The following is a 72,089-nucleotide window of genomic DNA, read 5'->3' as shown; positions in this document are numbered from 1 at the left end:
ATTGAAGACCAAAGAATATGATGGAAGGGAAAATCTGTGACCTTCTTGTGTCATTTCTCCAGCTGCCAGCTTTTAATAAAAAGCCTGCGGTATGGTGAAATGTCAAAATGGTTATTGAACTCAATTCAATGTATGTTTCTGTGGTAATAAGATGAATTCATTCACAACAGTTCAGTTTTGTCTTAGATCCTGTGAAAAATTTGAGAAATTGATGTGCAATGGTGAAGTATTTCAATTTATTTTGCACCAAAAATTGATTAACCCCTTTTTCCTGTCCACATTTTGAGCAACGTTAACCCCCTTGAAGTTTGTCATTTTTTGAGTGCAGACCCCCCCCTCACATTCTTTCGACCCCCAGGCCATTAATAATGACAGCTCCCTGATGTTGCACTTCTTTATGAGTTGAAATGTGTTCAGTGGTTCATTCCTGTATGACATAGATCATTAAGGGGTCAGATTTCAAAGGAAAGTGACATAGTTTAATCCAGATATGTCAGGTTGTGATAGACACTGTGACATTTACTGCAGACTATGCTATATCAGTGGTTATTATGAAGAGTCTGACAAATTTAGTGCCTTATAAGTCACTCTACAGTGTAAAGGACCAAGGTGTTCCATTAGTTGTAGAAACATGAAAATGGAGAGACGCTGACAACTTTACCAATTTAAACAAAACATCACTAGGAAGTCCATTTTGTACAGTTTGTAGTCCAGTTGTTTCCTGTTTACTGAGACATGTAAAGGTATTTTCTGTGATAGATATTACCATCACCATTGCTTTAAGTGTTTGTAGGTGTCCGTTGGGACTTATAGGTTTGGTCATGTCCGTGTGTCCGTCCGTCCATGCATGTGTTCGTGCGTCCGTCCGTCCATTCACGCAGATATCTCAGAGATGCCTGGAGCGATTTCATTCAAACTCGGTACAAGGATTATTTCATATGTCATACAGATGCACGTTGATTTGTTTTTTGACACAATCCAATATGGCCACCCGATGGCCATTTTGTAATTTTTTCATGTACAAAGCGGTAGAGTTGACTTTTCAGATCCTCAGATTCAGATCCTCAGATCCTCAGATTCAGATCCTCAGATCTCAGACCTCAGATCCTATAACTTCAGACGCAGATTCATAATTAAAATTTCACAATTTTCAAAGTTTGATGTAATATACTGATAAATAAAATATAATTTAGATTTGAAAAGGCTTTAGAAATTATTTCATGTCTATCTTGAATCTTGAACTTAAAAACTTCGATCTCAGAATCAGAACGTCATCAGTCGAAGACAGGGTGCGCAATGATTCCACTTGTTATGTCGACATCACGTGAACGTTTCCTCATCAGTGCGGACGCACATAGGCGATTTTTCCGTTGTTGCTAGGCGTGTCTATTCAGATTCTGTCGTCGTTAAGGCGAGACGACGGGCGCCACCGAGTAGAAGCTGACTGACAGGGCGACACATCAGGTAAGCTGAGCTCTCCAAATTTCATTAAATTTTGACCGTTAAATTAGATAAATAGGTTTTAAGTGCATTGGTTCTAGTAGATTGATGGTCCGACAGTTGTTTGATGGCTTTTCCCTAGAAATTTGACATTTTTTTCGGAAATACGGCATAAACTTTCAATGTCCATTGTGGATGGGTTATGACATATCTGGCAGAAACTTGCGAAATTAATACCGTCGTTTGAGAAGTTAACATTTCCGTCTCATGGGTTTAATTTCTAAAGTTTTAGTAAATTTATTATCCTTACTCATCATTTAATGTGCTGAAGCAAAATCGGACTTGGGGAAGATCAGATGGCATTCTGAGAGCGATTTATTTTCAGCTATGTACGAACCGGAAGTGAAAACAAAGCAACCAAGGAGGCCGTACAACATGTCTGGTAATCGATTGCAACTAAAATAATATTGTATGGTTTAACGGAACTGTTATTTGCAGAACATCTCTTTGGGATAAGCGGAAAATCTTCCTCCGTATCTGACAGTTTCATTAGTTTCCATTGCAACATTCTGTGTAGAGAAATAACATTCCTTCCCTTTCATAAAAAAAATTTTTACACAGATCTGATGGCCCTGTTTGATATGCTAAAAGCTGCATTCTAAATATAAAAGCATCTTTTTATGTGTAGGATAAAAATACTTGTGTCAATAATATGTACATGCATAAAACTCGTAAGGCTGCGTTCACAAAAAACGGTTAGGGGGGCTGGAGGAATTCGGGGGGATTCGAAAATTTTGGGGTAGTAGAGGGGGGACTTGAAAATTTTGCTCTACCTGTAGGGGGACTTGAAAATTTTTTGGTTCCCTTTTATGTTTTACATTTTCCAATTCAAAGTTTTTGTAGGTAATTCAATGAAAAATGAATACCATTTTTATGTCATCGAATTGTTGTAATGTTGGTAATAATTTACAAAATCTAGACCCATTTTTGTTAAATTTCATGACTTTTATCTCGAAAATATCTAAACATGCGCGATTTGTCGTAAAAAGCCAAATGAGCCTAGTTATACAGGGCAGAAGCTGCAAATGTTGATGATTTTTGCGATATTTCTATGCAATATATCAACTACAGTTTCTTGCTGTCTCCCTACAGCATGCTCAAACACACAATATTCAGTTTGTCGACAAAGCCTGTATATAAAAATATGTATTTGGTGACAATTTAATTACAGTTCAGACTGACAGTCAGTGATACAAATGCATGGTACACATACACAGGCTGTGATAGCAAGCTGAATACTGGACAGTTCAAGATGCCATAGGGTGTAGAACAAGAACTCGGTTGTATAAAGAACAACAATATTGTCAAAATTATCAAAGTATCACTATCAGATTCTGCTCTGCTACTGTAGTGTCAATGTTACTGCATACCTGAGCAGTGCAGAGATAGCTCTTGACTCTGATGTACACGGTAGTTGAAGAAGAGTTTCGGTCAAATGACGATCATGACAGTGAAACATAAGGCCAGAGAGCAACATATGGAAGACCAGGAGACTTGAAAAGTTATCGCGAATTTTCGAATTGTGGCATATGAGAATAATCAAACATTAAAGAAAAAAGATGGGGTCACCATGCTTGATTTTCTATATTTTCACATTCTTGTCATAAAATAATACAAAAGTAAAACTTTGAACAGTGAGGACTTAATGAAAAAAAATGTGACTAAATGGAATTATTATTTTTTAGCCAAATTTGCCATTATTACACCCAAATTTCAGAGATTAAAACATTTATTTGATGGAATTTTTAGCCAACAGTATTGTTAATTTAAGTAGCACTTAATTCATATATGTCTTGTACTTTTGAAACAAATTTCTGGTAGGTGACTGTGCTCAGTTTTTGACAATATGGCAATGAGCCAGAATTCATAATTTGCCTACTCTCTCATGATCGTCATTTTGTGTGCTCTTCGGCAGCAACAATTGACCTTGCCAGAGTTGGATGACAAATTCAAAAAGTTCACTGATGCCTTTAAGATGAATCAATTTAAGAACTTGTCTCAGGAATATGACTTTATAAAGTGCTAATAGTAGGTAGTGTTGAACACCTGTGAGCGGAACGCCGCAATACGTGATTTTTTCTGCATATCCTTTACAAACATGTGGGATTGTGATAGTTGGGGGAACTTGAAAAATTTTGATCATATAGAGGGGGCATTTGAAAATTATTTAGGGTGTTGAGGGGGATCTGAAAAAAATAAGATTATTATCGTGATTCCTCCAGCCCCCCCCCCCTCAAATCGTTATTTGTGAACGCAGCCTAAGTCTCAAGCTACCAGAGTAAATGACTAGGTGTTGGAACAGTTGATGATGTGAGAGCTCTATGTGATCTATGCAGTGACAGTTACACATGTATCTAATGACTAAATATCGGTAGGTTAGTAGACCTGACTGTGTTGTGCTCAGGGATATTAGCTGAGAAAAGTCTAATACACCCGGGAGGATAACCACTGAGTAGGCAGATGACCTGATTGTGTTGTGTTCAGGGATAGTAACTGAGAAAAATCTAGTACACCCGGCAGTATAACCACTAAGTAGGCAGATGACCTGACTGTATTGTGCTCAGGGATATTAAAGGTATACTGTCACCTGTTCCAATGTTGCCAAAGTTACCATGGAAAGAGAAAATCTAACCAATCACAGATTTTAAGCGGGTGGCCGCTTTTTAAAAACAGAGCCCCCACACGGGCATTTTGAATACCAAGGAACGCCCTTTGAACATATATGGGCATATTTAGATTACGGGTGACCGTAAACCTTTAACTGAGAAAAGTCTAGTACACCAGGCAGGATAACCACTAAGTAGGCAGATGATCTGGCAGTCTAACAGTATAGTGTATACAGAAATCTTGGCCTTGAATACAGGAATACTGCTAGGTAGGGTGAGAAGTGACTTAAACAGATGCAGGATGTTGTATATTATTGATACACAATAGAAAGAGAAAGTAGAGTAGTAGATAACGAACAATATCATTATATTAGGAAATCACTAAATAGCAGGGAGAACTTACAAGTACCTATGAAGTGAATAGGGTATTCAGGGGAAGGTATGCTCATTTACATAATCATATTACATGTATAGCAAGAAAATAATTGATTCAGTTGATACTAATGTAATTTACCACGTTAATATGCATTTACATTAAAAAGACCCAAGTTGTATTTTTTTTAACTGGATACGTACCTAAAATGTTATTTATACTTCCCATTAAAAGTATTGTCATAACATTTGTTTTCTACTTGCAGATCACGGCACATCTATACAGTGAAAGAACTGACACAGCAAGTGCAAGAAGAATGTTTTGCTTTTTTAATTAATTTTGCAATAAAATGTTAACCTTAACAATATTCTTGACTGTCCTGCAATTTTATTTAGTTGTGGCAATATGGAAGCTTGGAATAAGTGTTGAATGTGTTTCAAAAATTGTCTGGGTGTAGTACCCTTTGATAAATTACAAAATGCATGACACAGAAATATTTTATTCTATCTGAAATGAATACCAAGATGACTAAACCAAAGTCTCAGCAGTCCTGCAATCATTTTTGAAGGCAATATATGTATGGATGTGTGCTCAGACGTAAGAGCAAATAATACCTGAAATATACAGTAAAGCCACATTAGCTGTATCTTTTCTACACATGCACTTTGCAATGCTCACCGAAGTATATTATCTGATTTTCAAAGATAGCTTTTGCATTCCCTGTCATTACTTGAATCCATATTTGGAAGCCAAAATTATTGTATTGTTACAAATCTAAATTGTACATTCTTCACCAAATTTAAAAACTTTTTCATCACATTTTGGGAAGAACTTTGGCTTTAGTTACTTTTGATTGTAAATCATATGTAAAAATAATCCTAAAATACAGCTAATGTGCCTTAAAACAAAACAAATTTTTCCTTAAAAAAGTATGTAGGTTGTTTTACAATGATCAGACGTAAGCTTACTTTGTTAAAAGAAAGGAAAAAAATCATTTATAACAAGTTACAAAATGGATACGAAGCATCATTTCTGAACTAAAAGGCAATGATGATGAAAAATGAAATTCTAAAAAAACGACAGAGATGGCAAAGGTCATCGGTAGAGGGCGGCTTTATTTACTCGCTAGGTCATGGTCGATGATGTTTTGGGCACAGTTTAAGTTAACATTTCCGTCTCACGGCTTTAATACAAAAACCGAATACGTAGTCTCACAGCTTAGGATCTGCGCTATCGATCACTGGCCAAATCTAACTTGGGGACGACAAGGTGACGGAGTAAAACGCTAAAATTTAGGGCGGTGTGAGTAATTTTGAGGGTAGGAACGCACGCGACGACTTTGTTTTTCACCATATTTTTTCACAAAATGGACAATTTTGTGTCGAAAGTCTGTACCGCCCTAAAGGTTACGTAGACATCTTTCATAGTATTCAGTTTTTACGGCTGACGGAACACAGGTAGACAGACCTAAGCGAAAAATATCAATGGTTTCAATTGCAGAATGCGGCGATATAAATTTGAATTTTTTCGTTCCATACCCCCCACGTAGAGAAGTTCGATTTGGTGCGTTCCGACTATGTGCGTCGCCACTGCATAGAGATAAACACACCCATGCGCGATCGAACGATCAAGACCGCGACGATCATGTAAATGCTGGCTATCGACAGTCCGTATTTTACCATTGTTCGTAATATTGATGGCAAGGGAATATAACTAATCCATGTTGGAGGCCAGTGACCCCGGGCTAAATCAAAATTCAGGGGTCGGAAGAAGCAAATTAGCTAATCTGTAATTGTAGACCCGTGTTCGTTGAAAATTGTTGAGCGAAAGCGTTTACGTAGATTTGGGTTTTTTTCGTAACTGCCTTGTGCATGTCATATTCAAATTATTAAATTTAATATTGCAATTATACTGTTAATACAGGTATTGTAAAAGGCTTGTAAATTTGAATCTGCATCTGAAGTTATAGGATCAGAAATCTGAGATCTGAGGATCTGAATCTGAGGATCTGAGGATCTGAATCTGAGGATCTGAAAAGTCAACTCTACCTGTACAAAGCCATAACTCAGGCATATCTCATTTGATTTTATTCGAAGTTGGTACAAGGACATTGACCTATGTCATACATATGCACGTCGATTTGTTTTATGATACAATTCAATATGGCCGCCAGGCGGCCATTTTATTACGATTTTTTCATGTACAGAGCAATAACTCAGGCAAGTTTCAACCGATTTTATTCAAACTTGGTACAAGGACATTGACAATGTCATAGATAAGCTCATCAATTTGTTTTGTGATACAATCCAATATGGCCACCAGGCAGCCATTTTGTAACGATTTCTTGATGTACAGGCATATCTCAACCGATTTTATTCAAACTTGATACAAGGACATTGACATATGTCACATATATGCATGTCGATTTGTTTTGTGATATGATCCAATATGGCCACCAGGTGGCCATTTTATTATGATTTTTTCATGTACAGAGCCATAACTCAGACATGTTTCAACCGATTTTATTCAAACGTGGTACAAGGACATTGACCAATGTCATAGATATGCACGTTAATTTGTTTTGTGATATGATCCAATATGGCTGCTGTGTGGTCATTTTGTTACGATTTTTTTGTGTACAGAGCCATAATTCAGGCATATCTCAACTGATTTTATTCAAAGTTGGTACAAGGACATTGACCTATGTCATACATATATGCATATTGATTTGTTTTGTGATACAATCCAATATGGCCGCCGTGTGGCCATTTTTTTACGATTTTCCATGTCCTGAACCATAACTCAGACATCCACAAGCAAATTTATTCAAAGTTGGTACAAGGACATTGACTTATAGTATACATATGTACATTGATTTGTTTCTCGATATGGTCTGATATGGCCACATGGTGGCAATTTTGTTATGTTTTTTTTTTCATGTCGAGAGCCATAACTCTGGCAAGTCTCAACTGATTTTATTCAAGTTTGTACCTGGACATTGACTTATGTCATACATATACGTGTTGATTTTTTAAACAGTAAGATCAAATATCACTGCGTGGCGGCGATTTTGTTACGATTTTCTCATGTACTGAGCCATAACTCAGACATATTTCCACCAGTATCATTCAAAGTTGGTACAAGCACATTGACCTATTTCATACATGCTCGTCAATTTGTTTCACGTCATGTAGCAGTATCATGTCAATTATTGAAGTGCACATGATCTGAGGAAAGATGACATATCTGCATCCAAGGTGTCTATCTGTAATTACCTTGAACATCTCAAAACAACAATTTCAAAGATGATAAGGTGAATACCGTAGAATAATTTTAAAAAGCACCTTCTTTAAATGCCACCTTATTACCTTGTCTCCGGGTGTCGTAATTACAATACACTTGAAAATTCAAAGCAGTATTCAATATTGAAAATTTAAAGCTCCAACAGCTGTGAATTTTAAGCATTATTGTCTTGATTTTATTTTTTAAACCAAAGTTGGTTCGTGTAAATGTGCTAACTGAAGGAAATGCATCGAAGTATCACTGCTCGCCGCTGATTTGGACCATGCCTACGCACTTTAACAGGTTAAGTAATACATGGGTGCCACACTCATAGAATGACGCCCCAATAGAAAAGTACAAAAATGCATTATTTCCTGAAATACACATAATTGTGATCATAAGTAAACAAACATGATGCAATTTACTTGAATACACAACAGATGATGGACAACATTTTACTGTTGTAATCTTTATTACCTTAGACACATGATTAGTTTTTGAAAATGCAAGGAAATCTAAAATTATGTGACAGCATATACCACTTTCAACACTTATGACAGCGTTATACACTTTTTCAGTCTTTAATGGGTTTTATTCAATGAAACCTCTTGGAAAACTGAGGATATTTTGAAGTCTGTTTACTACACATTCTCAGCCATTGGGGCTTTAAGTTTCTTAGCCCTGTTTACAGTTTCTCTTTATTGTGAACTATGCCCAGCAGAGGTATGTATTATAACGAAAATTTAATCTGTGAAGCAGTATAGCCTGTTCTGTTCTCCATGAGATGTACAAGTACCTGTGGAAACTCTTTTGAAATGTCAGGAAATATAACACTGTTGCTTCAATAATGTCCGTTGACCAATGGTTTATCTCATTCAGTTTCCCAGAATATGTGGTGACTGATGGAAGAAACAAGCAATAAAACTGAACAAAACGTTTTAAAAGCAAAAGTTAGGGTTACATTTACTGGCCACGATTACGCGCCCTTTGGATTCAGCTATAGGAAGGACCTATTGAACTTTAAAATATTCTCTCTCCCCCCCTCCCCAAATTTCGCAAAAGAACCATAGTATATCTGATGGAGTTTAAAATTGGCATCCAAAGGCCATCCTAAAAATAAAAAAATGTGTTCCAGAGGCCACGCCTTCTCTGGCTGACTTTTTTATTGCTGGGAATAATAGAGGTAATACCTCTAAACTTGAGTTTTCAGTTTTGAGTCTAAATAAAGTTTCTTTGTTGATTCAGGTTTTCCTGCTTTGTATTTCACTGTTTTAAGTGTTTGCCTCAGCTGATTTTACAATAGTGTAATTACATACTACTTTCATGTTCACATAAATAATACAAATGCATATATGATTTCATTTATTTCATTATGACATAATTATACCCACCCATTGATAAAGGGCAAGTGGATGTCTTTTCCTGCGTGCATATATATATATATATATATATATATATATATATATATATATATATATATATATATATATATATATATATATAGATAGATAGATAGATAGATAGATAGATAGATAGATATTGCCATGTACAACGATGATACAATTACATGATCATAAAAAACTTTCCATTTTCATGTCAGCCTATCAATAATTTGCATATGTAATGAACTCTTAAAATTAACTTGTTGGACTTGACGAAAGACAACTAAAATTGCTAAACAATGTAACAATGGAATTATATTACAGCAGTGCAAGAAATTTAGCATTTTCATTTCTGCTAAATACTAGTGTTTATACTTATCTTTTTAGATGCTGTAGATGATGAAAATTGCTGATGACAATTGTAATGGAATTGCAATTTTGTCACAGTAATTTCAAGAAATATACCACTTTACAGACAACTGCAACATATACTGAAACATGGGAACACTTTCAAGTCTCATCTTGTTTATATCAGTTTGTAATAGTTTATTTTCCACATTCTTTGAAACCAAGGTTCTTGATTTGTTTGCGGTCAGTGTAAGCAATAACCATTTGTTGATTCTATAACTTTACCAGTTGTTATTGCGTAGACCATGCATGTGTGTGCCACAGCTTTACCTGTTTTTGCATCTCTGCAATGTAAAGCATGTTGAACAATGATGCGACTGTTGTCACATTTTGAAATCGTAAACATAATTGATATTATATAACTAGTATGCTACAGGAAGCTTCAGTTCTCTGCTGAATAAATCAACCATCTATTGTCAAATTTGTGTTCCAAACATAATTGCATCAGTCAATTAAAAAAATTAGTATATGTAAATAATCAGTGAGGTGTTCAAGCCGCCATGAGGTTGACATGCCTACTGAGTGGGCCCCCTATTGGTATTGCCAGATTTCTATTTCCTATTCATTCAATTTAGAAACTTTTTCCTCAAAAAGACAGCACTCAAGTACTGCTTCAAACTAACTTCTCAAACTTAAGGTAGTAATTGCGCCTCAAAATCGAAAGACTTCAACATTCCTGGATGAAACTTTGAACCATGGTCTTTCAAATTCATTGACAATGACATAGTCCCCACTTGTAATAGAAGTATTAGTCTTGATGGGGCAGGGAAATGTGGTCTTTAAGAAGTATAACTGGAGTGTATATGTTGAGATCTATGGGCACATAGGTCTATGTCATTGTTCCCAATTTGAAACACATGAGGCATGTCTAAGTTATGCTTCTAAATCGGGAAAAAAGATCAGACCTCTAGCTGTATTGGTCAGCCAAGAAATACATATGTGCATAATAAATGAGGTACAAGATGTGACATCTTAAGGTCAAATATCCTATCAAAATTGAAGGGTATAGAACTTGTGGTTACTGAGTTATGCATATTTATATGTGTAATCAGGTCAAAGGTCATCAAGGTCATGTGACATTTTGAAAAAAAATTTTATTGCTAATTAATCCCTATATGCCAAAAATCAGACCTCTAGCTTATTCGCTTGCCCAGAATTAGATATGTGCATAATTAATGAGGTAAAGCCTGTGTTGTCATAAGGTCTCCCATCGTACTAAATATAAAAGACATAGCACTTGTGGTTACTTATTATTGATATAAACGAGGTCGAGGTCACATGACATTTAGTCAAAAAATTTCTATCCTATAGTTATCCCTATATACCAAAAATCAGAAATCCAGCTCTATTGGCTTGCTCAGAATTAGATATGCAAATAATTAATACAGTATGCGGCGTCATAACGTCTCCCATCAAACCAAATATGAAGGGTGTAGCACTTGTGGTTACTGAGTTATGGACCAATATGTATATTTGAGGTCAAAGGTCATTGAGGTCACGTGACATTTTGTCGAAAAAAATTGTATTGCTAAGTTATCCCAATATACCAAAAATCAGACCTCTAGCTCTATTGGCTCGCTCAAAATTAGATATGTGCATAATTAATGAGGTACAATAAGTGGCATCATAAGGTGTCCCATCATACCATATGTGAAGGGTGTTGCACTTGTGGTTACTGAGTTATGGACAAATATGTATATTTGAGGTCAAAGGTCAGCGAAGTCACGTGACATTTTGTCAAAATGTCTGAGATATCTGCGTGAACGGATGGACTCACGGATGGACATGACCCAATGTATAAGCCCCCTGGACTTCATCTGTGGGGACTAAAAACTGTCACTGCATCCTTTTTGCAATATGAATACGATGAGAAACTAAATTTTTATTTTTCTTGGCCTTATACATGGAAGTCTATGGAGAACTGCCTTATACATGGGAGTCTATGGAGGTGTAAACACAAAAGTCCTCTAACACGGCCAAATTTGATCACATTGTGAAACAAAATGACGAGTATCTGTTTGGGGTAGGGTACTACCTTTGTGCAAAGTTTGAAAGAAATTGAGCTGGGCATGTCTGAGATATCTGCGTGAATGGACGCACAGACGGACTGACATGACCCAATCTATAAGTCCCCCCGGACTTCGTCCTTGGGGACTAAAGATCAGAGGTCACCGTTGAAATTTTGGCACTAGAGAAACAAATTACCCAAGATTTAACGGTATTTGAAATTCAAAATGGCCAATATCCCTGAGTGAAGTTTGTGGAAAACAAAAATTTTTGACAACTAAGCCAGTGAACATTTTTCTTATACCAAGAGCTTTAAGTGGGCCCCCACAAGGTATAGATCAGAAAAGAACTCTAAAAGTTTTTTAATTCAGAATAAATGTCCCCGAGGTGAATTCTACCTTAAAACACTCATCATGTGATATGATTACTTAGTCACCTACACCTTCAAATTATGATTGGTCACATGAGCTGGTGATCATTTGACATAGTAAAATCCACAAATGACATTTTCCCAAAAATCACAGGGAAAATACACTAGCAGAAGCTGCTGTGACTTGACAAAGTTTGAAATGGGGTCATCCAATGCTGAGCCAATCCACTTACCTTAAACTGTAATAAACCTTAATTTACAGACAAATGAAGTCATAATTCACCTACCTTAACTTATTTTTTGATACACTCAATTATTCTGCACTTTTTTTGTAAAATAAAAACATACACACCAACAAATAATTATCTACTGTTTAGTCTATTCTACTTAAAATTCAATATCAAATTTTCCACTTTATCCTCTCCGGAAAACGTTTTAAATTTCTTTAAAGTGGGTACCTTTCTGATCAAGTAGCTTACATATCAAAATGCCAAAACTAATTCACTGCAGTGTTCTGAATTCTGAGAAACCTTCACATCTTCATTGCTGTGCCAAGAGTAGAACAATTGGCAGAAACCAAGAGAATGCTAGAGAAAGTATAGAGGAGAATATATTCAGCCGTTGCTGAATATTATAAGAGAAGAATAAGGCCATAAATATGTCTTTCAATTACAGTTTGATATCAATTTACCAAATTTTAGACTTTGAACAGACTTATCAGTTTTACTTCATATCTAAATACATGGTTTGATTCGTAAATAACCAGAGTTCAATTGTAATCAAGGTGTGTTTTGGTTGTCCCAACATTCACACTGATTACACAGCCATCATAGTTGGAGTGGTAACGGAGTTGAACCGTTCAGCTTCAGAAGCTGTGCCAAAAACCACTCTTGTCAAGCTGACAGCATGAAATCACTGTTAAATGTTGATTATAAATGCCAAACTGATTAAATTTGGAAACCAAATACAGCTTGACTAGATAGAATTGTTTAAGCCAAACGAAACACTGTCACCCAGACTCTGTAAGTCTACGACTCGATAAAAGAATGCTGATATGCAAATTACGTGACTATGACTGTGCTACTAAGTGCTAGGTGCAATATATCGGTGTTATATGGCGCCATTACAGTGCTATTACTGTTCATGCATTAACCTATCAACATTCTTACCGAGTACAGTCTGTGAAGTCTATGAGTGACAACAAGAATTTTGGAGTAATTTTTTTGTCATGTGTGTTTTGGGGCCAGAATGTATTAAATGGCAGCTAAATTATGTAACTGTGCAAACGAAATTCGATATTAGCAGTCCAGAAAACTCAGGAAACCTTTCTCCATTTTGAGAAAGGAAAATGCTGAGAAACTGACCTGAAGACAAAGGCTAATATCATTAGTGGGTGTCAGGTATCACCAGATCACAGATAACGTAGGTTTAGTTCCTGTGAACTATATTTGGTAGTTTTGTGGTCCCTAAGAATTTAAATATAAAATTTATCTAAAACCATTGCCAAACATTCTAGAAGAGAAAGAATAAAATCCCTAAAGAAGGGTTGCCTTTATTTTCATTTACAGTTAAATATTACAAGTCAATAAATTTCTACCAAAAAAAAGCAAACATCCGGCATCTTCATCGGTTTAGAAGTTCCTAGTAGCAATTCTTCTTTCTTCTTGGTCTTCTTTCTTCTTTGGTGATCGTTGATGTCCAATGCTGTCTGTTGTGTGATGTGTGTCCAATGTGTCGTCCTCTGTTTAATATGATGTGATGTCCAATGTATCGTCCTCTGTCCAATGTGATGTGATGTCCAATGTATCGTCCTCTGTCCAATCTGATGTGATGTCCAATGTATCGTCCTCTGTCCAATCTGATGTGATGTCCAATGTATCGTCCTCTATCCAATGTGATGTGATGTCCAATGTATCGTCCTCTATCCAATCTGATGTGATGTCCAATGTATCGTCCTCTATCCAATGTGATGTGATGTCCAATGTATCGTCCTCTGTCCAATCTGATGTGATGCCCAATGTGTTCCCCATAGTTCTGTCTTCTGTCAGATGGTCCATTGTCCAATGTACTGTCATCTTCTTGTTGTTGTATGTCCACTTACCTCTGTATGATTTGTAGCTGGTCCATTCCAATGCCATGTGAGAGTACTTCTGCAATAAAACAAACAAAAAAAATTAAGTGTATGCTGCAGTGAAACATGTTAGTAGCAGTAGATGTATACATGCAATGAATCATTTGATTAATTATATCATCATTTTCTCTAGAGTTTTGAACAATGATACCTGCAAATAAAGAAATCAAGTTAACTGTTTGGGTGTATGTACTCCTCTCAATCAGGTCTTCAATGTTGTCATCAGTTAATTCTTCCCAAGTTACATCTGCAAACAAACAAACAACATCCATTAATACATTATTCCATCAGTAAAACTGCAGACCAGTTAACATAACTTCTTCAGCGAGATCCTCCATGTTGTCCCCTAAGAAATAAAAACAAATCAAGAGTTAACTAGAAAGCATTTGCAAGCAAAAGCGAAGTTCCAGAGACCAGAGCAGCGGAAGAAACAAGAGAATGTGTGACAAAGATAGGTGCAGAATGAAAGAGTGCTTTGGATTTTAATATTCAGGGCTGATAGCAGTAAACACCATAATACAACTAAAAGCAAGGCAGTCCGGGGAATTACAGTACACAGATTACAAATGCCTACATGTACGGTAAAAACGCAACAGATACATACGGGGGCGACGACGCACGGAAATGTTTATCAGACGACATTCTCGCGAGCCAGAGCAATAATTTTCGCTCCGCAGACCTACGCAAAAATCAATCGCTTGACGGGTAGCGCTGAGTTGTTGCCGTAAAGAGGGGTGTCATTTACGACGATGATCAGACGAGAGGAAACATCGGACCTAGGCCGTTGAAATTGAGCCACATGCATTTTCATTTGATTAAAAGCACAGACTAAAACAATTTTCATTGCTATGTCGCTGCTTTCACAAGATACTGACCATTTGATCTTGGAAAGTTGAGTTGCTTTTACGTGCAGCCAACGCATGCCGGTGCATGACAGACAGTACGTTCACTATGAATGCCTAGCTCTGCATGGCAGGGCTGTGTGTTACCGGCGTTAAACGGCCTCCCACCACAGCCCCGCAGACTGATATAGGAAAAACCGCTGGTGGCTCCTCAGAAATACGGCGGGCAGTTTCTCCGCCAAAACAGCCGATTTGAGTCCAAGTTTTGCATTGATCATCGTTTTCGAGCACACCCACCTCGCCTAGGTACACGATGTGCCCAGCCGCGCTTGTAAACTTAGGGAAAGGCTACTTTTCTGTCCTTGTGCGAGCGAGGCGATCAATACGCGGCCATGTTGTTTCATGAGCATTCGGGCGAAACAGTATAGCGCCACGTACGGCGAGTATTTAGAGAAAAATAAAATCAAAAAGTAACAAAAACAAAGCGAAATAAAGCTAGAATTATTAATAACTGAACGCAATATGATGGTTGAGCAATGCCAAATAAAAAAATAAATAAATAAACAAACAAGAAATGCCCGTAAAACCCGTCCGAGCTGAGCGATGACGTCATAAGCGTGTCGCAATGCATTCTGGGTAATTAAGGTAAAATTTGTGTATAGCATGTTCTATGGTAGTAAAACCGGAAATAGAGAAAGAAAGAAAGAAAAAGAAAGAAAGAAGGAAAGTGAGCAAAAACTAACAGTTCCAGAGCTGGTCTCTGGAACTAATTACACATCAGAGTAATGTTGACTCACTGGGTGGCCAGCCAACACCCAGAAAATCAACATCACTCTGATCAAATTTCCAAAATAAGCACCTCCATGTTGTCACCTAAGAAATAAAAACAAATCAAGAGTTAATTACACATCAGAGTAATGTTGACTCACTGGGTGGCCAGCCAACACCCAGAAAATCAACATCACTCTGATCAAATTTCCAAAATAAGCACCTCCATGTTGTCACCTAAGAAATAAAAACAAATCAAGAGTTAATAACACACCAGAGTAATGTTGACTCACTGGGTGGCCAGCCAACACCCAGAAAATCAACATCACTCTGATCAAATTTCCAAAATAAGCAAACATGTCAATAACAATCTTCCATCTTCCAGTCAGCATTTCCATGGTAACATCTGTAAAGAAACAAAGAGCATATGTTATTATGATATTTTGTGCATCAAAATTGTAATGGGACAGCAGACAGCATCTTCAATAGTCGTCCTGCTCACATCTGTAAAAAAACAAAAACCTGTAAAGATTAGTACACAACAGAGAATAACATCCAATTACTCGTGGCCAGCCAACACGAGTAACTGAATGCCACTCTCATCAAATGGCAAATATTACACTATATGTTTTCATCGGTGAAACCTGAAAATAAAAAAGAAATTATGTTAAAAGTACTCCTGCAGCATGAAATCTTCATTGGCGGCACCTGTCAATAAATATAAACAATGGGTTAATAACACTTTTTGAGTTGTGATGATAACAACTCAATATCATGACATTTTTCTTCAGTAAGGTCTTCATTACTAGCACCTGAAAACAAAACAGACAATCGGGTCAATACACATGTGAAGATGAAACATCAGTTTCCATACCAGTCATGTCTTCAATGGTGACACGTGTCTGTAGGAAAAAACTGAAGTTGTTGTTTTTCATTGTCAATGGTAAATGAACTAATGACATGAAAGGTATACTTAGCTTTGTATCTGGTCTTCTTCCATCCTGTTGTCCGTAGTCAGATCTGTGAATATAAAATTAACAAAATGTTAATGACATGGTCACATAAGATATAAATTTGTCAGTATGCAACAGGAAAAGAGAACAACTATGATTGTAACTGCAGTTTCCAAGTCAAGAGAATTGCCAAATCAATAAAAGAATGTTTCCCTTTTCTCTTTCAATAGAAGTGGTGATATACTATGCTGCAAGTAGTACAGTGTATGGCCATTCAGAATCAGAACAGAGAAGATACACAATTGGCCATTGAGGGCGCTACCACACATAATCTTTAATGACCATTTAATTATGCTCAAAGTGTACTGAATGGGTGGACTTGAATGTTCCTGATAAGCAAGCTGGCAAGAGAATTGTTTTGGCAAGGTTAGATTTTGTAGTAGAGAAATAGTCCCAGGATAGAAATTGAAGCAAGTCGTGGTCAAAGTCCCTCTCTCTGTCCACTGGTCTGGAAACACCGCTGGTTTGTCTGTGACACTCAGTGATATGAACAAACAAATGATTCACACCTTGAAAAGGACACTGACAATGTTCAATATCAATGTCACTACCACACGATCCTATGACAGCCCAGAGGGACTGTGGACAGCCGCAATGAGATCGTTCAAAGACATGACGTTTTTGGGTTGTCATTTTCAGAATATCACAAAACATTTTAATGTGTTCCGTTTAGAAACACTCAACAATTTACTTTTTCATTAAATGGGTAATATTGTCCCTCTAGATAAAGCTTGAAAGGGATGACACATTAAGATTGCAATATGATCACGATAGAAAAACAAATGGCGACGCATTGTTTGCAAGTGTCACATTGAAATTTGCTTTACTGGCGTCTCAGAGCTCATCAAAATTCAAGTATGAAATATGTCAATGAACAAGGACAGTATGCACTCTAGACATCACTGTTAGTCCTTAAAGGTATACAGTCACCTGTAATCTAAATATGCCCATATATGGTCAAAGGGGCGTTCCTTGGTATTCAAAATGACCATGTGAGGGTGCTGTTTTTAAAAAGTGGCCACCCCCTTAAAATCTGTGATTTGTTAGATTTTCTCTTTCAATGGTAACTGTGTTAAAATTGGTACAGGTGACAGTATACCTTTATTGCTGGCGCAAATAAACTTGGAACACCGAAGTCCCTATATACATAGGAAAACCGCTGGCGATATCCCTATATCGCCAAGTGATTCAGATTAGCCAAAGCAGTATCGCTAGTGAGTTAGATCATCTTACAGTTTGTTTATCGAAATCACTGCGGGGTGCCCATACTGTGTTTCATAGACAAAAAGCCATAGCAGAGGCCGTTCAAATTGCGTGAACGATGGTACAAGAAAGGATTGATGTTTTGAGTAAAGTTACTTGGGTAAATTTCGATGAGCAGGGAACCTGTTGAAGCAACCGTTTTGACAGACTTTCCCTCAAAATGAAGAAAGAGTGCAGGTGAGAAACGGTGGGTGTTGTCATGGAGTTCGCTATCGTTTGGCTTCGTTTCGTTGTGCAGGCGTGTCATCATAAATGCCGTCATTTCCACTATCTCACAAAAATTGTAAATTACGCCCGGCATTGTGGTTAAATCTGTTTTTTAACTTTCATTTTATAAAGTGATCAGCTTACGTTGAGGTTTAAAATGTGCGTCTCTTTCTTTTATGTTGTACATGGACCTTTAGGCCTATTCACGTTTTTAATACACCCATCGAGCGATGTAATATCTCGAACATGTACTTCGACAATTTCCATTCAAAGCGACAGTGTTTCCTTGAGTGAAATTCAAAGTCGCTAAATTTCTAATTTCGTTTCGAAGAAACCGGTTTGTCCATAGACCCTCGTTTCTCGAGGATCTATGGTTTGTCGACAGGTGTAAAGTAGATGCATATTCTAAGTGAGCAATAGACGGTTGTGAAAATAACCAATGGTACCGGTACGTTATCGGCCGTGCACCGATGCGAGTTGCTAGGTAAAACTTCCTGGCTCTGACGTTTTTTTTATCCGACATGTCGTAGCGAAATTCTGTGAGAACTAATACTGGCAAGGTTTCGGTTTTCGGAGAATTTCAGTGTATCAGCTGATTATCAAGTTGAAATAAAGCGCGAGCGTGGATGGTCCGACTTGTTGCTGGCGCACGGCGTGGCGCATGTGGCGTGGCGGGGAATCTATGTTACAAGCATCCAACTGTCGGCCATAACCTCTACGGTCGCCATCGACGGCTTTCGTGGTTTTGAAGAATAAAGTAAACCGTAGATAAAGCTAGAACTTTTCTCGGCTTTGTTTCTGAAAACCTCTCCTCAGAGGCAAAGGCGACGTAAACCGTGTCCGAGTCTCGGCCTTGACATGACACAAGAAAGTCATAGTTCAATCACATTTATTTGCGTGCGTCATACAGATGATATCATTATTCATAGGGGTATCCGATTGAAGTGGGTACATACTATTCTCAAGAAACGTACGATGAAAAAGGACAGGCTAAATAAAAAGGTTTCAATCATATCACCAATTGCAAAGAACGCTGAAATGCTGCAGATTTTAATCGCTATGGCAAAGTTTGTTTTTTGACCTCAACGTTATCCGATCGAGAACGTAAACTTGGTTTGACCCAAAGTTTGAAAATGTGTTTTCTGATCTCCCGCGGCATGGCCCGCAGCCTAGCCAGTGAAGTCGACGTTTCGTACTTCGAATTCTGAGAGCTACACCAAATCGCCACGATCAGCGGACAAGAAATTACTATTTTCAAATCGCCATCACCAAAAAAATTACAGAGAAATGAGACAACACGGTGAGAAAAAAGGCATATCATCAATGATGTTGATAATCTACATTTTGCTTCAAAACGGGTACCTTTTCAAACCACCCAGATTCCCGATAAGCTTACCAACTCGCCCGATTTCAATTTGTTGGGCGAGCCAACGATATATTTTTTCCTGCAAACGTATTAAAACAGACTTGCACTGTGCACTGAAAGGAATAGTTGGCGATATCTTTACCGAAACTGAAAAAAATAGCTAAAGAAGTAGCCATCTCTCAGGCAGTACACGGCCAAGGTAAACCTGAGCGTTCATATTCTACTAATGCCAAATGGAGCATTTTCAACGAAAACGGCGATGTCCAGGCGATGACTTATTTTTAAAGTTGAAGAAAAATGCTTAAAATTTTGGTTGTGTTAGTCAATCTATCGAAATATTTTTGTTCTAACTGATAAAATCATAGACAGTCTCGATTATACCATCCATAATTAATATTTACAGACTAAATCGACAGGGGGGGGGGAACGCGGTACGAACGAACGTGTAAACTCAAACAACGGGCGAGTTGATTTCGGACCAATATGACTAAAATCAGATGTAGGTTCCCTGGTCATTGAAATTTACCAACGTTAAACTTTACTCAAAACGTCAATTCTTTATTGTACCATCGTTCACGCAAAATGAACGGCCTCTGCTAAGGCGTTTTGTCTATGAGACACAGCATGGGCACCCCGCAGTGTTTTCGATAAACAAAGGGTAAGATGATCTAACTCACTAGCGATACCGCTTTGGCTAATCACTTGGCGATATAGGGAAATCGCCAGCGGTTTCCCTAAGTATATAGGGACTTCGGTGTTCCAAGTTTATTTGCGCCAGCAGTAATATTTTAAAGGTTTCTTATAAATACCAGTAAAAATCAGTCCAGGAAATTGATTAACTACAAGGCCAAAAATGTTCATTCTTGCTGTTGTAAAACATAAAACCTTTTGTGGGGAGAGCTAATTATAAATGTTTTCCTGTGTGCCGTACAGTGGTAGTCCTTCACTCAAGAGTTAAAATGCCATGTTCTCAGTGTCAGTGTAAATGGATTGTAAACTAGCTCACAAACACCAATCTTGTCAAGTTTTACTGTTATATACCTGTTAATCAACCCTCTGTTGTAGAAATGCTATCAAACTGCAAAAGGGAGGCAAACACATGGCGAGAAATGGACTATTAATATTTTGATGTGACGTTGAGTGTGAAGAGTTGGCAATCATGTATACAAAGGTAACTTGGAAGGGGGAATTGGTACTTGAAAGTAACTCCAACGAAATTTTAGGGTTTCATTATCTTGTGTACACTTGGCCCTGCGTACGATGCTGTGCGTTCCGCTACAGCTAATCGCCCCGCTCACCACAGCCCTACAAAGACCCGTACATAGGGTCGGTGCAGACTTCAAATCCATTTTGGGACTTGACGTAAAAAGCCAAATTACTGCCGAAATTCAGCGTTCTTGGGCCCAAGTCGTATCCCAGCCTACCTCAGCTATTCGATCGCTTCCAAAAATGCCAGTCTTTTATTCACTTCTCGTAAATAACCGTCGATGTTGGCAACTCTCTCGCTAGCCCTGCTAGCCGATGCTGTGTGTTAGCTGTAGCGGCCAACACACAGCATCGTACGCAGGGCTAGCGAGAGAGTTGCCGACATCGACGGGTACGGGTCTTTGCAGGGCTGTGGTGAGCGGGGCGATTAGCTGTAGCCGAACACACAGCATCGTACGCAGGGCTAGTGTACACTTTGTGAACGCTAAGCGGTAAGCTGATCGTCGCGCTCGGAACATTTTGAACACTGTGTGAATCAGGCAAATAAATCTATCAAAAAGAATATTGAAATTGCAAAGACTTTGACTGGCACTGTTGCAGTTTGATTTCACACTGTTTTGGAATAAATAGTTCACAGTCACTGATTTACGTAAACTTGAAAGCGATCATTTGGATTTGTACATGCTGCGAATCCGTAGCCTCTGCCACTCGGGTAGCTTGGTCATTGGAGTGGTAGGGCTACGATGTGTAATACGCAAATATCGCACAGGATACGGCCTTCGCCAGAAATTTTCAAAGACACAAATGTGACATAACTTTTCAAAAAGGACCTTGTCCGGTGTTCATATAACCTACCCGCTCAATAATTACTCGGTATTTGTAATTTTTCTCTCCTCCTAATGGATTTTTCGCAGCAAGACCGACGATCGCCTTGAAATAACCGCCATCTTGAATTTAAAGCTGCTTGACCCATGACGTCATGCAAGTCTCGCAAGTTCCCGTTCCTACTTTATTTGCATTCAGATATCAACAAACAACACGTGCGCTGACTAGTATTGCTGTCTCAGCATTGTCGGCTACGTTATGCGAATTTTCGCGTGGTAAAAAGTGAATGAATAGAAAGCAAATTACTTTTAACTTCAAAAATTGTGAATAAAATATGTAATAAGTTAATAAATAAAATAAGTTGTTGAATGACACTAAACTTGTCCAACTATTATCCATCATGCAAATTATGTTAAATTCCCCAGAGAAATTTTACATTATAGATCATGATGTTCTCCATCACATGTAACACAAAATAAATGCAACGATCCTTTTATTTACCATATCGTAATATTAAACAAACTTGGTAGAGCTGATGTGTGGAGTTGCCCTTATTTTCCTTTACATCTTTCACATTTTCTGTTTTATGAATCTGCCTTCCAATGGAGACTCGTCTGTAACCTTTTGCTCTCTCCTCAAAGACTTCTCCACAGTTCATACATTTGACCTCCATAATGTTTCTGAACTTGAACTGAACCAACACCCTAACTCCTTACTAATTTCAAATGAAGGACCACTTATTTTATTATATCCTTCATTAATCCAATATAAAAAATTGAAATGTGTTGTGGTGTACACAGTCTAAAAAGAAATATTCCACAATAGATAAAATACAAAGAGATCACACAGATTAAAAAGCGCAGTTCCAAATAACAGACAAAGCACTTGTCGATCAACAACAATACAATTTAATAATTCTAACAGTAGCCATTAATGAGTTTGTTTTTTTGTTTTTTTCACCTGCTAGAAAATTGGTTTAGAATTCTCACTGCTGAGGGTACAAAAGTATTTCTAAACCTGTCTGTGTGCAGTGTGCGAAATTAACGTCGGTCCGACGGTCCGAGACCGACAGATTTCTCGTCGGGCCGAAAGTTTTTAGCAACATGTCGGTCCTTATGACCGACTGGAATTTGGAATAGATGATGAAAATTTCTCCGTCAAGACCTGTAACAGATCCAGATAATGACTAACTTTGAATCATATTGATTCAGACTTAAATGTCATGCACCTATCAATGTTTTCAACCGTGGGAGTGCGGGGCAACAGGGGATATGCACTTCGTGTCGTGGTAGACGCGTTCAAAACATAAACGGTTCATAGAAGAGTTTAAGACAAAAACCTACTACGAGTACAGTGCTGTTGCCTAAACATATTTGGTTTTGAACATGGAGGTATTTTTTTACCTCCATGGTTTTGAACTACGCCCAATACAAGGATAAGATGTTACACGACAGCCTAATAGTGCTACCTGCAGTCGACAGTCAAGTTCACCTTCGCTACGTTTGTTTCTGGACCACTAGAACATCTTGCTTGCTCGTTGGTCTTCAACCAAAGTTCACAAAACCGACTGTTAGCACGATATATATCGACGTGATAACAAGTGTACATTTTATAAAACATAGCGGCCTTATCATAACAGTTTTGTCGAGTTGCACGATCCGTCGTGTATACTCTCAGAGGCCGAGAGTAGGGCTTCAAAATTGTTTCCATGTATACCGTTTTACGACAGGCATGCAAAACTCACCGTCATCCTGCTGATCCTGGGCTGTACGCCTAAATATCGCCAAAAATTACGTCTTTTAAGATTTTACGGTATCATTAACTGATCGCGTCGCGATCATTTTCAGCAGTATAGAGTGTCTGTCAAACTTTTAAGAATCATTTTAAAAGGCGATGAGACCCAGCAATCGCTGTCAAAACTTTTCAATAAGAAAATATGCATTCATTTCCGCGAGTGGCGACGTGTGCCATTCATGTTGTCTGCAATTTCTATAATCGAGAAAAAAGTTACGATACTTGTCCTTTCAATTAAAAGTATAACTTCACCTGTTTCTTCATGAATGCAACAGAGGCCACATTTAAGCAAAATTATTTTTTGAAAAATTTTGAAAGTAAGCCATACGTCATATCAAAATACATACCAAGTATTTTCTTCCTTCTGCTTTACATTACAATTAAAAAAGACGTAGTGATCAATGTTTGCATAAAAAAATTATTCACACACTCCCCTTACTCATGACCGTTTTCAGGGTACTAAGGTATTCACTCACTTCTCTACCACTCACGATTTTCAGCTCGCCAAGCATATTCAAATCACAATATCACATGCCCTGGTGTAGTGTACAATTTTACACAGCCATGTAGAGAACATCATCTCCATAGACTGTCATGAAAGACAAACTGTCTCACTTTCACCACCCACACGTAGTCAGTGCATGAGCCTGTATTCGTCGGCCCCTGTGTGTTTGACATCATTTTATGGTCCGAAAGTGGGGGATTTGACATGGCTAGAAATAAAAAAGTCAAATTCTCTTGTTAGTCCCATAGCCCTCCCCCCCCCCCGTGGTGGAAAACATTGATAAATGTGTGCGCATGACAGTGAGGAAGATGAGGGCTTTGATCTTTTCAGATTCCATATCATGTAGCTGAATGATGCATTCACTTACACTATTCTGCAATCTATGTGAACAATAGTCATTTTGTATTGAAAAAAGGACATGAAAAATTACATATTACAACATTCAAAAGCATAGTATTAGTCGAGAGAGTGTTAACTTAAATGGTCGTTAACAACTGCATTTATTGAGGACTGTCAGTTTTCTGTAAGGACCTGAAGCTTTGGCTTGGTGCAGGCCCTTATGACCTGAAGCTATTTTCTCTTAATTTTGCACACTGTTTGTGTGGCACCTTTATTGAATAGTATCTGGTACCAGACCTCATTTTAGTGAAATTACTATTCAGTTGATGCGTTTTGTCAGACAATATAGTTGTAGATTTGTTTTTCACTGATTTCATATACAAGTCATCAAAACTATACAATTGTACGCCTAGAATATTCCTAGCAGCTTGATGATACGATTTATCTGAACTTTATTAGAAGAGGAAATACTACCGCCCCAGCAAGAAATACAATAACAGATGATTGACTCAACCGTTGATCTGTAAAACATATGCAAAATGTTCCCGGATACACCAAATCTATGCAAACTTACGCAGAAAATACAATCTTTGCTGACATTTACGGTTTAACATATTCACATGGTCATCCCAAGAAACCATGTTTGTAAGAAGGATCCCAAGATATCTATAACTATCTACCCTTCCAACCTCATCACCTTTGATTTTTAACGTAGGTGGACTGATTTCGTTTTTCCTGAAATCAATTATCATTTCTTTTGTTTTCTTTACATTCAAAAACAAGCTTAAGTTATTATCATCACACCATGTAACCAATCTGTCCACTTCTTGCTTATAGATTGTGTCCTGATCTGCTGTAATGAGGCCAATTAAAGACTTGTCGTCAGTAAATTTGTAAAGCTTATCATTACTGTCCGCATGTATGGGGGTACAATCAGATGTAAATATGGTAAATAATGACGGTGATATAACCGAGCCTTGAGGCGAGCCGGTATTTGTCAATCGCACATGCGATCGTATTGAATTTACCTTGACAAACTGTGGTCTCCCAACCAAAAAATCTGCAACCCAATAAATTAACTTGTTATGTAGGTCATTTCCCCCACACTCATCATGACCTGAGTTCAATTAGTCTAGAACATTCCCAAGGTCACTGCCCTTGATGACCTCACAACCTTGAATTCAATTAGTCATGTTTGGAATGTTCTGGAAAGTTGATTAGTTGTGTAAGGGAGATAATTTTAGAACAGTAATTAGCATGTCAATAAAAGTTCTAGATTGTTCTTATATGCCTTTATAAAAGGACGTGCACAGCTTCCAGTCAGACTTTTGGGATCGTGTCTCTTGTGTGTTACTAAACTCCAGCAGTAGTCATTCTCAAGACTTTCCAGACCTTCACTGCCAACGCTGGATTTACTCTGTGGACTTTGTGCAACTGCAAGCCGAAGGACTGTTCATTCATCCGACTGACTGCTACAACTCTGAGACTGGAGCTTTGCCGTCCCAGCTGAGATAAGTAGTCTGTACACTTTTAAAGCTTGTACTCTATCCCTGACTTAGCAATTAGTTTTATTTTCGTAATAAATTTTGTTTAAACGTTAACTGCTGAGTTCACCCTTTTGTTCGTTTTCTCTGCACGTAACAAAATTGGGGGCTCGTCCGGGAGACGAATATTTTGAGCCGTTTGACAACATTTTGCCTGCCTTTTCAAAACTACTGTATACTGTGAACTCAGCGAAATTTAATCATGGCGGAATTTAAACCAGAGGAAATGGATGACCTTGATCAGGACACATTTGATTCCCTCAGAAAAGACGACCTCATAACACTGGCCAATTTCCTTAAGGTAGAAGTTAAACGATCTATGCGCAAGCGGGAAATACAGTACCACATTGCAAAACATTTAGTTAATTTAGGCCAATTTGAGGAATCCACCTTGAAAGATTATGAGCCCGAGTCTACCTTTGAACTAAGAAAATTAGAATTAGAAATGCAGACAAATTGGAGATCAAGAAACTAGAATTACAAATGGAAAAAGAGAGACAGGCATTAGAAAAAGAAAAAATACAAATGCAATTACAAATGGAAGAAAGACAGAGAGAAAGATAGGCAGGAAAGATTAGAAATGGAAGAAAGACAGAAAGAGAGGAATTGGAAATGAAAGAAAAAGAATTACAAATGGAAGAAAGACAAAGGGAGAAAGAAAGAGAGGAAAAAGAAAAGGAAAGAGAATTAGCAGAACACCGACTGCAGTTAGAAATGAGACGTTTAGAGCTTAGAAAGTCAGGAAAATTCTTCCCTTCAGACAGTTTGACATCACAAGCATTTCAGGTTAGTTCCCCCTTTCCAAGAAAAGGATGTTGATAAATATTTCCTTCATTTTGAGAAAATTGCTCAGAGTCTGAATTGGCCTAAGGAGTCCTGGTCTATGCTTTTGCAGAGTGCTTTGGTGGGTAAAGCCAGAGAAATTTATATTCAGTTGTCAGTAGAGCAGGCTTCAAATTATGATTCTGTGAAGGAATTAATTCTCAAGGGCTATGAGTTGGTGCCTGAAGCTTACCGTCAGAAATTTAGGGATTGTGAGAAGAGAAGGATCAAACTTATGTTGAATTTGCTCGAACAAAAGAACAACTGTTTGACCGTTGGTGCTCTTCTGAAAAGGTCAGTCAGAATTATGACAAATTACGACAACTTGTTTTGATTGAGGAATTTAAAAGGTGCATCCGGAGTGACATCAAGACGTTTATCAATGAACAAAAGGCAGATACATTGGAGGTTGCTGCACGTTTGGCCGATGATTATTCATTGACCCACAAATCTTCCTTTCTCAGCAAACCATCCCAGTCCTTTTCATACAGAAACAATGCAGGTAAATTTAACTCCTCCTTTTCATCCAAGAATTTTTCAAAGGACAGTAGAAAATCAAATGACAACAGTTCACACAGTTCAAGTAACACTCCCACATCATCAGATCCCAAGTCTCAATCTCCTTCTGACAAACAGTTTGGTACACTTTCTTGTAATTATTGTAAGAAAGACGGCCATTTAATGTCAGATTGTTTCAAATTGAAAAGAAAACGTGAAGGTCAAAGTGGTCAAAGTGGATCTAAGCCCACCGGCTTTATTTCTTCATCAACTCAATTAGAGTCTAATAATGTGTGTAACACATTTTCTGAGGTTAAACCCCTCTATCCCCAATTAATGAGGTCAAGGTCAATTCTTCTCAAGATAGCATTATGGGTATTTTCGAACCATTTATTCATAATGGTTTTATATCACTTTCTAGTGATTTTTCTTCCGCTACCCCTGTCAAAATTTTAAGAGATACCGGGGCTTCCCAGTCTCTTTTGTTGGCAGATACCCTGCCGTTTTCTGAAAAGTCATTTTCAGGTTCTAAAGTTCTTATTAAGGGGGTAGATTGTAATGACTACATTCCTGTTCTCTCCATAATGTCTATTTGTCTTCGGACTTTGTTTCTGGACCTGTGGCTTTAGGTATTAGGCCTTTTTTGCCTTTTGAAGGGATTCACCTTCTTCTTGGAAACGACCTTGCTGGGGACAAGGTCATTACTAATCCACTTGTGACTGATAATCCTAGTTTAGATCAGGATCCAGAGCCAATTGAACAAGAGATACCCGATTTATTTCCTTCATGTGCCATTACTCGAGCCATGTCAAAGAAAACTTCCGAGAATCAAAATACTCTCAAAATAATGTCACAGATGTTGACTTAAATGACACCTTTCTCAGTCAGGTGTTTGACACGGATCATTCCGTTATCCCTCGTGGATTTGAAACTTCGAGTAAAACTTCTGCTGACCAAAGTCAGACATTTTCTAGATCAAATCTCATTGCAGAACAACACAAAGACCCAGATATTTTGTCTTTGTTTGACAGGGTAGATGATGAAGGTAAAACTTCAGATAGCTCTGTTTCCTATTATACAAAGTCTGGTATTCTCATGCGTAAATGGAGACCTCCAGACGTCTTGGTTGATGACGATTGGGCTATAAAACATCAAATTGTGGTTCCAAAGTCCTATCGTGCTGAAATATTGCGCCTGGCCCATGAAACGCCCTGGGCTGGTCACTTGGGAGTAAGGAAAACTTATCACAAAATTCTCAGTCACTTTTATTGGCCTAATCTCAGGCAGGATGTAGCACATTTCTGTAAAACTTGTCACACATGTCAAATGGTAGGAAAGCCAAATCAGACCATTCCAAAGGCCCCTTTACAGCCAATTCCTGCATTTCAAGAACCATTTAGTAGGATACTAATAGACTGTGTTGGGCCCCTACCAAAAACAAGATCAGGAAATGAGTACATGTTGACAATAATGTGTACATCTACTTGGTTCCCAGAAGCCATACCACTGAGAAATATAAAGACAAAGACTATAGTGAGAGCTTTAGTCAATTTTTTTCACTTTATTCGGCCTCCCTAAATGTGTCCAGTCCGACCATGGCTCCAACTGTATGTCTGGAATTTTTCAACAAGTAATGGGTCAGCTAGGCATTAAACAGTATAGGTCATCCGCCTATCACCCAGAAAGTCAGGGTGCTCTTGAGCAATTTCATCAAACTTTGAAAAATATGATTAAGATCTACTGTTTTGACACAGAGAAGCAGTGGGATGAAGAAATTCATTTTTCGCTCTTGACTGTTAGAAAGTCAATTCAGGAGTCTCTTGGTTTTAGCCCATTTGAGCTTGTATTTGGACATACAGTCCGTGGCCCACTTAAGCTCGTTAAAGAGAAATTCCTATCAGACGATGATGATTGTCTGAATATTTTGCAATATGTGTCAGATTTTCGTACAAAACTCTCTAAAGCATGTGAATTAGCCAGAGAAAATCTTGAGTCATCTCAGCAGTCAATGAAAACCAAATATGATAAAAGCACCTCAAAACGGAAGTTTGAACCAGGTCAAAAAGTTCTTGTTCTACTTCCAATTCCTGGCAAACCACTCCATGCTCGTTACTTTGGGCCATACCTAATTGATAAGAAATTGAGTGATTTAAATTACATCATAATAACACCTGACAGGCGAAAACAAAACAGCTATGTCACATAAATATGCTTAAGCCATATTTTGATAGGGATAATCCTACTATAACTCAGCCTGTCAGTGCAGTCAGTTCAAACCATTATGAAGATAGTGATACTGAAACTGACTTGAGTGAAAATACTCTAAACTCAAAGCTGGGCTCGGTCAAGCTTCAGAACTCAGAAATCCTGGAGAAGCTGGAGTCTACAAAGTTGGCACACCTCCAGCCAGAACAACAACAACAGCTGAAAGAACCAATCCATGAACATTTGTTTCAAGATGTTCCAACAAGGACAAACATCATCTATCACAACGAAGATGTCTGCGACAGTAATCCAGTGGAACAACATCCAGACAGACTGAATCCTGCGAAAGCGGAATATCTCCAGGAGGAAGCCATGTATTTGCCGAACAATGACTTTATCGAACTCAATAAAAATAACTGGACTTTGCAATCCATACTTTATGCCAATTCAGTGCCATTCGAGTTTTCCAATATCCAATTGCAAGAGGATAGTCATGGGACAGATCATCCTGTTTGCTATTTTTAACAAATTTAGCAAATTTAACAAATCCCAGAGAAACTACTCTACAGTTGAAAAAGAGTGTTTATCTTTGATATTAGCTTTACAGCATTTTGAAGTTTATGTTACTTCTTCAAATCAGCCAATAGTGGTTTATATTGATCACAACCCTCTTGTTTTTCTGCAGAAATTTAAAGGCAAAAATCAGAGATTGCTAAGATGGAGTTTAATGTTACAGGAGTTTAATCTTGACATTAGACATATCAAAGGCAGAGACAATTTAATTGCAGACTGTCTCTCTCGTATTTAGAGTTTATTGTTGTTCACTTTCAAGAAATTTACTTTAGAGTAAAACAAATTTGAGTACTTAAATCCTTTTCAAGATTACATTTGCAAAAGAAAGATTTTTCTTTGAAAAATTTTCTTTTTTGAAGAGGGGGTGTGTTATGTAGGTCATTTCCCCCACACTCATCATGACCTGAGTTCAATTAGTCTAGAACATTCCCAAGGTCACTGCCCTTGATGACCTCACAACCTTGAATTCAATTAGTCATGTTTGGAATGTTCTGGAAAGTTGATTAGTTGTGTAAGGGAGATAATTTTAGAACAGTAATTAGCATGTCAATAAAAGTTCTAGATTGTTCTTACATGCCTTTATAAAAGGGACGTGCACAGCTTCCAGTCAGACTTTTGGGATCGTGTCTCTTGTGTGTTACTAAACTCCAGCAGTAGTCATTCTCAAGACTTTCCAGACCTTCACTGCCAACGCTGGATTTACTCTGTGGACTTTGTGCAACTGCAAGCCGAAGGACTGTTCATTCATCCGACTGACTGCTACAACTCTGAGACTGGAGCTTTGCCGTCCCAGCTGAGATAAGTAGTCTGTACACTTTTAAAGCTTGTACTCTATCCCTGACTTAGCAATTAGTTTTATTTCGTAATAAATTTTGTTTAAACGTTAACTGCTGAGTTCACCCTTTTGTTCGTTTTCTCTGCACGTAACAAACTGCCTGTTTGCTGACATATTTTTCAATTTTCTGATTAATAAGTTTGGTGAAATAGTATTAAATGCATTTGAGAAGTCCACAAATAAAATTCGAACAGATGCATTGGAAGTATCAAGGTGTTGTGTGAGGGTATGTAGAAGACAGAGAACTGCGTCCTTCGTACTCCTGTGTTGGCGGTAAGCAAATTGCAGTGAGTCTTGGTACGGTAATGTTTGAGAAACCAAATATTTTAGGAGGATTAACGACTTAAGATGTCGTAATGTGCGCCTGCATTATACAATTATTTTCATACAACTATTTTTATACAATTATGTTTATTTATAAAACAAAAGACTCTTTCATAATATGCATGTCTGATGTCAAGCCCCCTCCCCCTTCCAAATTAAAAAAATGAAATATAAAAAAGTGCAAAAACACAACTCATTCCCAATTTCTTTTCTTTTACTTCCTTTTATTTACAATATTTACATTCCCGGGGTTTTTTTTGCGAAAATACGCACAACGTTGCCGACAATGCGAAGCGTGAAAGACGATGGTCGAGCCCACGTGTTGTCTATTTACGTCTGAATGCAAATAAACTAGAACGGGAACGTGCGAGACTTGCATGACGTCATGGGTCATGCAGCTAAAATTCAAGATGGCGCTGACTTCAAGGCGATCGCCGGTTACAGTTGGAAAAACCCGTTAAAAGTAGGTAAACTTGAGGAATACCTAGACATCTTCCGATGGATAGATGCTAAATGGACTTTGGACCAAGTCTATGGAAATTATTTCTGTAAAGATCGAAAATTGGCGTTCAAATTCGCGCCGTTCGAAATTCCGTGCGCATCGGCATAGTGCATGTGTAATACTATCCTGTGCGATATTTCAGTTCTTCACATCGCAGCCCCCACTCCCAGCAGAACACGTCAAGGAGTGGCAGGGCTCGTTTTCGCAGCAATCATTTGGATTTGTACATGCATGTTCTTACCTTCAAGGCCGCCATACTGGAATATGAGATCTCGCGAAATATCTCGTCACTGACGTGACCTTGGGGCGAAGACGTTGTCTTTTCCATAAGCGGCGCCGTTTGATATATGAAAAAGAGCGATATCAAAGATTTTTCCGAAATTATAAATGATAGATTTCGAATTCATCGAAACAATCTTCTAGTCTGGCGGCCGGGCCGCTGTGTGCCATGTAGCTCTGCATGGCAGGGCTGTGTGTTCACAGGCGCTCCTTAGCTGGGTAGTCTGCTAAGTAGATCGATTTTCGGATCGATCTATTGATCCCGTAGTCGATATGCCCGCCACTGCAACCTAAATACTCACTTGTGAGAATTTAGGTTGCAGTGGCGGGCATATCGACTACGGGATCATTAGATCGATCCGAAAATTGATCTACTTAGCGGATTACCCAGCTAAGGAGCGCCTGTGTGTGTGTTACCGGCGTTATACGGCCTCCCACCAACCAAGGGCTATTATCGCAGCTAGTTTTATTTAATAAGGTTTTCGTTTTCAGCAAGATCTAAATAGCACGCAACTTTGTTGAAATATCATGGCAAATCCGCCGGGTAGCGACTGCAATTACGTACAACAGATCTAGACCATGGATGTACAAAAATAGAACTGACGTATCTTAGCGTTCGACCCAAGCGATCGACAAACACTGGGATTTAATGCGCATATAGGGCCTATAAGCTTACGTTTGAGTTTTGTTCTCTTGCCTACAAAATATCTATCGAAAGTTGATAGTTGCTGCATTTCTATTCAGTTTTTCTTGAAAAAAGTAGCTATCTACGGCTAGCGGATTAATTGGTCCCCCAAAATAGTACCGCTGAAAGTTTTTGGTGTGACCTGCAGAACGGAGTTGTAGAGCGGGGCAAACTAAATCGCGGAAACCGATCGTGCCTGTCGCGACAGCTACTAGACTAGCTTAAGTTCATTTATCATAGAATACAGTCAGCGTGTTCATTTTTACTGTTTTTAGCCGGATGCCGGCCAAATTGGCCGGCTACTTTCGTATTTTTGCCGGCTACTTTTCAGCAGTGTTTCGCTCTCTGGCCCAGAAATTCTGGTTTTGATAACAATAGGCCTATTTTTTGGTGGTCTTGCAAGCTGGAGATAATATTTCAGAAGTGCCGATGTGGCTATGTCATGTAGTCTAGCAATTTACGCGGTGAACTTGTTGCTATCACTATAGTACCGCTATCAGCGAACGTGTTGTACTCATACTGGGAATCGCTCTCGAGGTCAACCTTGCTTGCCCGATCACAGGCCGAATTATTCCGACGCTCACATCGGGTATAGCCGAAAATTGGACTAATATACAATTATGTTATGCCCGCGAATAGCCGACCATTTCCGAATGAAGCCGACTTTTTTTCGCTCAAACGCGGAAGAGAAAGTCGACGCTTGAGAGCTTTGGTTTTCTCCGTAAGAGTAGGGCCTTGTCTGATGGGTTTAGTAGGTTTTTGATCAAATCTAAAGCGACCAAAAGTTACTGAGTCTCATTTTTCATACTTTGAAACGCTATGTTAATCCATCCATGGTCAACACGATGCCAATCTTCAAGTCGATCGACATCGCGTTTTGTGGAGGGGCCGTGGTTGTGTGCATCGCGGAAGAGAAAGTCGACGCTCGAAAACTTCTCTAAAATAAGTCACTGTATCAAATATATATTGTGAAATATTTGTGCATGTTGCTTTCTCATACTGAATTCTCATAGAGAGAACAGAAAAGTGTCAGGAATTTGTCATGCTTTCCATATGAACTGTAGATTTCATAACGGTACACTTTCACTTAGCAAACATCAAGATATCTCTGGCATATATCTCTGATTTATTAAAGTACGGCGCCCGAAGGGCGTGGAGAAAAATATGAAACATCCTGATATCTCTGATATATATGTCTTGTATATTAAAGTCATGCACAGGAAGGGCGTGCTGAAAAATGTCTGATATATTAAAGTAATGCGCTCGAAGAGCACGCTGAAAAATATTGAACATACAGATATCTAAGATATATGTATGCCTGATATGTTAAAGTTGGGCGTGCTGAAAAGTATGTCTGATTATTAAAGTTATGCGCCCTAAGGGCGCGCCGAAAAATGCAACTGAATGATGAAATTTGTGGCGGACACAATGCATTTTAGGCAATGATGAGCCTGTGTCGAAATTCAAAAAACACATTGACCCCCCCCCCCCTATTAGGCATTTCAAAAACATGGTGACCCCCCTATCACCAAAGTCAAAAACAGGGTGACCCCCATGAATCCACCGCCCCACCCCCTGGCCGAAGAAACTGACCAGTCCCTTAGCTGCATTCCCCCCTCCATCGAGTTAATGCAGGGATAGCATGGCTATTGACACGCGGGACTCGCTCTCCAAATTTCTGGATTTTTCGCGCATAATGCTTCTAAGATTTTTTTTTTGCACTAAAATACGGACGAGGTGCTTTATTCTTTATCTTGTACGGTGTCTATTGACACGCCAGACTTTTTTCGCTAAGCTTTACGTGATTTTAGCGAGAGACACTGCCTCAATCTTCTCAGAATATTTTACTGAGCCATTTGCACGAAAAAATGAACAAAGTCGCAGTCGACTTTACCATGCATGGTGTAATTGGACAATGGCATCCGAGTTGGCGATCGAATGCGGCCATATTTATACGGTACACGGTACATACTGGAAGCGGCAGGGTTTCGGTCCTGTTGACATGCACCATTTTCTCTCTAGATTGCAGTTGACAAGATTTTTCCTTGTCTTTGCTCAAAAGCTGAAGACACAACGGCGAAAAGGCAATACAAATGCAGGGTTGTACACAGGTGCCTGGAGTTGCCGGTGTACATGCATAGATAGAGAGAAGCATGTACACCGGTAACTTCGGGCACCTGTAGCTGTACACTGTTTACAACATTAGAGCGCAAACTCTTTCATCATGTCTGAGACTCAGTCATAACCGATAACGTGTCGTGAATGGTGACGTCACCATCGACATACACTGTCCTGTAATATTTATTCGAATTCCATTTCGGTAAAAGTTTTGAGGCACATTATGGTAAGGAATTTACTTGTGTCAGTTCAGTTACTGGCACGAAACTCTCTACCCTGATATCGTAACGGAATACTGACTCGAACTTGGGCTTCTTGTCTATAACGGTCCCGTTTTAAAGAAATGACCTTTGACCGCAGGTGCATGGTTTTTACAAAGGCAAAGACAGGCAAAATGGTGTAAGTGAAAGTACACTGTACAGCTTTCAACTTTCGCTGTTATTTTAATGATGTACCATAGCGGCAGAGGCTATTGAGCTAAGCTGTCAGACATATCATGTAGCAAGTAAATTTTAAGTCGACAGATACTGGCATGTCTTTGCTGAATTTTTGAGACAAAGATTGGTTTAGAAAAATATGTAGGAGATATTTCAGATTTCAGGTTACGTAGAAGTTTGACAAAATATAAATTAAGTGATCATAATTTGCGTGTTGAAATTTGTAGGAAATGTAAACATCATTTACCTTAATTTGTTTGAGATGTGATAGTAATGTAATAGATGATGAGTTTCACTCTTTATTCACATGCAAGAGTCGTATCTTTCAGTCAGAAAAATGGAACAGATTTTTCTATCACTATGAGTATTAAAGAAAAAATATGAAATATGAAAAAGGTTGTGAAACAGAATTTCTCGAACCTTGCCATATTTTTAAGGAATTCTGGTGTTTGCTGATAAAATTATTTTCAAATAATATCAAACAGTGATCACTTGATGATGCTCTTAATCAAGCACCACAGAGGTTGCCGGTTCATGGCAAATCTGTTAGGGTTAACCGCATTCCAATCTAGCAACAAGAGGGAGGTACAGATTGTGGCTTAATGATATTTTGTGTGATTCATGGACAAAGCACAAACTTTGCAAGTTATGATCCAGCAGGCTGAAAGTTCATTGGATAATAAATAATTCTTGAAATATCGTCCGTGCACAAGAAGGGTGCTTTGTTTATAAGTAACTTCTGTGATCGCCGATTTTTGTAATTGTGACATGGTTACATGGAGATAGCAGCTTTCACTTCAATGGTATGAAACAGGCTAGATAAAAAAGGAAGAGCAAAAACATGAAGGGGCCGATGATGGAACTAAATTTCAAATTTTCGTTGTGAGAAATCGACTTCACTTAACCATTTGAATAAAAATGTCACGTGACACACACAATGATCAGATACTACAACAATCCAGTCGTCGATTTGTCAGAAGAAAGTCTGGTATTAAGTCAGTGGTAATAAACAGGAGAAAATATGACCATGTTGGGTCGATTTAGAAAAATGATGACGAGGCTTCAGTTTGCAATCGTCGTTGGTTTGTAGTTGTTTTGTTTCACCATATTGTGTTTGCAACCATGTTGGACACATTCTGATTGAGTCAAATAGTGATTGGGCAGATACAAATTCGGTTTGTCAGTACTAGTGTTTTGTTACTGCCACTTTTTCACACTTTTCATTTTCTATTCATTTGGAAAATTCCTGGACATTTTCTTGCAAAACATTTTCATTTTGTTCCTGATGATGTCAGTGATAATAGACAAGTCTACGAATTGACAGATTGAGGTCAAGCTGAATAGATAGATAGATAGATATATAGATATTTATTATAGTGACTAGTGACATTACACCAAGCCTCAACGGGCTTATTAGTCACTTTTAGAAACTGGTACAATTTCATATGAGGGACTGTGCCCAAATACATGAGAAAAGAAAATATTACGAAGACTTCTTGTCTTATATTATTATAGTGGAAAAAAGGTCAATGACAAAGGTTAATTTTTATCGTTTTTTATGGATTGTCTTTTCCCATAAGCCCTGGCGATAAATTTCGACGTGCTTCGACTAATGTTTTTAATTAAGTGTTTCAGTTTCTGTGTATCAGTAAGATCTTGAAAGGCATCGATATGATTTCCAGCAATAACAATCAAATTCTCACGATATTCATTGTATAAAGAACAAGGTATGAGAAAATATATTTCATCTTCAACAGCATTTTGTTCACAAAACATTTTCAATGTGTTTCTGATGATGTCAGTGATAATAGACAAGTCTACGAATTGACAGATTGAGGTTAAGTTGTATAAATGCCAGCACTGTGGTTTGATAACAGTGTAGGATGTGAAGAGGCGATAAATTATTGCCATATCTTCAAAGTTTTATTCGATGTTGCTTTTGATTCAAAAAGTAATTTTCACACCTCTTCATACCGGTAATGGGACATCAAAACTTCTACTCCGCCGTTGTTCAGCAATTGCAGCTAGATGGCTTCATGCATAGGGCCCTCCATCTCCGATGATGTGATGATGATGATGATGATGATGATGATGATGATTATGGTGATGATTAAATGTTTAATAGACTGAAGAAAAATAAAAATATATTTGGACTCAGTAAATTTGTTGTTGTTATTAGTAACTGTTATATATATATGTTGTTGTTGTTGTTGTTGTTGTTGATAGTATTTGTACTGCAAAATTCAATGCAGCCTAGAATTTTGCAGCGCATGTGTACAGTTAGGCTGTATTGAATTTTGCAGCGCATACTTTGTTCTTTTCTGCAAATACTATCAACAACAATAACAATAACAACAACAAATTTACTGAGTCTAAAAATATTTCAATTTTACTTCATTTTTAAATATTTCATCATCATCATCACCACCATCATCCTCCTCCTCCTCCTCCTCCTCCTCATCATCATCATCATCATCGTCATCATCATCATCATCATCGTCATCATCATCATCATCATCATCATCGTAATCACCATCATCATTATCATCATCATCATCATCGTCATCATCATCATCATCATCATCATCATTATCATCATCATCATTATCATCATCACCATCATCATCATCATCGGACATCATCATCATCGGACATCGAGTCCCCTGTGCTTCACGGTACACTATTCTGGCTTCCAAATCGAGCTATAAAGTCCCATCATGGAACGATCAATTGTCTGATTATCATCACATTGCACGAGATACTTTATAAGTTTGAGTTATAAACGGCCTTTTGATGACGCTGTCTCCAAGCCGACTGTAGGTCGCCACCCCTGGCTTACCAAGCAATGTCACCTAATAAGCGTGGCAAGTCGTAACGGGCACCAATATTTACGATATCCCCTGGAGTGAAATCGCACTAAAGACGTTTAATTTCCGCCCTGTTAAAAGAAAACTATGCCGCGTGACATGGCATTGTCCTTTAATACTCTGTTTCCTGAAATCTTAGATCTGATGATGTAGAAAAGAAATATAATAATGCTCAAAGGCTATGCTGCATAATTACATGGATGCTTTTTGCGTAAGGGACCAGTCAGTTTTTTTGGATGGTGTCAATAGTGGGAGTCACCTGTTTTGTTTTGTTTTACTTCGTTACGGAGAGATTGCTGTGTTTTCCCCAAAGTAGGGGGGGGGGGGTGAATGTTACAGAGTTTTCGACGTGCAATGTTGTAAAGTTTATATCAAACTGCCTGCATCCTCCTAAACTTAAGTGCTTCCATTTGTTATCTTTTAAATTCCTACAAAATTTCAAGGTGACGTTATGCTTCATACAGTAGAAGACTTCTCAGAGTCTCTCACTATCAGAAATGCTTTCCACATTTTACAATACTACTGTCTGATTTTACAATTCAAATACATACCATTGCTTTCTGTGTTATTCTGGTATTGCTATTGATTGCTTCTTTAGTGATATCAATATATACTCAGAGTATTACATTTTATTCACTTCTATAACTTCCAAGCTGTAACACACAAGACCAATGCCCTCTGAAATTTAATGCAATTTATAAAGCCAAGAAAAAGAGTCTACTCCATCCTGTTTTAGCAAAATAATCAGAGGAAAAATAAATTTCTCTACAGTTCATTCTTCACTATATGTCCTGTCTGACGTGGCGCTGTGATTGCAACCGTCTTTGGCTTATCTTATTGCGAGAAACCGCGTAACGGTTGATCGAAATGCTTGTAAAACCTGCCTCGAGACACATATCACCGTCTATAGTGAACTTTCCTGTATGAACAGATGAATGCGGCATAGCTTTAACCAATGGTATCTTTCTTAGGGACTGGTCAGTTTCTTCGGCCTCGGATTCATGGGGGAAGTGGGGAGTCACCCTAATTTTTACTTTGGTGATGTGTGGGTCACCATGTTTTTGTAATGCTCAATAAGGGGTGTCGTTTGACTTACAACACAGACTCCTACATATTTAAAATACATCGTACCAGCCACGAATTTAATCATTCAGTTGTAGTTTTCAACCACATCGATATACGAAGTGTTGTACCACCACACTCAACGTTTGACGTTGCCCCGTAAAGATAGCCATGCTCCCGCCTGTGTAGACTTAGTTCTGGTCTGTGCTTTGTAAATTTTTTATCTGGGTGAACGTGATGATTTGTGTTCTGTTTTCATGAAACGTGTGAGTATTTTAAACGCGATGAGTGGAGTGTAATACAGTGGAGTTTTATCCAGAAGACTAACTCACAACTGCGCAGACTCAAAGGTAACTCAAAGGAAAACCTGACCTGCGCTGCCAAATTTTAAATAGGTTTGTATTAAGTAGAAGAGACACAAGAGAAACTTTTGCAAATGATTTCATTTTTTAAGAAGTCACCGACTTGAACCAAGTCTACCGACTGTGGTTTTCAGACACGCGACAGAGCAGCCTAAGGTATAATAAATAGATATGGATGTGTACATGTGTCGTAAGAGGAGAGCCGTTTATCTCCGAAAAGGGACGTCACTGGGCAGCTGCTCTGATTATGTTGATGGGATGTTGTTATTTCACCATTAAAATTATATGACATCATTACTCTTTACTAGACTTGCCCACAGTCCTGGAGGGACTGAGACTGGCCAAGCTGTTGTATTTACTTCGCTGTGTGCGTGTAATCCTCTGTGCGCCGCGTACAACTTGGGGGGAAGGACCGCGACGATAAATAAGCTTACGCGTTCACAAGTAATGGCGGGGCTGGGGTGATAGAGGAATCACGATTGAATTTTTCTTTCAAATCCCCCACATACCCGCGAATCCTCCCAATCTATTCATGAGACAGAATGCAAATAGTGAATTCCTGGCTACAATGTGCTAAATAGTTAAAAACTGAGCACAGTGACCTACCGAAAAAAATTTTTTTTAAAGTACAAGACATATATAACTTAGATACTATTCGAGAAAGTTGACAGAACTGACAATACTAGAAAGTTGAACTCTTACATCATATAAGCATTTTTATTTCTGAAATTTTGAGTGTACTTTGATTTAAAATAAATAATTCCATAGTAATGTTTTGAGTGAAATCATCAACAGTAGGCTCCTGTCTAAATTTTTACTTTTGTGATATTGTGATATTGTGATACACTTTGTCCTTCAGACGTTGAAGGACAAGAACGGTCGATGAGGAAGAACATCGATTCCATTTTTGAAGTTGTGTATTGCTTGATTACAATTTAAATATCCTCTGATTAAAGTCGAGTTCAGAATTACTGTACTATTGTTCGCCTATGGAAAAAAAAAAAACCTTTTAAACAAGCCCGTTACTTGCCTTGCTCGGATTTCAATGCTCAGCGGTAACCGTACTTGGCATATCATGACTTCAAAAAGATACCGTTAAACTCTGGCCGTCTTTCTTGTTTCCATGTTTTTGAGATTAGCAAAATGTACCCTACGGTCGCTCATACAAAACAGCTCCTTTTAGCCATTTGTGCAACACATATGATCAGGACCATATGTTACGTGCTAGAGAAAACGAACAAAAGGGTGAACTCAGCAGTTAACGTTTAAACAAAATTTATTACAAAAATAAAACTAATTGCTAAGTCAGGGATAGAGTACAAGCTTTAAAAGTGTACAGATTACTTATCTCAGCTGGGACGGCAAAGCTCCAGTCTCAGAGTTGTAACAGTCAGTCGGATGAATGAACAGTCCTTTGGCTTGCAGGCTTGAAGCTGCACAAAGTCCACAGTATAAATCCAGCGTTGACAGTGAAGGTCTTGAAAAGTCTTGAGAATGACTACTGCTGGAGTTTAGTAACACACAAGAGACACGATCCCAAAAGTCTGACTGGAAGCTGAGCACGTCCCTTTTATAAAGGCATATAAGAACAATCTAGAACTTTTATTGACATGCTAATTACTCTTCTAAAATTATCTCCCTTACACAACTAATCAACTTTCCAGAACATTCCAAACATGACTAATTGAATTCAAGGTTGTTAGGTCATCAAGGGCAGTGACCTTGAGAATGTTCTAGACTAATTGAACTCAGGTCATGATGAGTGTGGGGTAAATGACCCACATAACACACCCCCTCTTCAAAAAAAGAAAATTTTTCAAAGAAAAATCTTTCTTTTACAAATGTAATCTTGAAAAAGATTTAAGTACTCAAATTTTTTTTACTCTAAAGTAAAACTTCTTGAAAGTGAACAACAATAAACTCTAAATACGAGAGAGACAGTCTGCAATTAAATTGTCTCTGCCTTGGATATGTCTAATGTCAAGATTAAACTCCTGTAACATTAAACTCCATCTTAGCAATCTCTGATTTTTGCCTTTAAATTTCTGCAGAAAAACAAGAGGGTTGTGATCAATATAAACCACTATTGGCTGATTTGAAGAAGTAACATAAACTTCAAAATGCTGTAAAGCTAATATCAAAGATAAACACCTTTTTCAATTGTAGAGTAGTTTCTCTGGGATTTGTTAAATTTGCGTGAAAAATAGCAAACAGGATGATCTACACCATGACTATCCTCTTGCAATAAAACAGCACCAGCAGCCGTATCACTAGCATCCACAGCTAATTTGAATGGCAAAGTGAAATCTGGTGCAGACAACACTGGGGCACTTTGCAGTATGGCTTTAAGTGTATCAAATGCCTGTTGGCATTGCTCTGACCAAACAAACTTTACTTTCTTTTAAGTAAGTTAGTCAAAGGCTCAGTAATTGTGGAGAAATTTGGACAGAATTTTCTGTAGTAACCAGCCATACCGAGAAAGCGCATCAGTTGTCGTTTGCAGTTTGGTATGGGAAAACTTGAAATGGCACTGATTTTGGCATCAACAGGTTTTACCTCACCCTGTCCTACAGTATGTCCGAGGTAAGTCACCCTCGCCCAACCAAACTCAGATTTGGCAAGGTTGACAGTCAACATTGCTTTACTCAGTCTCTCAAAGAACTTCCGCATGAGCTTGATGTGTTCCTCCCAGGTGTCACTATACAGGATGACGTCGTCAACGTAAGCTGCACACCCGTCTAGCCCGGATATGACGTCGTTGATCATCCGTTGGAACGTTGCCGGAGAGTTCTTCATTCCGAATGGCATCACCTTGTACTGGAACATCCGTCTGGTGTAACAAAGGCGGATATTTCACGAGCACGATCCGTCAGAGGGACTTGCCAAAATCCCTTCAGTAGGTCAAATTTCGTCACATACTTGGCTTTTCCCACTCGGTCGATGCAGTCATCAATCCTCGGGATTGGGAAAGTGTCTGTCTTTGTTAAAGTGTTGACCTTCCTAAAGTCTGTACACATACGATAACTGTGATCTGATTTGGGAACAAGTATGCACGGCGAACTCCAGTTACTTTTACTGGGTTCAATAAAGTCATTGTCCAGCAGGTATTTGACTTCTTCCTGGAGATATTTCGCTTTTGTTGGATTCAGTCTGTATGGATGTTGTTTTACAGGCTTACTGTCCCCAACATCAACGTCGTGGTAGATGACGTTTGTCCTCGTTGGAACATCTTGAAACAGGTGTTTATATTCATGGAGCAGTTCTTTCACCTGTTGTTGTTGTTCTGGCCGGAGGTGTGCCAACTTTGTAGACTCCAGCTTCTCCAGGATTTCTGAGTTCTGAAGCTTGACCGAGCCCAGCTTTGAGTTTAGAGTATTTTCACTCAAGTCAGTTTCAGAATCACTATCTTCAGATCATAATGGCCAGAACTGACTGTACTGACAGGCTGAGTTATAGTAGGATTATCCCTATCCAAATATGGCTTAAGCATATTTATGTGACATAGCTGTTTTTGTTTTCGCCTGTCAGGTGTTATTATGATGTAATTTAAATCACTCAATTTCTTATCAATTAGGTATGGCCCAAAGTAATGAGCATGGAGTGGTTTGCCAGGAATTGGAAGTAGAACAAGAACTTTTTGACCTGGTTCAAACTTCCGTTTTGAGGTGTTTTTATCATATTTGGTTTTCATTGACTGCTGAGATGACTCAAGATTTTCTCTGGCTAATTCACATGCTTTAGAGAGCTTTGTACGAAAATCTGAGACATATTGCAAAATATTCAGACAATCATCATCGTCTGATAGGAATTGCTCTTTAACAAGCTTAAGTGGGCCACGGACTGTATGTCCAAATACAAGCTCAAATGGGCTAAAACCAAGAGACTCTTGAATTGACTCTCTAACAGCAAAGAGCAAAAAATGAATTCCTTCATCCCACTGCTTCTCTGTGTCAAAACAGTAGGTCCTAATCATGTTTTTCAAAGTTTGATGAAATCGCTCAAGAGCACCTGACTTTCTGGATGATAGGCGGATGACCTGTACTGTTTAATGCCTAGCTGATCCATTACTTGTTGAAAAATTCCAGACATAAAGTTGGAGCCTTGATCGGACTGGACACATTTAGGGAGGCCGAATAAAGTGAAAAATTTGACTAAAGCTCTCACTATAGTCTTTGTCTTTATATTTCTCAGTGGTATGGCTTCGGGGAACCGAGTTGATGTACACATAATTGTCAACATGTACTCATTTCCTGATCTTGTTTTTGGTAGGGGCCAACACAGTCTATTAGTATCCTACTAAATGGTTCTTGAAATGCAGGAATTGGCTGTAAAGGGGCCTTTGGAATGGTCTGATTTTGCTTTCCTACCATTTGACACGTGTGACAAGTTTTACAGAAATGTGCTACATCCTGCCTGAGATTAGGCCAATAAAAGTGACTGAGAATTTTATGATAAGTTTTCCTGACTCCTAAATGACCAGCCCAGGGGGTTTCATGGGCCAGGCCCAATATTTCAGCACGATAGGGCTTTGGAACCACAATTTGATGTTTTATAGCCCAATCGTCATCAACCAAAACATCTGGAGGTCTCCATTTACGCATGAGAATACCAGATTTTGTATAATAGGAAACAGAGCTATCTGAAGTTTTACCTTCATCATCTACCCTGTCAAACAAAGACAAAATATCTGGGTCTTTGTGTTGTTCTGCAATGAGATTTGATCTAGAAAATGTCTGACTTTGGTCAGCAGAAGTTTTACTGGAAGTTTCAAATCCACGAGGGATAACGGAATGATCCGTGTCAAACACCTGACTGAGAAAGGTGTCATTTAAGTCAACATCTGTGACATTATTTTTGAGAGTATTTTGATTCTCGGAAGTTTTCTTTGACATGGCTCGAGTAATAGCACATGAAGGAAATAAATCGGGTATCTCTTGTTCATTGGCTCTGGATCCTGATCTAAACTAGGATTATCAGTCACAAGTGGATTAGCGATGACCTTGTCCCCAGCAAGGTCGTTTCCAAGAAGAAGGTGAATCCCTTCGAAAGGCAAAAAAGGCCTAATACCTAAAGCCACAGGTCCAGAAACAAAGTCCGAAGACAAATAGACATTATGGAGAGGAACAGGAATGTAGTCATTGCAATCTACCCCCTTAATAAGAACTTTAGAACCTGAAAATGACTTTTCAGAAAACGGCAGGGTATCTGCCAACAAAAGAGACTGGGAAGCCCCGGTATCTCTTAAAATTTTGACAGGGGTAGCGGAAGAAAAATCACTAGAAAGTGATATAAAACCATCGTGAATAAATGGTTCGAAAATACCCATAATGCTATCTTGAGAAGATTGACCTTGACCTCATTAATTGGGGATGAGAGGGATTTAACCTCAGAAAATGTGTTGCACACATTATTAGACTCTAATCGAGTTGATGAAGAAATAAAGCCGGTGGGCTTAGATCCACTTTGACTACTTTGACCTTCACGTTTTCTTTTCAATTTGAAACAATCTGACATTAAATGGCCGTCTTTCTTACAATAATTACAAGAAAGTGTACCGAACTGTTTGTCAGAAGGAGATTGAGACTTGGGATCTGATGATGTGGGAGTGTTACTTGAATTTTGTGAACTGTTGTCATTTGATTTTCTACTGTCCTTTGAGAAATTCTTGGATGAAAAGGAGGAGTTAAATTTACCTGCATTGTTTCTGTATGAAAAGGACTGGGATGGTTTGCTGAGAAAGGAAGATTTGTGGGTCAATGAATAATCATCGGCCAAACGTGCAGCAACCTCCAATGTATCTGCCTTTTGTTCATTGATAAATGTCTTGATGTCACTCCGGATGCACCTTTTAAATTCCTCAATCAAAACGAGCTGTCGTAATTTGTCATAATTCTGACTGACCTTTTCCGAAGAACACCAACGATCAAACAGTTGTTCTTTTGTTCGAGCAAATTCAACGTAAGTTTGATCTTTCACCTTCTCACAATCCCTAAATTTCTGACGGTAAGCTTCAGGCACCAACTCATAGCCCTTGAGAATTAATTCCTTCACAGAATCATAATTTGAAGCCTGCTCTACTGACAACTGAATGTAAATTTCTCTGGCTTTACCCACCAAAGCACTCTGCAAAAGCATAGACCAGGACTCCTTAGGCCAATTCAGACTCTGAGCAATTTTCTCAAAATGGAGGAAATATTTATCAACATCCTTTTCTTGGAAAGGGGGAACTAACCTGAAATGCTTAGTGATGTCAAACTTGTCTGAAGGGAAGAATTTTCCTGACTGTCCAAGCTCTAAACGTCTCATTTCTAACTGTAGTCGATGCTCTTCCAATTCTCTCTCCTTTTCTCTCTGTCTTTCTTCCTTTGTAATTCTTTGTCTTTCATTTGTAATTTTTCCTGCCTTTCCCTTTCTTCCATTTGCAATTTTTCCTTTTCTAATTCCAATTTCTTAAGCTCCAAATCTGCCTGTATTTCTAATTCTAATTTTTTGAGTTCGAAGGAAGACTCAGGCTCATAATCTTTTAAGGCAGACTCTTCAAAATGGCCAGATTTAACTAAATGTTTTGCAATCTTGAACTGAATTTCTCGCTTGCGCATAGATCTTTTGACATCTACTTTAAGGAAATTGCCAGTGCTATGAGGTTGTCTTTTCTGAGGGAATTAAATGTGTCCTGATCAAGGTCATCCATAAATTCGTCTGGCTTGAATTCCGCCATGATTGAATTTCGCTGAGTTCACAGTATACAGTAGTTTTGAAAAGGCTGTCAAAATGTTGTCAAACGGCTCAAAATATTCGTCTCCCGGACAAGCCCCCAATTTTGTTACGTGCTAGAGAAAACGAACAAAAGGGTGAACTCAGCAGTTAACGTTTAAACAAAATTTATTACAAAAATAAAACTAATTGCTAAGTCAGGGATAGAGTACAAGCTTTAAAAGTGTACAGATTACTTATCTCAGCTGGGACGGCAAAGCTCCAGTCTCAGAGTTGTAACAGTCAGTCGGATGAATGAACAGTCCTTTGGCTTGCAGGCTTGAAGCTGCACAAAGTCCACAGTATAAATCCAGCGTTGACAGTGAAGGTCTTGAAAAGTCTTGAGAATGACTACTGCTGGAGTTTAGTAACACACAAGAGACACGATCCCAAAAGTCTGACTGGAAGCTGAGCACGTCCCTTTATAAAGGCATATAAGAACAATCTAGAACTTTTATTGACATGCTAATTACTCTTCTAAAATTATCTCCCTTACACAACTAATCAACTTTCCAGAACATTCCAAACATGACTAATTGAATTCAAGGTTGTTAGGTCATCAAGGGCAGTGACCTTGAGAATGTTCTAGACTAATTGAACTCAGGTCATGATGAGTGTGGGGTAAATGACCCACATAACACATAGACAATAGAATCGAGCTATCTATGCCAGGACACAGGAGTGAAGTCATATGGCGAAACTGTTCTTTCGTTTAATGTCATCAGACATCATAGAGGGCGCCACAGAACCCATTGGCGTAAAGTTTGTTTGAGTTCGTGTCCTCGACATGGAGGGTATACGATGCACAGCCGGTAGACCCGATGTGACGTTATCTTTCAAAGTGATGAATTACTGTTCTGCGGGAACGTATCACTGAAAGTATCACCGGAACAGCTCCTTGTGACGGATTATTATTTTCTGTGGCAGAGCCTTGGAACTGACAAGAACTTCAGCAGTAAGCTTCATCCGCTAATCACCATATAAGATAACGGCCAAGATGGCGGTGCGGATGGCGCACTGTTTTGGATATCTCTCGTCCAGGAACGATTCAAATTATCTCTCGCACATATTTCATTGTGCGGAATCACAGTTATTATTTTGGATATATTAGTGCGACCAAACAGAGGCGAAGGTGAGTCATATCATAAGAAGAGTCACCTTTGTGGCAATTGTAATGCTCAGTCCAAAATTAGGCTCAAAACTTTGAAGCAGATACTCGATGCTATAGGCTGTAGTATAGCACACGGGCATATATCGGTAGGTTAGTCTACTTCATCACTCGATGTGTACTCTGTACACTGCGCTTGAACGGGATTCTGCAGTTCGTCCTGAACTCCCGTCATTCTGAATACAGCTGACTGACGGCGCCGTGCTTGGTTTCTACTGATCAATGGTGTTATTTTCTCGAAGGAAATCACATAGCTTTAATAGTCTTGTGTAGCTTGCATGTCGTGTCGCTATGATGAAACAACGAGAATGAACACAGATTTTATTTCATTGAGTCAAACTGGAGTATTAGAGACACTCATCCTCCATCAACTACGGTATACAGTAAAACATAAACTTTACTGTTTTCCCCAAAATAGGGGGAAGGGGTCCATATGTCAACATTTATGGGGCAGAATCTATGTTAATAATCAACATTTCCTTCAAAGTGGTAGGTTAAAAGTCTACATCATTGCAAGAATGTCAACATTTAACATCAATAGTTTACAAGTATTTGGGTTATACAGGCAGATATCTAGTATTTTATCGTATTTTACTTCTTTTGAATTCAGTACAATAGTACTGAATATTTTGTGTTTTTGTATGGATTCTGTTTTCAGTATAAGCAGCCTGCCCTATCTTGGGCCCTGGTGTAAAAGCCAAAGCGTTGTCTGTGTCCTTGTGACTGTATAAATCACTCTATTCATTTGTCCAGGAGAGAATTGTTTATTCAGACAAATCAATGATAGCATACATGTATTGCTCATCTCTTTAAAAGACCAGTAATGCTAACTGTTGATGATTTTTTTTTACTATTATTGTTTAATGTCAACCATAATTTCTTGTTCTACTCCCAGGGGCATGTTAATACATTATTCAGCTTGACAACTCAGCCTGTACATGTGTAAACTGTGTTGTTATTGTTGATGATTGAATTCTAGTGTGGACTAGAATTCAACTGTCAACAATAACAGTGCATTTTACACATTAATAATATGCTATGTTGACAAGCTTAATAACGGGTGTTTCAACATTTTTTGGGAGTAGAATAAGAACTTTCAATTAACATATAAAATAAAAATAATGATAAATTATCAAAAGTGAGCATTACTGGCCCTTAAAAGATGGTGTTTCTTAAAGCCAAAGCAAATCAATCAGATCCTATGTATATGAGGGAGAATTTTTCATAGATTGAAATTCCAAAGGTCACACCTAGGGTACTTGTCAGCCTTTACATAAAGTCTTGCAGATCCATAAAATGTGATGACAACATCACTTATTATTTAAATTACCTCTTTTCTTTATGTTGATGAAGCTTCAAAGCAATGTTTATTATCAAGTGTTATAATTTATTCTTTCAAATATGATATCTGTAGTCAGAAAAAAGTGTTTGGAGTAAAACGATGGTGTTTTCAAATCAAATTATGATCATAACAGACTGTGAAGTAGAAATTAACAATGTTTAGATGATGTTAAAAAAATGTCAGACTCGCATTTGAGAATTGTATCCCCTTAGCAGGATAAGAATTGATTTCAGTTTTGTAAAACTGATACTGAAATACTGGTTTGAACTTTGACCTATGTGACATTCATACATTATAGATGTTGGAATTTTGACCTTTGTTGTTCTAGCCTTGTCAAACATTGGACTTCATTGATAAAGATATATTTTGGATTGGATTTTAGGGACATTGGCTCATTGAGGAGTTAGTTTGTGAATGTTGAATGTAAAGGTATATATTATTGATTCTATACTTGGACATGATCTGGTGAAAAAAATACATTGTAAAAAGAGTGACAATGTCTTTCTGAGTATTTCTGCATTCCAAGTAGTCTCAGTGAGACAGACTCTCTCTGCTGGGGGCGCTGTCACTTCGGTCAGAGAAGAGACACTTCTCTGGGCGGAAGCAACAGCGCCCCCAGCAGAGAGCAGTGTTCAATCTAGGATGTAAAAACAGGGGGCCATGGGGCCCCTGCTCCTGTCCCAAGGGGATTTGTATGCACGTCGATTTGTTTTGTGATACGATCCAATATGGCTGCCAGGCAGCCATTTTATTACGATTTTTTTCATGTACGAAGCCATTAAACTCAGACATGTTTCAACCCATTTTATACAAAGTTGGTACAAGGACATTGACTTATGTCATACATATGCACGTTGATTTGTTTTGTGATACGAACCTTTATATTAAATTAATTGCCAATTTGCATTTACATGATGAACTTTTGTTTTTAAAGGTGAACGTCCAGAAGCACTGCATCAAACTTTATAAAATATGGTACCAGTGATAATCTATCAGTGTCATGATAGGATGCAAAAATGTTTTACAACATCCTGTTGATTAATTAATTATATTTGGATTGTATAGTTGTAACAGCCATATTTTGAAGGGAAATGCAAAATCGCAGTACCACAGACTGGAACCTTTTTTGTTATATTCTTTTTCTTGTAAGTAATCTGCTGAGCTTATTTTGTAACACAACCTGGCTTGTGATGTATCATTAGTAGGGCAATTTATTCTTCTTTAAGATGACATATTGTAATATGCAATGTCCTTCATAGTCTTTCTGAAATATGGTCAAACTTTACCCCATACCCCAAGAGTTCAAATCGCAAATTATGGCTTATCTTAAATTCTACAATTTTTTGCTACACATAATACAAAAGGCAATTCTTGTATGAAATCTGATTTATTTGTTACCAAAGTATGTCACAAGTATAAAATTAACTTTTAACGGGAAGATGATACAATTTGGTATCCATTTGGATCATTTTTGGAAGGGGAACCAATATATGTCAAATGTATGTGTTTCAGCAAATTTGCCTTTAGGATGGTGGCCTACATTGGTTTTATGTTTTCATCACCATGGAACTCATTCTTGGCCATTGAGCGCCATCTGTATCAAAGTATTTTTATCACAGACCTAATTAAGGTAATATGCACCTCGAAAGTGAAAGACTTAAACTTTTGCTCTAACTTTCCTCAAGAAATCTTTCAATCATTCTCTTTCAAAATCAAGAATAAAAATAGGGGATCACCGTGCAAATTTTGGTACTTGAGAAACAAATAAGGCCAAAGTAAGTAAATTCTTTGTTTTGCGTCCGCGCGCGCCTAGGTTTTTGGAGATTTTTCGGAAAAAAACCACAAACTTTCCTTTCAAAATTTCGCCGTTGGTGGCGCCATTTTGTCACAAAAACAAGTCGTGGCTTTTAACTTTGCGATGAAATACTCCTTTACGGCAGTCAGATTTCACTGATAGACCGTGCGGTGACGTGAAACAGTACTCTCTACACATTTACCCCTGTCAATCCTCTCTGCCTCACGCCGGGGCCTCATGTTCTCACTCTCTGCTGTGGCTTTGCCTGTTGTGGCTTTGCCGTCACGATAAAAATGGATGAAAGCAGGGAAATAATCGAAGTTGAAAAACAGGAAACCTTTGCACGGCAACTTGAAGGCATGGTCATTGCGAGCAATCGGGACTTGACCCAGAGAGAGATTCAGTCGGCCAATTGGACTTGGGTACCACGACTCAGAGAATATGGCAGACGAAAAAATCGGAAAGTGTTGAAGCCTATCCTAGTTTATCGGTCTTTCAGGTTTGCCAAAAATTTGGCTCATTCGTCCATTTTAACTTGAAACAAAAAACAAACCAGTGATCAGTCCTGTAAACGAAAGGCCTTTATGTACTTTTTTGTTCAGTTTGGGTAAGGGAAAGTATATTAGAATCCCTCTATGAAAGTTCAAACTTGTAGTCGTCGGTCGTAGCTGCTCTTGAAGGAGGTCACACTTTCTGCATTAATGACATGGGCTGGTAATCTATTTCAGGAGTCCACAACTCTTGCTGAAAAAAAGAACTTCCTTGTATTAAGTCGAACGGTAAGTTTATGAAGTTTGGGACAGTGTCCTTGAGTTCTCGAGTCAGCTGCTAACTCAAGTGAAAGGTTACAGTGGTCATGGCCTTTGATAACTTTCTAGCGTTGAATCATGTCGCCGCGAATTCTTCTTTGTTCAAGTGTTATTAAACCAAGCTCTTTAAGTCTATTTTTATAATTGTAGTGTTGGAGTTTAGGTATTATTTGCCGTGCTAAGATTTTTATGTCCTTTGTAGCCATGGTGACCAAGCTTGTACTGCATATTCGAGCTGTGGTCTCACAAGTTGCTTGTAAAGACGAAGAATGACATTTTTTTGATTTGATCGACAATGATCATTTGATGAGATCAAGCATTCTGTTTGCTTTATTGCAAACTTATCACATTTGCTTGAAGGTTTTGAGATAGAATGAAGAAGGTAGCCAAAGTCATTTTCTTCACTTTTACGTCCCAGTGAAATGTTGTTCATTGAGAATTTATGGAAGGGGTGTAGCCAATATGCGTCCGCCAGTGTTCACTCATTTTATGTAGCTTGTCCAAACCAGCTTGTAGCATTTCAGGATCAATACAATTTCGCAAGGGGTGATATGTCTTGGTATTGTCAGTAAATTTTTGAGTTCAGAACTAATTTCACCGCCAGTGTGATTGATGTAGATTAGAAAGAGTACTGGTCGAAGAACTGAACCCTGTGGGACACCACTGGTGACGTATTCTCCGTTCAGATGATGCTCCATTTATGACTACTCGATCTTTTGTATTTGTCAATCAAGCTTTGACCCACTGTAGGATATTTCCATTTATGCCATGATACTTCATCTTTTCAATCAATCTGGGGTGTGGTACTTTGAAAGTGCAAGGAATATAATTGGGAAGCGTCCACCTAAATTTGGGTCTGATGAGTCTGTGTGTGAAGACTGACAATTACGAAATGATTTCTTTTATTTGATGGAAAGGAAAGGTGCTAGTTTTATGGATGGTCCCGAGGAAGCTACAGGGAATACTTTTGTCATTATATCACCAGTGTCTTGTTCTCTCTGATGCCCCATCTTTCTAAAATTGAATGCAGAGGCTAGAGGTTACCATATCTGTTTGGTGTTTTCTTTCAAAACAGACACCTTTCAGCAAATTATGACATTCCATCAGCATTAACATTACAAGAAACTTGAAAGAAACATACAAGAACTTGAGGACAAAAGACTGCTACTGTATACTGTTATAGTGTACCCTTTCCTCAAACTGTCTATATTTAAGTAATTTGATGAGGCTGTCAAGTTGCTGTGCAATGGTATTGACATGTGGACACTTTGAATGCACAAGAAAGAAATCTAAAACTAATAAAAGAAAAGAAAACGTCAAAGAATGACTGTTAATTTTGATCCATTTGTCATAGTGATCAAACAGTGTGTCACACTCTGACAGGCGCATTCATGTTGTTTGAGAAAAATTGTCCAATAAAGGCAAACAGATTTTGTGTTAAATTTTCTGTGTGTGTTTTTTAACCGCTTACCCGCGTACCTTTTAGGATTTTGAGTGGACGCAAAACAAAGAATTTACTTACTTTGGCCTAACCAAAGATTTACCGATATTAGAAATTCAAAATGGCCGCCATCCCTGTGTTAACTCTATGGAGAAAAATAAAAATTTTCGAATTTCAAAAAACTAAACCGTTGAAAAGTTTTCTTTCACCAAGAGCTTTAAAATAAACCCCCACATGTGGTATATCAGAAGAGAACTGTAAAAGTTTGAGAGTCCGAATGTCTGTCCCCGAGGTGCGTTCTACCTTAATGAAGAGGACTCTATCCTCTCTGAGGACTTGTAATCAAAGTACCCATTAACAAGTGGGGACTGTGTCATCAACGATGACTTGTTCTATGCATAGACCTGGCTACTCGTGAAAACGAGATATGTCCAACTGAAAATATTGCTGTTCAAAACAATCAATTGGCCCAGCATGAATATTTTCCTTGCAGTGTTCAATGCCTGTATGGACGGTAAACGTAGCAGGTGCTTCCATTAAGGGCCTAACCCATCACCTTTGTCTAAAAAAAGGGGTTCATCAACTATTTGCATTAAAAATCCCAGAAACAACTATCCTTTCACCATTACATGGTGACTACTGCTGTTGTTTACATTCATTGGCCATCATGCCACATGCACATGGCTCCAATGCACTGTTGACCCTACATGTACATCAGTCCTTTCTACCCAGCTTCGTACGTACCACCATACATGCTGTACTGGTTATTGAAATTACAAAGGATGATGGGTAACTGAATCATTTTACATGTCACACTATGACTGAGGTAATGACCTGACCTTTGGGGAGCCCAACCAGCTTCACTGTGCGAATGTACAAATTATTTGAACTCTATGTGACCAAACCATTCAGAGAATGTTGTGCCCTCATTGGCACATCAAACGGTGAAATGAGGGCCATTTCAGAATTTTATTGCGCAAATTGTGCAATGGTGCATCCTAGAATTAACTCTGAGAGAGTCTGGGTCACTAAGACTACATTCCAACATGACTACATGAAAGGTGTTGTATAAACATGGCAAGTATTGACTGTCAATCGAAACTCATTGTAAGGACTGTATTTGGTATTTGCAGAGATGAGAGATATTAATGTGAATTTCTACACTGAATTGAAATGTTTTTGTCGATGGTTGTTACAAAATTGGACATGATGCCTCACAGAATTTCTTGAAAGTGAGTTTTGCTAATACTGTGAAGAAGGACATCAGTTACTGCAGCTAAATTTTCTTTTCATGGATAATTTTGTGGGGGTGTTGCATTGTGAATCCAGTCTAGTACTAAGTATGCTGTGTTTGTTGGAATCATAAGTAATTGCATCCTGGGAAATCTAGTACCAAATTGTAGAGTCAGATTGCTTGATTTTATGACTACTACACTCAATGACGATGGGAGTTTCACTTTTTCAATGATCATCAATATAGACTAATGAAAAAGACATTTCTAGATGACATGTTATAGATAGACCCTTGTTTTCATGAGGATTGCTGTGAACTGAATGAAAATTACATTTCTGATTAAATTGAAAGGGTTCAATATTACTTGGAAGAGAGAGAAAAGTGAGTTATTTGACAAACAAACCAAAAGTCCTGGTAACTTGATTGAATAAAACAATGACTTTGATTCTAAAATCAATTTATCTTATTCTGTCTTCAAAGGAGTATTATATTGTGTTGCTGTTATCCAAGACAACTTTGAATCAAGGAAATATTCAGAGTGTGCTGCCAAAGATGCCACATAACCTGTCTACAACACAATTTCCATTATTGTCATTGAACATTTGACCTCAAGAGGGCGCTGTCTATGGTTCCTTTCAGCATACTGGCATATCAGTCAATGAATACCAGGTAAGTTTACCTTGGCCTACGTCATGTATTGTGAAACTTATCTCATGATAGAAGACTGTGAGAGAGAGAGAGAGAGAGAGAGAGAGACAGAGAGAGACAGAGAGAGAGAGAGAGAGAGAGAGAGAGAGAGAGAGAGAGAGAGAGAGAGAGAGAGAGAGAGAGAGAAATTAATTGGGAAAGGACTTTCACTTTTCTTTTATTGTTAAATTTTTTGTTTCCACTTTTGGTAATACTGCATTAAATTGACAGAACATGTAGTGAATAATCATAAAATTTTTGATTTGAAAAAAGACATGAAATTGTCAGATGTATCAGATTTTGAATGCCGATGTTGAACGCCCCAAAGTGGCTTGAAGTGGTGCTTAAAATATGCAAGATGTGAGAGTGCATGAAAATTTAGATAAATTGATAGGATTGACTGTCGCCTTTCCTTGTCTCTTTACATGATCAATACTGTTAATTTATGAAAATTGGCTGACTTTGTCCCTTTAAAGTCTCAAGAGTGTATCAGAAAATTCTGTCTTATTTTGTGACTTGAGTAAGTGTGGGGTTAGTAGTGGACAACGTTTGGAGGTGTAAGTTGGATAAGAAATACGTATAGAGTTGAGAGTGGACAACCTTCACTTTCCAATGGTAATATTATTGAGCAGATTGATAAGACTTTAAATTATATCATTAATATTTACAGCATTGTCAAATATTATATTATAGCTTTGTCAATACCAGTGAATTTTATGATGTTATATCCACACATTATTATTGATAGTGTACCGGTATTCCATTATTCAGCATTGCAGCCCCACAGCGAGCATTTAACAATACAAGTTTTTTTTGGAAAACCAAAAAAAAGACTATGCGTTTGAAAGGAGGGAAAGTATGGGATAAACCATGCAATACACAAAACGATAAATCTTGATATTGGTGCACAATATTGATAATAATGTCTTACTGCATGATTTATCAATTTTTTGGGTCCTCCCGCATGCACTCGTCATCTCCTGTCAATGGCTTGCGCTCAGCATGCAGTCCCCGTCCGATACGCTGCAGTATGCAGTAATACTACTACTACGTTGTTTACAACTTGATTCGCTTCGTTGCCATATTGGTGAAACAGAACTCAGTACACTTGCAAACTCGTAGATAATACCGGGTTTGACACAATTGGCAATACGTCAGTGGCCATGTAAATGATGCAAGCATGAAAGGCTACTCAAACCAGCCATAAACAGGCCAACAATGGCAGCTGTCATCAACCTTGACCAGAAGTGTCTACAGAAATTACTATGGAGCCATTCAAAGTCTCGGTCTAAGGTCAGCTAATGTCAACAATCATGATGACCATGGACTCTCTGTTGATCTAACATCTTGGCCAACTAGTTCTGATGCACTGACTGTAATCTGAGACAACTTTCATTCATCATTTCACCTTGTCTGTGGTTTCACCTTGCCTTGTTAGTCCCCATGGACACCGTCTGGGGGAACTTAAAGGTTTGGTCATGTCCGTGCGTCCGTGCGTCCGTTCACACAGATATCTTAGAGACGCCTGGAGCAATTTCCTTCAAACTTGCTACAAGGATTATTACTTATGCCATACATATGCATGTTGGTTTGTTTTACGATCCCATCCAATATGGTTGTCTGGCGGCCATTTTGTTTCCTGTATTTGATATCTGTGTGTATGTTCACGCAAATTTCTCAGTGATGCTAGGAGCGATTCCATTCAAACTTTGTACATATAGATTACTCTATATGTTATACATATGCACATCGATTTTTGTTTTGATCTGATCTAAAATGGCTGTGTGGCGGCCATTTTGTTTCCTATATTTTTACGACTGTGCATTCATTCACATAAATTTCTCAGAGATGCTGGGCGCGATTGCATTGAACTATGGTACATATATTAATCCCTATCACATATATATGCACGCCAGTTTTTGTAATGATTCGATCAAAAATGGCTTTGTGACAGCTGTTTTCTTTCCTGTATTTGATATCCATCCACAGGGTCCCCAGGTGTGATCCACAGGGGTTCCAGGATTCGGGTATTGATATTAATGCTGTGTCCATGCATAGGGGCTCATGAATGCAGATATCTGAGATATGCCTGTACCAATTCTGTTTAGTCCCCACAGACACCGGGGATAGGTTTGGTCATGTCCGTCCATCCATACATCTATGTGTCCGTCTGTCCGTTCACGCAGATGTCTCAAACATGTCTGGAGCGATTTCATTCAAACTTGTTTCAAGGATTACTTCATATGTCATACATATGGACGTCGATTTGTTTTGTCGTACAATCCAATATGGCCGCCATGCGGCCATTTTAGTTAAGATTTTTTCATGTATGGAGCCATAACTCAGGCACTTCTCAATCGATTTTATTCAAAGTTGGTACAAGGACATTGACCTATGTCATGCATATCTGCATTGATTTGTTTTTTGATGCAATCCAATATGGCCACCGTGCAGCAATTTTGTTAATGATTTTTTCATGAACGGAGCCATAACTCAGGCACATCTCAATCGATTTTATTCAAAGTTGGTACAAGGACATTGACCTGTACATATCATACATACATGTATGCACTTCAATTTTTTTCATGATATTATCCAATATGGCCGCATGGCTGCTATTTTGTTATGATTTTTTCATGTACGGAGCCATAAATCAGGCACGTCACCACCGATTTTATTCAAAGTTGGTACAAGGACATTTACCTATGTTATGCATATCAACATAGACTTGTTTTGTGATACAATTCAATATGGCCGCATGGCAGCCATTTTGTTACTATTTTTTCATGTATGGAGCGATAACTCAGGCATGTTTTAAGCGATTTTATTCAAAATTGGTACAAGGACATTGACCTATGTCATGCACACCTGCATTGATTTGTTTTGTGATACAATCCAATATGGCCGCCGTACAGCCATTTTGTTATGTTGTTTTCATGAACGGAACCATAACTCAGGCACATCTCAACCGATTTTATTCAAAGTTGGTACAAGGACATTGACCTATATTGACCTATATTGACATATTTCCTCTAGTATCATTCAAGGTTGGCAAAAGGACATTGACCTACCGGTATGTCATACATATACACATCAATTTGTTTAACGGCATGTAGCAGTATCATGTCAATTATTGAATTTTCGTAATTAGTCTGATATGTCAAGAAGTGCTCCATCAAATTTCATAAAACTTGGTACTATGTTAAGCTCACATTGCTTTAACAGTGAAAAAGACGTTTATCAGTGTCAAGTTAATGTGTAGTCGCATATGTAATAAACTTTCCTAATTAGAGTGATAATCCACAAATACTGCGTTAAATTTGATGAAACTTGGTACAGATTTTGATCTCATAGTGTTTTAAATACAAATCAATGACACTTAGTGGTAATCATTCATATATATAAATTAATTGGTAGTTTTCATTTACATAATTGATTTTTGTTTTTAGGGTGAATATCCAAAGTACTGCATCAAACTTTATGAAAAACGGTACCGTTGATAATCTGTCAGTTTCAGGATAGGATGCAAAAATATTTGGCAGCATCCTGGTGATTAAGTACTAATTGATTCATTTTAATGACCTTTTGTAATTATTATGGTGTCTTACATTGGTTTTATGTTTTCACCACTATGGAACTCATTTTTGGCCAATAAGCCCCATCTGTATTGCAGTATTTTTAATCACAGACGTAATTAATGAAAAGGACTCCTTCCTCTCAGAGGACTTGTAATTAAAGTACAAATGGGGACTGTGTCATTGTCAATGACTTGTTTATGGCATAGTGACAGACACCCTCCAGTATGTTTGTCAACTGTAACTTTAAAGCACCTGTTTATGTCGAGTTTTCTCTTTCACCAAAATAAAATAGCTCTTCCCAAGAAGCCATCAAAAATTAAATTTATACACACAATTATTAATGAAATTTAAACATTTGAATAACATTGTTGAACTCTGTTGATATCGTTTGCAATGAATACCGTACTACTAGCGACATAATAATGATCGTATTGATCAGCTGATACCATGGCATGCAGCTCGCTGATCATGCTGATGTCTATGCATGAACATTCCGTTTTTCTTTATGTCTGGCACTTCACCATGTCAGCTTTTTGAATGGCATGATATTGAAAGGTGATGTTTCAAGTTCGATATAGACCAGAGATGCAACTCCTTTTTGTTTCCTTTGAAAATACACCGTTTTTTAAATTCCAAATTGAACCATGAAAGTGCTGCTCATTTTTTGTGTTGAACGTGCGTGTTCAGTGCAGTGTAGTGTGCAGTGCATGTAAATGTATACAATATACAGAGTCAGGGCCGATCATGCTGGACGACACTCGCTGGCTTCGAACTCAGTTTAAATTTCCTTTTTTATTTGTTTTCTACATCTGCAAATTCACCGGCACCCACCGCCAAAACTATAAAATAATATCAATAATGTTACCCCTCCCGGCCCATAATGGACTCAAGCAAACTTTGCACTCCATAATGTACTCGACTTCGCCTTGTGCATTATGTTGTGCAAAGTTTGCTTTCGTCCATGATGGGCCGGGAGGGGGTACATTATTGCTAAATAAGTTAAACATTTTGAATGATTTTGAGAAGACCAAAACATCACAGTATAGGCCAGTTTTACCATATCCTGTATGTACCGGTATACGGTTTACATTACCAATGCAAGTATGTTGGGGAAAATAGTCATTTTTTGCATTTTAGAAAGTTTATGAACTAAATTTGAAAACACCTTGAAAGACAAGTTGAGGTCTATCCACTGAGAACTGGCTAGGTTTACATGGTAGAGGGCGCTCTTTACATCACTCCCAGATATGCATCTCCATTCAGTACAGATGTGATGATGTCCAATTCCAGACAGAACAATATTATCAAACCATTTATCTTTCTCAGTGTTAAATATGGTAATTTTTAGTGGGTAGCACTTTGTGTGACAGTTGGGCACCGTGATTTTGAGGCGGATTTTTTGAGAACTTGATTTGATTAGGAATACACATACCTGAAATGCAGAATATTATTTCAGTCACTTTTTGTCCCTCGTGTGCTGTAGCTATGATAATCTTTGAAACATGGCATCAAACTTGTATTGGATAGGATATTTTTACTATATCATGAAAAAGAACAAGTCTGATCCAATAATGTCAAAAACATTTTTAATCTTTCATACTTTAAAGGGATTTCATAGTTACATATTTAGCTTTACCACATTCCATTAGTGTCCCAATGTACTAATATCACCCTGACTTGTAGTCTGAATTCTCTCTTGTGACTGTTGTTGTAGAAAATAATTGCTGCTCAAGGTGGACAGTGCTTCATGGACAGACATTCAGAATTTACTCTCAAAGTGAAAAACTTAAACTTTCTTTCAAACTTTCCTCAAGTAAACTTTCAGCCTTTCTCTTTCAAAATCAAGGATAAAAATCAGGGGTCCCTGGTAAACTGTGGTACTGGAGAAACAAATTACTTGACATTTAATAATATTTGAAATTCAATATGGCTGCCATCCCTGTGTTAACTCTATGGGAAAAATAAAATTTTGTATTTCAAAAAAACACTAAGACAGTGAACCAAGAGCTTTACAATCATCTCCCACAACTGGTAAATCAGAAAGAAATTTTGAAACTCAAAGAATTCCTATATCTGGCACATTGTACTTTAAGTAGTAAATCACACCCAACAATGGGTATTAGGCCAAAACAAAAAAAAGAAATGTTTCTGGTCAGGTCTTTCTTTAAAAAATGGTGCGGCGACGCGCATTTTATTTTTTTTATTTTTTTTATTTTTCCCTCAAGGGAGGGAGGAGGGTCAGTTTTATAGTTTTATCAATATAGTCACATATATACTGTTCATGCAGTCACTGATCATTCCCCCCAAAGAATTTTGTCTTTCTCTTCAGCCATTTTGGTTTGGTGTCAGCCATGCCCGCCGGCCACAAACAGAAAAAAAAAGGGTGACGGGCTGTTGTTCAAGTGACGCGCGCACTGACCAGACACATTTCTTTTCTTTTTTTGGCCTTATCTCAAGATTTTCACGAGTACACAATGTATAGGAATCGGATATCTCTTGTGTGTTTGTGGAGTGAACTGATCCTAATAGACATCAAATCAGGTCCAATAATCGTTATCATTCAAGGTAAACTATGAAATTTACCAGGTCCAAGGAACATATGGATGATGACAAAGGCAATTTAGTCTCAGATGTAGATATTGACTGTTACTACAACAGTTCAAGTACATTAGAATTTAAGCTCAAAACATGTAAAAACTTTTTTCCAAAAAGTTTAAATGAGAAGAAAGTTTGCAATTGATATAGTCCTAGATATATGAGTCATAGATATATGAATATTAATTAGTAGCTGACCAACATTCTTGACAGCCTGTATGTGTTTTGTGCATACACACTTGTGAATATAATCATGTCTTAAAATATATTGATCAACTATTCACTTCCTGCAAATTAATTCATGTTCAGGGCCACTTGACCAGATTCCAATGGTTGTACACCACAAATTTTATCATACCAGTACATTGATGGTGCAAATACAGCGATCAGATTGGTCAAGATATGAAAAGAATCGTGGTATAATCATGATATGCCATGGCTGGCAAATGCTTAAGCTTTTGGGTGTGTTCTATTATCTTCCTTGAGGCGCCCTTGGGGTGACCCAGTGACGTAATTGTCGGGGTACCTCAGCGTAGATTTCACTGCCCCTGCATGTCGAGTCAGGGAAGTCGGGGGCACTGCATAACAAACATGGCAGACAACAAGCAGGCAACACTAGTGCTCATGGAGAAAAACTTCCCTTTAACTTTCAAAACAGATGATGTGACATGGTGTTGTTGAAAATAAACAGGCAAAAATATCTAATCTGTGGCAAAATCTTTGATTTCCTAGTGTATTGTTGCTGCCATTTTGTTCCCACGGTAATGTTCAATTTACCCACTTCCTCAGGGAGCCCAATCATTCCCCATGGGCAACATCATGACATCACTTAGGGCTCCTGGAGGAACATAATCAAATGCAGCCCTTGGCTTGAGCAAAAATCCTCTTTGGACGTTCCATGCCTGAATTTCAGTTTACTGTTATATCATACCAGTAGAATAGCAATAAATCACAACTAGCGACCACTCAGTTTTGACCATATCATGACATGTATGCACTGGTCAAAATCTCATCCTTGCTGGGTGTCCTTTTATTGCTGAAATATAGCACTGCTATTTTCTCATCTCTACAAATCAGATCACTGTGTTTTTGACATGATCAATGTACTGGTATAAAATAATTTGGTTTAGAGGTCACACTGAAACACATTTTATTTTCTTGTAGGTATTCACCAGTTGGCATCATGTCCCTGATTGCTGCAAAGTTGCTATCCATGGGTGCATTATCTGGAATCTGTGCTGGCCCAGCTTGGCATATATATGCTGACACAGTGTTTATTGGACTATATTTGATTCATGCTACTTCCAGGACTGTACTTTGAGATCACCAGGAAAATCCATTTGTTTACTCTTTTTGAGTGCTGCAAGCATGGATAACTACCCTTGGCACAGCCTCCAGGTGAGTTAAAATCTGTATTTTACATATCATCAATATAACATTTTAATTCAATGTTAAAAGGCCAGTAATACTAATTTTTGATGAATTTTTCATTATTTTTATTCTCTATATAAGTTTCATTTCTTATCCTTCTCCCTAAAGAATGTTGAAATATCCACTAATTAGCTTATCAACATAGCGTCTATATGTGCAAAATGTACTGTTATTGTTTACATTTGAATTCTAGTTTGGACAAGAAATGGGAAGAATTCTCTTCAACAATAACATTGTCAACAATAACAACGCAGTTTACACATGTACAGGCTGAGTTGGCATGCTGAATACTGTGTATATCAACTTATACTTTGGGGAATGGTACAAGAAACTATAGATGAAATTAAAATGAAAGTGAAAAACAACATCAACAGTTAGTATTACTGGCTCTTTAAAGAAGTATTTGCCAAGGGGACTATTTTTCAGACACTAAAATATTTTACAATACTTTTCCTGTCTGCTATTTGACTGAATAGAATAACTTTGAAACCCGTAAAGTAAATGATGTTTTCATTTGTCTTTTTTGTGAAAATTTTGCTCTGTGCTTTGAGTGTAAAGGTCAGGTATGGCTGCCATTTTTAATTTTAAATATTTGAAATTTGTGGTTTTTTGTTTCTCTAAGATGAACTGCAAACCCTGTATTAATTGTAGCTTTTGAAAGCAAATCATCTAAACCTTACCCAAGGAAATTGATCAAAACTTTCTCAACAAAATCAAAACTTTAAACTTTTTTAAAGATGTCTTTCTTCTTAATACTGGGTACATACCTGACTGCAGAAGTTGACTAGATTTTCCGTGGTTAAGAAACAATGTTTCAGAAAATAAAATACAAAAACATTATGATTTTTTCTATCATGAAGAATGTATACATAGGATTTATTGAAATTCAAATACTTATAGTTGAACTGCTTCCATGAAAATTGTTGTGATGATGATGATGATGATTATGATGAATTCTGGTACAGCACACACATCTGGTACATCTTTTGCTAGAGGTGCTATTTAGAGTTGATGGCTCAGTAATCAGTGCAGTATGTGTACAGGTATAACGCAGTTTTGGTCGAAAAGTGACCATTTTCATACTGCTTAATTCAGCAGCCAAGAAATTCACCTTTTGTGATGTAGAACCGCAATAAGAATTGCAGTATCTAATGCAGTGTTGTTGGACAATTACTCCACTATGACTTTATAGAAGTAAAACACACACAAAGCAATCACTCATGTTCATCTTTTTCATCTCACACCATAGTGGGTACTTTGCCAGTGACGTTTAGATGTCTGGAGGAGAACAACAAAGTTGACAAATGAATGACATGCTTTGCCTTGTCCTGCCCATTGGTGCCACAGTCAACATGGATGGTACTGCCATGTATGAAGCTGTAGCAGCTATTGTTATTGCACAGATGAATGGAATAAATCCTGATGCTGAAGCCATCATAAGTGTAAGGTGTGTTAACCCTTTGAGCACTGTAATTTTCTCCCGCCAAAATTTTAATGCAAAATTTTACCAATTTTCATTAATTTTCTGTAATTTTTTGATAATTTTGGACCAATTGGACATCACATTTCATTAGCTATATTTTATTCTCAAAATTTTGGCAAAAATCTGAGAAAAACTGACTTGGGTTTGTTTTATAAAGAGGCCAAAAATAGACTGTGGCGCTCAAAGGATAAAGTCTATAGAGAAGCTTTCATTTTATTTGGGCTGGTCATGCTTTGAATATATATTTATTTTAAGAGATATCTTCCAAATGCGATCAAACACAAAAAGAGTTGTTTCAATGAAATTCAAAAAAATGAAATACTTTTTTAGTTTTTTTCATCTTCTGTAGTTTGACTGCTATCTTGGCAAGCACTGGAACTACAAGTATTCCAGTGCAGGATTGGTTACAATGTTGCTTGTTTTGACCAAAGCTGGATTGCCCACTGGTGATGTCACTCTTCTGTGGACTATTGATTGGTTACTGTAAGTGTCAAAGATCATGACCTTGTGACCTCTATGTTCATAAGTTTGTTCTTCAACCACAAAATTTCCAGAACATCAGTTCAATGTAATCATTCAAAGAAAAAGCTGCAACTTCCAATGTATTATCATTATTTTGCGCTGAACAAACATATTTGCTCCATAGAACAACATACATACAGGATTGTCTACAAGTTGTACACTGTTTGGATAAACTTGAGAGATTGGAAGAAAGAAACATTACAGAGAAAACAGAAGAATCAACAAATTCACAAAATGTATCACTAATGCAGTCTTAAAGGACATGAAACCACCGCGAAAATGAATTTTAATTCAATTTCACAATGGTTTCATGTATGGTGTCTAAAACCGGGGTCAAATATATGCATGGTCACCCATTCATTCAGTATCTTTCAACATGTCAAACAATATATGTACATGTATTATCTTGTATCAAACAAAATTCATGAAAAATGGCCGGCTTTGTCCCTTTAACAAGTAGGGACTGTGTCATCAATGATGACTTGTTTTAAATATTTTGTTTCATATGTTAACAACAGCTTTTTATCCTACATCCCAGTATTTTGCTAGTAAACTAAAATCTGTACATGCCTCAACTTCATTTTTTTATGTGACAAGTCAATTTTAGTGCAGACTGAAATTGAAAAATGAACAACAACAGTTCACTGTGTACCTTTCCACTCTGGCAAGCTGAATATTTTAACATGTTGTTCAGGTACTTCCACATGCTGTAGAGAGTGAAACTACAACTTTCTGTTGACATGCAAAGCAAAAACTGTGGAAAATCATCAGAAGTTACAGTGTCTGTTCCTTAAATGACCAACCAGTGTTTGTTTCATTATCTATGAAGTATTCTAACAAATCATACTTTATGTTCTTTGTGTGGTATGAGTTAACCTGTTTATCTTGTTTATGCTGTTTGCTAGTTTTCAAAGTAGTTGCAAAGCACAATGTGCAAGCAAATAATACAAGTCTAACCAGTATAATTATTTTCAGTTAAGTTACTTTTTGTATTCTGTTTTAATTTCACAACCAGAGAATTTTCACTGTTGAGAGTATCTCCAGTGTCAGTAACAGAAAGTAAATAGCTATCAAGGCATTGTTGTCAATGAATTTCAAGCTGTGATATATTGCAGAATCATTCATTGAATGATGCCGTATATCTTTATGTATGTGTTGCTTCACAGGAATCGCTTCCATACTTCAGTCAATGTGTTAGGAGATTCCTATGGCTCAGGGATTGTTTCTCATCCGTCAACTGTTGATCTTCAAAATGTGGACATGCCGGAAATGGAGGAAAGTAGAGAGATCAATGTCATTGCCAACTCAGATGACAAGCCAAAGTTGCAACCAAGTGTCAGGAAGGTTAACTCTGATGACAAAGTCAATGATATTGCCAAAGCTGAATATCAATCAGCTATATAAAGGAACGATATTACTGAAAACAGATTTTATTGCAGCCATGCCTCACGTCACAATGAAAAGGAGTCTAAGAAGTGCAAGCATAGCTTTATAAGGAATAAAATTTCCCCCAATTCATGAGAAACAAGAGGTTTTATTGTAGCGTTAGTTAGTTAGCGTTAGCCTGGCGTTAGTTGAAGAATTGTCAGTGTTAAATTTTAATGGCATTATTTTGGTCCTCTGTGTGTGTGTGTGTGTGTGAGTGTGCGCGCGCGAATGTTGAAAACATCCAAGATTAATTGGTGTATTTCAAACCTTGATCAAGTCTTTTCATGTTTGTCAGAAAGTGTTCGAAATATTTGGAATAGGGTGGTGCTGATATGTTTAATGTGCAGAGAATGTTTTGATTATGACATGAGATAGAAATGTAGATGTCACTCTGATGGACAGAACTAATATTGATGATTCATTTCCTAGTAGATCATGTGACCATCATGTGACCTTGATGGCGTCCAAGTGACAAAATAATTATTATATGAGTTCATTGTTGTCTTAATACAGAGACATTATGATGTAATATGTGTTTTCAGAGACCAAATCTATTTACTCAGTCTATTTTTAGAAATGGCTGCATTGCCAACGTACATACATATTGGAAATAAGAGAATATTTTCGTAGTAAGTGTGAAGTTTGATCCAGTTCAGATTGTATCCGTATAAATAATTCAGCGATGAATTGATGACAAAAATGCATTTAAATTGTGATGTATAAATGTAGCATATACAGAATAATTGTTTCAGCTGAATCTTTCAAATTTCAACATCTGAATCAAGAGCAGAGAAGTCAAAGTTTGCATGCAGATCAATATCTATGGAAAGGACAATTTTCGCTGTCAAATCTCACTAAGGTTTCACTCAACAAGTAGATATTGTAAAAAGGATATCAAGCTTTTCACAGCTAGACTTTGGTACATCTGCAATGTTTTCAATAGGGTAGGTAAACCTATGTACTAGGCAATGGTGTAGAATTGTATAGGTTTACTTCACCAGTAGATATCCTAATCAGGGTATGTATTAAACCTTTCACTGCTAGACTTTGGTACATCTGCAATGTTTTCAATAGGGTAGGTAAACCCATGTACTAGTCAATGGGGTAGAAGTGTATAGGTTTACTTCACCAGTTAGTATCGTAATCAGGGTACATTAACCCTTTCACAGCTAGACTTTGGTACATCTGCAATGTTTTCAGTCGGGTACTTGAATGTATTTTTCTAAAATCCTCTATTCCCCCTCCCCCTGAAATCAAATGGTTCAGGGTATCAATCCTTCTCACTACTAGGACTTTGGTACATCTGTAATGTTTTTAATTGGGTATGTGAACCTGCCGGTACATACATGAAAAAGGGCAAAGACGCCAGAGATGTGAGAAGTGAGAGAGGTCAAGTGCAGTCATGATGACCCGTAAAGTTTTTAATACTGTTGTCTCAACAAAAATGCTGGAAAAGAGATTGTTCCTTGTACATGCTGTGAACTTTTTTGTTTTCTGTATTTCTCATTGAATATTGTCTTTGGAAAAGAAGTTTTTCTCATCTTTATTCATGAATCTGACAAGATGATTCGCTGTAAGACAAGTTAAGGGCAGGGTAGTATGTATGGATCAGCCAATTTGCATGCAGAAATACAAGAAAAGATCGTAAGGCTTGTTATATTTTCATTTTCTGAAACTTTCTGAAAAAATCAGAATGATAAGGCAAGTTGAGAAATAAATTCAAAAAGTGATGTCACAGTGAGTCACTGTGCTAGATTTCAAAGCACAGTGACAAGATTATTTTTTTTCTTACAAACCCTGCAAAGTAACACTGACTGAGTAGCCTTTCTATTGCTTTTGATAGAGACACCATTCTCTTACCTTCACTGTGAGGTCAGCATCATACAGTTTTATACAATCATGAAAATAAAAAATGTACAATTCAAAATAATTTAAATTATAGGTTAATCTATTTCAGTAAAAGGTGTCTTAGCAACAAACCACCTCAAAATCACTTTATTTTCAACTGACAGATAAAAAAGTATTATGTTATGTTCATTTATGAGAATTTCACAATATAAATATAGAATTAAAACACGTTTAATGTAGATCACTTTATTTACATTATGTATTGCATATTTGCATTTTCATAGATATTTAACTGTACATCAACAAATGATTTTGTTACATTAAACCATGAAATCAATATTTATAGTGATTTATGTTTTGGACCACGATCATATTTTTAATAAAATCATGTAACCTGATTGTGTTTCAGTAAGTCCTTTGTTGTTTTGAATATTGATAACACAACATCAATATTCATCATGTGACTTGATTTGAATCTACTATGATCTTTGACACATTACATTTGAATATTGAAATATTGCACAAGAACTTCACAAATCTTGCCTATGATAGTTGTTCCTGACAACACCATGGTCTGTCAGTATTAAACCATTCAGATATTTTCAGCTGAATTGATAAGGCTCTTTTTTCATGAGAGCTGACAATGGTATGATTGGTATGAACTTCACTGATATACAGATCACTATTATAGGTATTATGAAACGGTTATAGTGATTAAATGCAAAAAAAAATAAATAATTTCTCTTATTTGTTCTAACATTTTTGGCTTATGTTAAAAGTCCAATACATGTTGGTAATAGTTCACTGATTTTGACCAAGACCTGAAAATGCAAGCGCCCTCACTTGGCTTGTAGCAAACAAAGCCAGCACACTGTACAGTATGTAACCAAGGTAACTGCTGGCTACGCGCGAGCTGGCACTGGCACTGTAAATGTCGCACCGAACTGCACATTGGCCCGATTCACCAGCATACGTTTCGACAAATACACATAACTGATTTTAATGTTTTAAGGAGTAAAAGGTCAAAAATATTTTATCGAAAACTGCAGTCTAAAGTTCACACCTGATGAAACGTGATCAATGAGTGACACGGCTTTGGTTTAATTATGGGCGCACACCTATCATAATACATGAAATCTGCGTGATTCGAAAATTGACGTGTTGATGTGGTCAAAACCGCGGCAAAGACATGCAATAATATATACACAGGGTGCTTATTTATGCGATCGTACGACAGCAAAATTTGGCAGTCGCTCTCGGCAGCTGAAATGACGAAGAGTGTTTAGGAAAAATAGCAGATTCACTGGTACGGAAAGGCAAAGTAGACGATTGTTTTAGTAAATCTACGTCCCTGCGGGACGAAGCCCGTATATCGGCCAACAACGCGTGTATTTAACGCGTTCAGTTTTTAAAGAGTAAACTTTTTTCAGATTGTTGCATCTGCAGTGATAACGTATTTTTTGAAAGGACATCTTCCTGTGTCTTCCGTGATTCGATGAACGTTATTTCTTGGTAGTATTGTGGATTTTTGAAGTTTGTTATAGATGGGACTTATAACTCAGACGACTAGGTCCTGCTTTTGTATTAAGTATACGGGACTGGTCAGTTTCGTCGGCCTGGGGGGGGGGGGAGGGGCGGTGGATTATTTTTTGCCGACGTCAAAAAGTGGCTGACCCCCCCCTTGCAAATTTTGAAAACAGGATGACCCCCCCCCCCCCGGCTCGCAACATAGATAAAACAAAAGGTGGACATAAATTATATATATATATATATATATATATATATATATATATATATATATATATATATATATATATATATATTATATATATATATATATATTATTTTACATATATATTTATATTTTAAATAGTCATTCTGTGTTTTAATGAAATTGTTAACATGTCAGTTGTAAGATAGGAATTTCAAAGTGTCAATCTTAAAGTTTGAATACAGTACATTTTGAATGAGCTGTATTTTGAATGAGCTGTGAATGTATTTCACACTTTCTGATCTGTTGTACAGAAATGGATGTCAATCATTAATATCAAAGAGGAAAAAGCAGTGAATCAAAAACTTTGATGGGTGTTAAGACTTGCCAACCATCCAATTAAATCTCCTGAGGAGCCATAGAGAGCTTTTTTAGCCAAATCTGATGTGTACAGTGTCTGAGAGGACCTTTTCTTGTAACATTGAAACCATAAAAGCACAGCTAATAATGACAAAAACTGCCTTTTTTAACTGTTATTTTGTTCATAAAAAAGCATCTTTCTACAGTGACACAAAGGAAAATAATTGCATCAATGAGAAGGAAAGATATCTTGTCATTTTTCTATCTCTAAAATAAGTCACTGTATCAAATATGTATTGTGAAATATTTGTGCATGTTGCTTTCTCATACTGAATTCTCATACTGTACATAAAACAGAAAAGTATCAGGAATTTGTCATCCTTTTCATATGAAATGCAAATTTCATAATGTACACTTTCACTTCGCAAACATCAAGATATCTCTGATTTATTAAAGTATGGCGCCCGAAGGGCGCGCCGAAAAATATGAAACATCCTGATATGCCTTGTATATTAAAGTCATGCACCTGAAGGGCATGCTGAAAAATGTCTGATATATTAAAGTAATGAGCTTGAAGAGCACGCTGAAAAATATTGAACATACAGATATCTCTGATGTATGTATGCTTGATATGTTAAAGTTGGGCGTGCTGAGAAATATGACTGATTATTAAAGTTACGCGCCCGGGCGCGCCAAAAAATACAACTGAATGATGAAATTTGTGGCTGACACTAGCATTTTAGGCAATGATGAGCCTGTGTCAAAATATTCAAAAACACACTGACCCCCCTATTGGGTATTTCAAAAACATGGTGACCCCCCCTATCACCAAAGTCAAAACAGGGTGACCCCCCCCCCATGAATCCACCGCCCCCCCCCGGCTGAAGAAACTGACCAGTCCCTAAGACAACTGTCGGAAAGGCTCCACATAGCACAGGGTTCAAATACCGAATTATAGAAAACGTATAAACAAATAAACATTAAAAACAAATATAACATGTAATTAAGAACAAAATAGAATAAAGAATGTAGAAAATAGACAAACGTAAATCATAAATATAATTCAAACAGTAGACCGAACATAAAGAAACGACCAACCAATCAACAGACTGGTCAAATGTGATACTTTCACTAGATGCATCTAGGAATACAATTCCATGGCAATCTGTTGCTTGTTTGTTTGTTTTTTTATTTGTTTTTATATTTGTATTCATTCTCCTATTTTATCTTTATAATTATTTTTGTATAATTTGCACATTCTTTATTCTTTTTTTCCTTCATATCACTATTACTTGTTTTGTATGTATGTATGTATGTATGTATGTATGTATGTATGTATGTATGTATGTATGTATGTTTGCTTGGTTTTCTGTACCATTTCTATTGTTCAATCCAAGGACACTGTAATAGAGATAATTTGCATCGCCGTCTGATTGTGACGGTTTACACTCCATGCCACGAAAGCGCAACCCCAACGACCTTTGGTGGTTTACTGCCCTCTACGACGTAAACCGTGTAGTATGTCACTATATTTTTCAGTTAGCTGGGACATCATTCAGCCATCATAATCTGCTTGTTTGCCATTTATTTGGTGATGGGTATGAGCGTCAGACCAGTTGCCATGGCAATGAAGTAGCAAAAAACAGAAATTTCAGAAAACGCCATATATTTGTAACTAAATACATGTATTACAAAAACATGTAAGTGTTTAGGTATATGTATTTGAAGTTGGCCAGTTGATTGCGACCGCAATATAGGTCATCTAATGTCTTGGTCATCCCTAATTAGGGTCGTTGTCAAGGCGACGCCCTTTCGAAAAATATCTTTTAGGAAAAGGGGCTGGAGCAATAGTTTTATTGATGTCAAAATGCAATTTAAAGTACATAAATTGATATTTAAAGCCATTTTGCATTGTAAGGTAGTGCAGCACCTTTGCCTAGCATGTTTTTCAAATCTATATTACGCTTTGAAGCTGGCCAGGAAACCCCTACACACCATCTATTGTCAGAAAGCTGAGTATCTGACCTTATCATTGCATGCAGTTTTAAGCTTAATCTCCTGATTTACGTTTTGGTCGACGTCCCATAATCTTATGACATGTTTCTTTTCAAAGATGAATGTAGGCTCTCCTTATGGAAGTCCTCAGTTTTCTTTCCAGAGATATTATCACTACCAAAGTGTGATTTATCTTTCTCCTGTAACAGCAGAAAGGTTACCTAACTAAACTCTTTTTCAAGTGTAACGCCTGTGCTTGTTTCCTGACGACCAGTTTTCTTAGCCGTTCTTATCCGATCGTCATACTCAATAATAGTTCCTAACATCTTCCAAGAATACGCTGAGGAATCCGCTACTACGGTAATTTTCAGACTCAAGTCAAAGTCTAAATCGTCGTCATAAAAAAACAAAATACTCTGCTGAATGAAATAGCTCCTGATTATGTAGTAGCAGTGTCTCTAAAGAGATATTCTTGCTTCGACTATTTAAGAAACGTACGTGTGCTACCAAAATGATTGAGAAGCGGATATTATATTTAGGCCCCCACTCCACCCCTGCTCCATTTTTGTTGGAGGAGTATTCACACCTGCAATATTGACATCCCCCATT

General features: G+C 37.7%; 1 long non-coding RNA gene across 1 annotated transcript; it reads left to right on the top strand.

Moving 5' to 3' along the window:
- The first annotated feature begins 46,695 nt into the window (after positions 1-46,695).
- Positions 46,696-67,653, top strand: LOC139114843 (uncharacterized). The gene is made up of 6 exons (XR_011547973.1): positions 46,696-47,185; positions 54,323-54,511; positions 61,867-62,100; positions 63,383-63,580; positions 63,966-64,099; positions 65,305-67,653. It is a non-coding gene; the product is annotated as an uncharacterized lncRNA (long non-coding RNA).
- Positions 67,654-72,089: the final 4,436 nt, after the last annotated feature.

The sequence above is a fragment of the Ptychodera flava genome, chromosome 16 (genome assembly GCF_041260155.1).
Source record: "Ptychodera flava strain L36383 chromosome 16, AS_Pfla_20210202, whole genome shotgun sequence".
Taxonomy (NCBI): Eukaryota; Metazoa; Hemichordata; class Enteropneusta; family Ptychoderidae; genus Ptychodera; species Ptychodera flava.
Note: the sequence above shows the minus strand (reverse complement) of the source record. Positions and strands in the feature narration are given on the sequence as shown.